This window comes from Gopherus evgoodei, chromosome 11, assembly GCF_007399415.2.
Source record: "Gopherus evgoodei ecotype Sinaloan lineage chromosome 11, rGopEvg1_v1.p, whole genome shotgun sequence".
NCBI lineage: Eukaryota > Metazoa > Chordata > Testudines > Testudinidae > Gopherus > Gopherus evgoodei.
The window spans coordinates 38,332,688-38,404,776 of record NC_044332.1 but is presented as its reverse complement, the minus strand read 5'-3'; the positions used below and the strand labels follow the sequence as shown (position 1 = coordinate 38,404,776).

General features: G+C 41.1%; 1 long non-coding RNA gene across 2 annotated transcripts; it reads left to right on the top strand.

Annotated features, from left to right (window-relative positions):
* The first annotated feature begins 16,638 nt into the window (after positions 1–16,638).
* Positions 16,639–24,978, top strand: LOC115660068. 2 transcript variants are annotated; one of them, XR_004002727.1, is made up of 5 exons: positions 16,639–16,680; positions 18,682–18,752; positions 20,378–20,435; positions 22,247–22,359; positions 24,853–24,978. It is a non-coding gene; the product is annotated as an uncharacterized LOC115660068 (long non-coding RNA). The 2 variants fall into 2 exon arrangements; XR_004002728.1 differs by lacking the exon at positions 22,247–22,359.
* Positions 24,979–72,089: the final 47,111 nt, after the last annotated feature.

Genomic DNA, 72,089 nt, shown 5'->3' with positions numbered 1-72,089 from the left:
GTGCGTCGATCCCCCAGTAAGTGGAGACAAGTCCTTAGATCTCACACCAAAGACAACGCTGGTAGCCAAGCCTGTAATAAACTAATTAAGGATTTATTAACTAGAAAAAAAGAAATGAGAGAGGCAGAGTTAAAGCAGGCAACATATATACATAAATCATGATAAATGAATTCAGTTTATGGTTTCAAAAGGTGACAGATGTAGTAATCTGTCAGCACTGAATATCTTTTAGGGCTAATCCTAGATTGACCCTGGGGAATCTCTGGGTTTTGTTTCTTAGCTCCAGCCCTTGTGAGAATAGAAACTGCAAACAAGTGAAAAATCTTCATATTAGTTATTTTTATTTCCATCTTCTAGCTTTCAGACTGATGGGATGAGGGCTTTTCCATGTACTTCTCCACAGGTAGATGGGAGAATTAACAAAGCTTTAGTCCTGTAATGGTCCACTTAATTTTGGTAGTTGTCCTGGATGGCTAGGGGGAACCACTCTTCCCATCTGAGTTTAAAAGTTCAGAGTAGGCGTTTTTACAATTGTAAAACAAACTTACCTTGTAGCATGGAATAGAGACATTACAAGTAAGGTTAATGCATGCAGCGTCTTACACGTTTTTTAAAGAGAGAGTCTAAAACACATCCTTACAAGTCTGAAACCTATGTTGAGCAATAGTAACATACAAGTGAGCTGGTCTGTTTTCCAGCTATGAGTTTGTCAGTGCTCAGATGACACCTACAGATTTGTTAAGAGCTGGCACCTGGTTTACAGCATTACAGTATCATCAGTTACAACCTCTACTTGATGGGAACCACATCCTGAAAGAAGTCTTTCTCCAGTCTCTTTTTCTGGCCTTCAAACAACTCTGCCCCAAAACCTGCCAGGCTTATCAGACACAAGCTCCCCACAGACCAGGATCCACCAATTCAAAGCAGCACCAGACCCTGCCAGAACAGATGCAAAACCTGCAGATATATCTCCACTGCTATATGATCAATACTCCCCACAACACACCTTTCAAGATCCATGGGTCCTACATGTACCCATCACAACATGGGATAAACCTCACCGAGGGCACTACATGCCCCAAGAATTATGTGGGTGAAACCAGACAATCACTACACTCTTGAATGAGCTTGCACAGAAAAAGGATAAAAAAAAAAGACAAAAACCCATGGATGAACACTTTTCACAAAACGAACACTCCATATCTGACCTCTCAGTCCTCAGCCTCAAAGGAAACCTACACAGCACCTTCAGAAGATGAGCCAGGGAGTTTAAATTACTAACTTTTCTAGACACTAAAAATCATGGTCTGAATAAAGACACTGGATTTATGGTTTATTACAACACTCTGTAAGCCATTAATCCCACTTTTTTGTCCTGTTACTGCAAAGGTGTTAACAGGCCACTTCACTTTGAGCTGTCCCTTACAATATGTGTTAACTACTTATGCTAAACAATCTGTTCCACCTTGTATTTAGCTGTCATGCTCGGAGGTCAGGTCTATACTACAGATCTATATCAGTACAACTACATAGCTCAAGGGTGTGAAAAATCCCGCCCCCACAGCAACATAGTTAATACCGATCTAACCCCGTGTAGACAGCACTATGTCAATGGAAGAGCTTCTCCTGCAGACATAGCTACTGCCTCTTGTGGAGGTGAATTAACTACGCTGATAGGAGAATCTGTCCTATCGGTGTAGGAGCGTCTTCACTTAAATGCTGCAGCTGTGCTGATGCAGCATTTTTGAAGTAGATGTGCCCTTTCTCTGGAGAGCAATTTTGACTGAGAAAGGATTGTAGGATTGTGCCCAAGATGCTTATTCTATGCTTTGCACCTAATACAGTGTGGGTGGAAGTAATGAGGCTTCCTTTCTATTAGACAAATACCATTTCAGTTATCTTTGAACAAAGGGTAGTGGGAAATTAACAGCGCAGCTGGATCAGGTCTCCTTTACCATCCTTCCAGTACCTCTTAATTGTTAGCCTAATTCATTTATAGGGTTATTACTCCCTGCCTCTCCCATTCTCCAGAAATGATCTTTCTTGGAATAACAATTACTGATGAGTGGTTAAGTCATTAATTCATGTTTGCAAAGTGCCTTGTCATTGATGTTTTTGTCATTTGTCACATGAATGAGCATTTGAATCACACATCAGTGGTATATTTAACATTTTCTATTTTTTGGTTCATTTTCAGGTGGAGTCAAATATTTAAAGTATATGGAAGGAACTAATAATTTTCAAAAAGGAGAGAATTCACAAATCTTAATAAAATCTGTGAATAGTTCACTATTGCAACTGTATAATGAAATGAAAACAAATGCTAATTGTTCTTAAAATAGCTCCTTGTTATTATCTCTGATTAAAATACATCTGTTGTTAATAGAAGATGTAATACTATTGCAAGTAAAGCAAGTTTTTTATGTTTGATGTCTCCAGTTCCTTTACAGGTTGAAAATGTTGGATCTATAAGCCATTCCAGAAAAGAAAATGCTATTTCCATAGATAATTTCACTGCCATGGGATATTGCCTCCTGATCATTGTGTGTTTTGCTTCTAAACTAATTCCTTAGAAGCATCTTTGCTACTAAAAATAAGTGACTATTTCTTGCTTTAAATTTATACATATTATCAAGCAGAACTTATTGTTCTCTTTCCTTTATGTACATTTGTCCTGGCATAAAGGAAGCTGCTTAGACATTTTCATTTAAAATTGCAAATGTGTATACTGTAGCTCCACAACATTTTGTCATAGTTTATAAATGCACGTGCCACTTAGCAAACAGTTAAAATATGTCATGCAAGTACAATTCTGTCTGAGAAGGCAAAGAGTTTATTGCTCAGGTTTTAGTCAACACATGCCCTCATAAAGTCGTATACTCATATGGCAAGTAACAATAAAATACTGATCTGTGTTACACAACCCCTAAGCACAACAGAGCTAGAGGAAAACACTAACTGTATCTGTGGAAGGAGGAATTGTTCAGAACAAGTTTGTGTTGTCAAAAACAGCTTTTCCTTAAAACTGAATCTGGAGGGGCTGGAAACAGAATGTGCACATATTTGAGATCTCAGTGAGGGAAGAAAAGGGTAATTTTGCACCTTTAGTCCAAATTCTCCTATCAGTTACACTGTCCCCCTGCAGTCAGTGAAGATGCACTGGTAAAGGTTACTGAGCACTAGGGTTGCCAACTGTCTAATCACACAAATGCAAACACCCCTGCCTGGCCCCTTCCCTGAGCCCTGCCCCTGCCCCTTCTCTGAGGCCCCACCCCTATCACTCCATCCCCCCTCCCTCCGCCACTCACTTTCCCCCACCCTCACTCATTTTCACTGGGCTGGGGGAGGGGGTTGGGGTGTGGAAGGGAGTGCAGGTTCTGGGCTGGGGCTGAGGGGTTTGGAGTGTGGGAGGGGGCTCTGGGCTGAGCCTAGGGCAAGGGGTTGGGGTGCAGAGTGCAAGTTCTGGGAGGGAGTTTGAGTGTTGGAGGGGGATCACAGCTGGGGCAGGGGGTTGGGGTGTAGGAGGGGTGAGGGGTTCAGGCTCCTGCCAGGCAGTGCTTACCTCGGGTGACTCCCAGGCAGCAGCGCAGTGGGGTTAAGGCAGCTTCCCTGCCTGCCGTGGCCCTGTGCTGCTCCTGGAAGTGGCCAACACATCCCTGTAGCCTCTGCGGGTGGGGGGGGGGGAGGGCTTGGAAGCTGCGCAAACTGCCTCTGCCTGCAGGCACCGCCCTCGCAGCTCCCACTGGCCACAGTTCCTGGCCAATGGGAGCTGCCAAGTCGGCGCTCAGAGCAGGGGCAGCACATGGAGACCCCCTGCCCCCCCTAGGGGCTATAGGGCTGTGCCGGCTGCTTCCAGGAGCAGCACAGGGCCAGGGCAGGCAAGGAGCCTGCCTTAGCCCCACTACGCCACTGGACTTTTAGCAGCCTAAAATCTCCGTTTTGGCTTCAGTAGCCTCTGGGAGATAGAGCCTGATTCTGGGACACTCCCGGAGAAACCAGGAGGTTGGCGACCTTACTGAGCGCAGGATGTAGTCCTGTGAACAGGAATTACACCTCTAGCTGCTGAGCCTCAGTATGTATATCTGACAGTACCTTGCCAGAGAATGAGAAACTGCAAAACCTTCAGAAGTTGGACACTTGCATTACTAGATGGCTTCTGCAGAGTAGTTTTGCTTTGGGTTACTGAAACTCAGGAAGATATGGCTGTACAGGTTTACACTGTTCACATTTTCCAGATTCTCTCTGCAACCACAAGACTGAGAACCTGTTTAAAAAAAAAAAAAAAAAGATTCTGCAGCACAGGGAGAATTCCATGGCAAATTCCATGGCAAATTTTACTGGCACAGAATCATGGAATACATGGTGCTCTGATTATATTTTTTCTTCTCCCACTTTAAAAAAACCCAACAAAAACATAATAGGCACTAGAAATTAAAAGGGACCACTGGATTATCTAGTCTGACCTGTATATCATAGGCCGCCAATATCATATTGTAAACTTAACCAAAATTAGACCAAAGTATTACACCCAGCAAGAGACTACTAGATTATATGCCCCAGGGAGAGAATGAGGGACCATTGTGCACCAGTGCCCAAGGCCCCTGCAATGATTAAGTGAGATATACCGAAATAATCCTGGCAAGTGACCTGCACCCTGCAGAGGAAAGCAATCCTCCCCACCCAAAAGTCACTGAGTGTCCTGAGGGAAAACTCCTTCTTAACTCCTCATATAGTAAGCAGTTAGATCCTGTATGAGCAAGAATCAGCAGGCCAAACAACAGAGGGAGAGCGTAAATGCTTTGTGCCACCTTAGAGCCTTGGCCTATCTTGTCCAATGGCAGGATATAAACCAAAATAGGATACATACATGGCAAATGGTGGCAACATATGACATTTGCACTGGTTAGTCAAGCAACAGGATTTTTTATTCAACAGGCTAAAGAACTGGATAGACACTGACCAGGGCCATGACAGATGAAAGTATAGGATGGAGTAAAGGAGCAGGGAGCAGTCCATATTACATAAATATATCTGATCCCAGTACAGGGTACCAACAACGCTTTCAACTTTGAAAAACAAGTCAGGAAAACTATCTCTGCAAGTCTTTCAGCTTTTATATTTCCTAGACACTTGTCTTGCAACACAAACCGATAGAGAAGGAGCCACAACTCCTTCACTGGACACTCTCCAAGTTGTCTATATAAGCAAAACGTATTTTATTTGTTGTGACACTGACTGAAGTAATGAGCTCCTAGGAACAAGGAGTTGGAGAAATAGCTTCAAGAACACAGAGAGGGAAGCCTCAAATTAGAAGGCAATTAGATGGAAAATGATTTTGGCTCCAAATTCTGGGGTAAATAATTCAGTCCTTACTCAAGCAAAAACTCTAGCCTACTCCAGTGTAAATTTTACCTGAGTAAGGATTTGACTCTAATGATTAGTTATCAGTGCAGAAATAGTGGTTTTGTTTGTATATTTAATTAATTGCTCAACAGACCCAGAGTTGACCACATCTTTATGGAAATCATAGAGCTATTGTGTGGGTGCTGAATTCCTTCAGGACCACTTCCCAAGCACTTAGCAACTCTAGTCGCCTTGTATTAATTATGATGCTACTTTTGATTTCAGGTTTAAAAGTACTGAACAACTGCTAATTTGTGTTTTCTTCACCCCATAATGGAGCACAATCTGTCTGAAGCACTGGAGAGTGCAACTACAAGGTGTTAATTATAGTGTCCCATTTCCCCCTCCTCTCCCTCTGGGCTAAACTCTAGTGGTTTAGGTTGCATTTACTTAAGTAGCCATTTGATCTTTCCCAGGAGAGGATTTTGTATTGTTTCTTTTAATCTTCTCTGCATGCATTCACCAATGGTTCGCTGACCTCTTAAGTTAATATTTGTGTTTATGGGCAAGAGGTCACAGGATCTACAACAGAACAAATAAAAATAAAGTTTGTAAACCTGAATTAAAGAAAATGGTGTCTAGTAAAATGTAGATATGTCTGTTTTAAGTATGGATTAAGTCCATCCACCCATGATGATTTGTCATGAACATATATTTTTAAAAAATGTATTAAAATGATAATTATCATAGTCCCCTTTCAGCTACATAAGAATCTGCCAAAGGATTTTAAAGTATATTAAATAAAAATGTGAAATACAAATGCTTAACTTTATGCATACGAGTACCTCCACTGATTTGAATGGGATGACTCACAGAGCATAAAGTTAAGAACATGCTTGCCTTTGCAGGATTGAAGGTTTTATACAGCAACTATGTTGCACCGTATGGTTCTGCTGTCATGTGATACAGGGCCTGTTCTGCTCCCACTAAAGTCAATGAAACACTCATTGACTGAGATTCTGATTTCACAAATACCAATGCTCTGCCACTGCGTATGGCAACTCTATTGAGGTCTATGGCACTACTTTAATCAACAACACAGGAATCAAAATAGTTCACCTTAATCAAACATAATTTAAGTTAAGGTAAAAGAGTCAAGTAGCCATCTCAGAAATTGCAAAACTGGTTTCATCCAATGCAAAATATCATTCCATATCTCATTCTGATAGTAAGAATGTCTATAAAATCTGAGTTTATTTCCCACTGTTATTGTTTACATAAGGTTAGAAATCCAAAGTGGTTTATTTCCTAACTTCTTTCTAGCACTGGAGTAGTAATATTTGCTGTCCAGTGAGAACCATAGCCAAATCCATGATCTGGATACAGAGTAAGTGACAAATCGTCTCTATGACCCAGAATACACAAAGCAAGAATTTCAATAATAACCTTCTTCAAAGTGTTAGAATGAATCAGAAAAGCACCCTGCCAAAATTAATGAAAATATGAAAAATGTGCAACATTGTACCAAAAAAATGAAGAAATGAGAAACCTGGTATAATAAATATGCTGGTCCTGATCCTGCAGAATTGGGATTGCTACAAATTAAATTATAATTAATAGTTTTAAATTAGATTCCCTTCACTTTTGAAATCATGGTGGGGCAGATTATACTCAACTACGCCTATGTGATCCTACTGAACTCAGAAATGTTGAGTTCAATGGGGGTTGCATGTAAATGAATGTAGAGGGTGGCCCAATGTACTGAATTGTGAGATATTACTAAAATGAAGTATTAATCTCCATTTATTCTGAATATAGTAGATTGTTTCACTACCTCCATTTTAGAAATAGAAAAGTAGGCATATGGTCTTATTTCCAGATATCACAAATTAATCAATTATTCTTTTAACTGGAAATCCTGCAAATATTCTATTTATACCCAGCAATCCTAGCAAGTGATTTGAAATTAAACCATTTTCTCAGCACCTGTAAAAATGTGCAGATGAAGAACTGGCAGTGTGATGATTGCTTTACAGATAAGCATTTCCTTCATCATCTTCAAGGGCATCCAGATTTATGATCTAATCACTTGGCTCTTTAACAGGATGCATTTGAATCTGATTAAAAAGAAAACAAATAGCAGCGTAGATTTATTAATGAAATCTGCGTGACCTTTCCACTTACCTAACTCTCTCAACATAGGGTGTTAAAAAGAGAGCGCAGCTTCCTTAGCATTTCTAAACATTTTAATTTTTACAGTTCCTATGTGCAGAATGCTCTGCAGTGCATTTTTGGACATTGGCAAGTGCGATTTTTGGAGTTATCTTTTTTTCCCTTCTCTTCTTGGACTTTAATTGCTTAACCTACATCCTAATTCAGGTTTCTCATAAACCTTAGCCTTTGTTGTAGGTCCGACATCTGCATTATGTCAGTAGCAAGTAAGACATTCACAAAGTTCCGGAATGTTGCAAGGCATTTTATTGGTGCTGCAATAAAAGGCAAATTGAATTTACAAAAATGCATTTGTCACTGATTAAAAACGTACAAAGTTAATTGGAAACACTATGTAGGTGTTGCCACACAACTAGAGGTGTAACGGGTGGTTCTAATTCAGATTGAACATGGTAGGGTAATAGACAGTCATAATATTAACATTCTTAGTAATATTTTTCCCCCTTGAAAAAACTGCCATTTGTTTACCCATAAATCTAGATTACTGGTTGAAATGTTGAAGTATGAACGTTAACTAAAAATAATCCCTGATTTCCTGGCTCATTTTCAGAGCTGCCATCACAGTAGTATCTATAAATATCATTCAGTGCTGGTAATTGCAATGTCCCTGGGGAAGGTTTTCTATGGTTTTCTTCCTTCTCCATTTCACTGTTGACAATGTTGTAATGTAGTATATAGCAAGTGAGGTGGAAATAGGAAGGTAACCAACAACTAAGGCAATCAGCACCCTCCTCCTAGAGTGGAGTGAATTATCTCCATATTAGCCACTTAACCTTTGCCATTGTGGGACCTGAGAAGCTTGAATGTGTTTCTAAACTTCAATCTTTTAATTGCCAGTTTATAGTGTCACTAGTCCAGCTCAGCTGGAAAGATGATGATTGGAAAATAGTTCCATAAGGCAATAGCTTTTCACCTCAGGCAGCAGTCCTAATTATTATTGGTTTTGTGGCCTGTTGTCCTCTCAGTCTGTTGGACAGTGGCCTACAACAAATCCACAAATGATGGGCTGGGTTCACCACTGTGTTACTCATATTGTACGCTGTTAAAACACCATTGATTTCTGCTGAGTAACATTGCTGTAAAACTGAAGTAACATACACACTGGAATTGTTTCAGCACTAAGGGTACGTCTACACTACCCACCGGATATCGATCGATCTGGGATCGATTTATCGTGTGTAGTGTAGATGCGATAAATCGATCCCCGATCGCTCTCCCGTTGACTGCTGAACTCCAGCAGTGTGAGAGGCGGAATCAAAATCAACGGGGGAGCCACAGCTGTCGATCCAGTGTTGCGAGGACGCAAAGTAATTTTAATTCGATCTAAGATACATCAACTTCAGCTACGCTATTCTTGTAGCTGAAGTTGCATATCTTAGATCGATTCCACCCCGCCACCCCAGTGTAGACCAGGCCCAAATATATTCAGTGAATAAGTGTATTCAGAAAGGCTTAAGAGACCTCTGCTTTTGTTCTTGGAGACAATTCCGCACAAGTCAGGTTGGAGATAACTGAGCAGTATAAGAAAACATTGTGATTTCGTCTCTCATGCAGTCTCCACTTGACAGTGACGGTTAACTCATATGTCAAATACATGTTCCCTCCCCACATCATATACAAAATCTTTGGGATATCCTTTATACACATAGCCTTATATTTGACTAATACTGTGGGAGTTTTGTTGATCATTTCCCAAGAATTAAGTGCGGGGAAAAAAATCCAAGTCACTTGAATATTTTAGTTAAAAATATATTCAGAGGGAATGAATAGCTAAGGGGATTGATAGTAGTCTACAGGAGCATTTTAGGCTTGATACTAACTGAAAGCTAATATTAACTGATGGCTATATGGTAGTGAGTTGATCTCTTACCGTATTTACCAGTGGTCAGATGTCCATAATCACACCACCATCACCAAGCAGGTAACCTTGCTTGCAGACTCAGCAGAGTTATCAAGACTGAATGGATCTGGGAAATGTACTATCATCTCAGGCAGGGATTTCAAAAGAGCCTAGAAGAGGTAAACAGCCATCTTCAACTGAAATTCAACAGAACCTTGGGTTTCTTTGAAAATCCCAACCTCAATCCTAGATCTTCCAGAACTGGGTTGAAGCATATTTGTTGGGCAGTGTGGAGAACCTTGCATTGGTCCTGCCTACGATATCACTCTGAGGTATCTAGATAAAAGCCAGGGAACTGGTACCTTTCACAAGTACTAAAATCATGCTCAGAAGCACAGTTTAACATGCTCTGTTTCCCACTTCCACAAGCTTCAATCTGCCAACCAGTGCCAGGGGGTGAGGATAGGGGAGAATATATGAGTGTCTTGCATTGCTGATGTCACTAATACTTCCCATCCCTGCAATCAGGGTTGCAATGATCAGGAATGCCTCTTCCATGGGCTCCTTTGCAACCCTGTCCCCTCGTTCACTTATACACAACCAGCCTGACTCTGCATTGACATTTTTGGATAGCTCCCTCTGAAGCCTCCCCAAATCTGATGTGACAAACCACATAATTATCATTTATTTATATTTCAATATTGCCTATTAGAGATCAGGGCCCTAGATCCTGTATATTCATTTAATGAAAAGATGGTCCCTGCCCCCCAAAATATACCATCTATTACATTGTAACTCCCCACAAATACATCCCAAGCCCTAAATCTCAGGGAACAACAAAGATCAAAAAAGATTGTTATCTTTAAAAGAAACAGAGTAAAAAGGAATTGAAATGGGATCTGCATGGCTGCTGTTTCTGCAAGATCACTCAAGCCTTCCTGCCCTGGGCTTTCCCACTGTGGCAGCTGATTGTTGCCTCCTCCTCAGGTAGCTAATGCCATAGTGGGTTAGTCTAACTAGCAATAACTTCTACACAGATTGCTATTCAGCAGCCCACCAGTGGTTGAGGGAATCATACCACAGAAAATAGTTGGCTCTTCAGTTTCATGCCCTCTTCCTGTGAGATGACTTGCAAACACAAAAACCTCTAACCGCATGCATTGCCAATGAAAGGGCTTCTCAAAGCTCCTGGGGGTGGAGGAGGATGCTAAAATATCGCCCTGCTAAGTCAGTTTGTCCTTCTTTGCCCATGTATGGGGAGGACCCAAGGACTATTACAGAGAAGGGCAAAAATGAGGTTAATAAAAAATATTAAAATCTGATTTTATTTCTCTAATTAAGGTTTTATTGCAACATGTCATTAATAACATGGGATTGAGAACTGCAATTTAGCCAGCAGTAAGGCCTACCCACCAATAAACCAGCATGGGTAGCAGGCAGTAAAGTTCAGCTGTGAAAGTTGATCATACACAGTAGAAACAAAGGGGTATAGTCTTATTACTAAGAAGAGACCTCAAAACAGTTAAACATTCTACTTTGGTTTGGATAGGTATCCAAACTTTAGTTTAACTATATTTAACTTCACTGCTTTGACATTTTTTACCCAGCAGCTCATCTGAACATCTCATCTCGACAACTTGAGATTTTTAGTACTTCCTGGGTTTTGTCTGGTGAAAAATGGCATGGGAATAGCTTCCTGGTTATACCAGGGACTGCAGAGAGGCTTGGGGAGAACTCCTCAGATTCCTGCCCAGAACTTTGGAACAAGGTTCCAAACGATTCCCAAAGAATCAGTTCATCCGAAGCTTTATTGTCAATCAAGCACGTGTTGGGACAGGACATTGGGGATTGTTGACTTTGTGTAGTAGATGTTCAGGCAGCTTAGACGTGTTTGGTTCAGCTGAAAGTTACTTAAATGCAGTTACTATACTGAGGTGTGCAAAAGCTAAAACAACAATGTTAACTGAACCTTTCCAAACTTCAGGAAAGATTTGGGGTTGGGATGGATTTGGACAAAAGTTAGAGGGGCAGGAGGCTTTGTTTACTGAAACAAATTCAAAGACTTGTCTTTCTTGGCCTGAGGTGTACAGAGCTTCAGCTGCACTGCTCCTTGTAATGTTAGTAAGAACTGTGAAAACAGCGTGTATTGAAATGAGAACATCCAATTCTGTTGCCTTTAGAGAGGCTCTAAATAAATGCGGACATCACTGGCAACACCTTGTAGATGCCTTTAAAATGCTGCTAACTGATTTTAGAGTAAGATGAAGTGCGGAGAGTCCAGAGCAAAAGATGACAAATTGAAACGATACTTCTGTGTAGGGCTGCAGTATGGCAAAAATGTGGGCACTGCAAATCTTAGCTGCAAGTATCATCTCCTTATTAAAGCTACTAAAGGGTAGTAAAACCCTTTTCTAGCCTCAGAGTGCTGAATGCTACCACTGAAAGGGTGTCAGACTGAAAGAATCCAGTGGTCAATTGCAGGTGACACATAGGCAGAACTGCTAACAATTAACCTTGTGCCTCCAGCCTCCTATTCTGAGAGGATTGAACCCTGAAGGATGTCAGTTTAATTTTCTTTTCTGAAAACCTTTTCATTTTTTAGGGAAATGTAATATTTTAATCATGTGGAAAATAATTCTCCAGTCAGGTTGCATCAGGAATCATGTATTAAGTAATCTAAAAGGGAGATCACTTTTAATTTACAAGTCACATAAATGTTAACTCTGACTAATGGGGTGGACTCGGGGAAGAGGGAAGGAGCAGAGGGTAGAGGGAGGCCACCATTAGACAGAGGTATGTAAATAGCTATACAAAGCTCAGGTCCCATTAGGTGGTACTCAAGAATATACAGCACTGTTCCTGGGTTTTGCAGGACCAATGGAACTTTTTACTTCTTGTGTGCAGCCCTTTACATGCAGCTCTTAACCACCACTATCTTTTCACGGTGCAGACAATATTGTAATAAAAAGATAGTCTCCTGGGTCTGCACCACTTCCACACAAAACCTTCTTGCTGGCAATCACATGCCATCAGCAACTACAACTGTTGCTTACATGGAGAAACAACATTAGGTATTTGGTTGTTTTAAGATGTTCTGGTAGTGAGTGCTGCTCCTTGTTTCCTCTCATTTATGTAGAAATGACTATTAGTGGTGGCAGCTAGACTGGATCCTCATAGTTTCCATCTAAATTAGTGGGTATCCAGGTTGTTCTTTAAAAGAAGAGCATGGACACCAGGAGATGGTGCCACCATCCTGGGCATGATCCTGTAGCAACTGATTCAGTGAGAGCTTTGTTATTGACTTCAAAAGCCAACAGGCCCGAGTTTCATGCATCCAGTCAGCTCTCTGGACCACCAGCAAGTGCTCCCTGGAACACAGTTAGAAAACCTCTGCCATGTAATCATACTATTGATGGTAGACATATTAGAAATCAGTTCGTATCACTCAACATGCAGTGGCTGCACTTAAAATATTAATTTTCTTATATTTAAAATAGGAAACGTTCCTGGGACTGGTAAATCTCTAAAAGGAGAATGAATTTAAGTTAAATCACTGTAGATAAACTAGATTTATTTTTTCCATAAGACAATTCACCTTCTGAAACAGGTTTCAATATACTGCTAAGGGACATACCAATTATAATGGATTTGATTTAATTTTTTCACTGTCCCTCAAAGCTGCACCTTCTAGAGTGGCAGTTTTCTATAGCTGCTGCTCTGAAATTAATGAGAAGCATGTAGCTAGCAGAGGAGCAGAACAGTAGCACCTGGTTTTTACTTTAAATTTAATTTAAATAGGGTTCAGCTATTTGGAATATAAATCTAAAGTAGCTCAACCAAGCTGATATTGTTGATAAATATAATACATATATTACTTTACCCTCAGCACTATTATCTAATTTTCTGAGGCCAATGAGGCTTGGATGAAAAACTCATTACTCTGAATTTCTGAGTCCTTTTAGTTCATTTCAATGAAAAATATCTAGCACCCTATTTTTATTTGAAACAAGCAGCTGACACTATTTGTGTCTATTCTTCCCAATCCTGCTCAATGACATTGTAGATTATTTTTAAAAGTGTAATTTGAGTGATTGTTTGTTTTGTATATAAAACTTCAAAAGAGAAATAAAATAAAGTGAAAAATTCCTCATGATTAGAGAATTAAGGAGATATTGTCAACCTGTATAGAACAACATTACTATATTTAAAAGGAAGATAAGCCCCTAACAGTTTCAAGGGAGGAGGATGTATATGTATTTACATATGCACTATATATGAAATCCTGACCCCATTGAATGGGAGTTTTGCCATGTATTCATTGGGACTACGATTTCACCTTGTGTGATTCTGTGCATATAAATTACATTACTGTTGTATTTTCTATTGTAAACGTAGATAGACAGGTGGTAACTGTTCAGCTTTTAATGTGAGCTGCTGTATATGGTCGATGCTATTTAAAAGTATGTTATATCATCCTTATTGGTTTTATACAGTCTAGGAAAGGTTCCTTTCTATATCCCTCTTTATCAGTTTGATTTCTTTAGCAGTTGATTGATGGACTTTTCTACTGAGCATATCCAGTGGCCAGGGCCGGCCTTAGGATTTATGGTGCCCTAGGCGAGATTATTAAACTGGTGCCCCTGTGCCTGATCTGCTCTTAGCAACACAAACATAAGCTTATAGTATTGGAAAACTTGCCACATTCACATTATTAAAACCAGTTTAACTTAATTAAGCACACTGTAATGCTGATGGACTAGCACTAAAGAAGCAGCACTATAGAAAAAATTCTGATATGACAGAGTGATGCAAATAATATATATTTTTTTAATTTATCAAAATTTTATTGGAAATTTATATGAAGAGGTATTGAAACAAAGATTTGTTTTTAATTAAAAGCAATCTTTCTGGCTTTTTTGGCTGCAAAATCAGTAATAATGTCATCGTATGACAAAGACAAAGTCCTGTCTTGTTCGATCGCAAGAATAGCAAGACCAGTCAAGCGTTCCTGACTCATTGTAGAGCGGAGATAGTTTTTAATGAGCTTTAGTTTTGAGAAACTCCGTTCTCCTGATGCTTCTGTTACAGGAATTGTCAGTAGAATACAAGTGGCAATGTACACGTTAGGATATATGTCAACAAGTTTGCGGGGATGAATAAACTGTACAATGTCCATCACCGATTTTGCATGTGGCAACATTGATGACAGTGTATTCAATTCTTCGTACAGTTCAAGTCCATTTAAATCAAAACTATCACCGTGCTTCAGGAGGCTCTCTAGATTCTTGCACTTTGTCATTAGTTGCTCTTGTTTTCCTATCTTGTTGAATTTAGTTATGTCATACAAAAATCCAAACTGTTCATGGTGTACTTGCAAGGTATTAAACCTTTCATCAACAGCAGATACTGATTTATCCATCACAACATTAAAAAATTCAACCTCAAATTTCTTTTCTGGATCGTCTATGGGCATGATCTGCTGTACAGATTCTTCACAAAGAAGTGTCCCTGGCCTTTTTAACTCATATTAACTATGTATTTACTTTATGAAAGTTGGAGAAAACATTGTGAAAACGTAAAACATTGGCTGCCCAACTTCTGGGCTGGCAAAAGTTATACTGACTCACAGGGAAAAAAAAAAGCAGGAGAATCTTAGTACAACATATGGTCACTCTATACCAGGGGTCGGCAACCTTTCAGAAGTGGTGTGCCAAGTTCACTGTAATTTAAGGTTTCTCGTGCCAGTGATACATTTTAATGTTTGTAGAAGGTTTCTCTCTATGTCTATATTATATAAATAAACTATTGTTATTATCTGAGGTCTTGGCCACCGGTCTTGCTCAGGCCACTGCCAGCTGAGTAAATGAAACCCCAAACCGGCAGCCGGCTGGTGGCTGGAACCCTAGACAAGGATCCCAGACCCTGCTCAGCCCGCTGCTGGTCTGGGGTTCTGACCACCAACTCCTGCCAGTCAGGATCCCAGCCGCCAACCCCCACTCAGCCCGCTACCAGCCTGGGATTCTGCTCACCCAGGCTGGCAGGAGGCAGAGCGGGGCTGGCGGCTGAGCTCCTGACTGGCAAGGAGCCGGCAGCCGGAACCCCATAGTAGCAGTAGGCTGAGTGCTGCTGGCACCCCAGACTGGCAGCAGACTGAGCCACTCAACCCCCCACCAGCCCTGCTCAGCCCGCCACCAGCCCGCTCAGCCTGCCACCAGCCCACTCAGCCCGCTGCCGGCTGAGTGAATGGAACCCCAGGCTGACAGCAGGTTGAGTGGTTCAACTGGCCTGCTCAGCCCACTGCCAGCCTGGGATTTCTTGGGGGTCCCCAGGCCAGCAGCAGGTGCTGAGTGGGGCCAATGGCTGGTATTCCAGCTGGCAATAGGGCAGCAGCCGGAACCCCCGAGCAGTGATGGGCTGAGCTACTCAGCCTGCTGCTGCATACCATCAAAAATCAGCTCACCTGCCACCTTTGACAGGTGTGCCGTAGGTTGCCGAACCCTGCTTTATACACTAGTAAGGAGATGAGCATATTACAGTTGTTGGAGGGCTCTTATCAGGAGTAACAGGCTATAGGAAAGTCAGTCAACATTTTTTGTTTCTCTGATGAAAACTGACCCACTCCCTGCCTCAAACCAAACCTGTCACTAATAATTGTCAACAACTTAATTTTCTGTTTTTGGCTAAGATATTGATTAAAAAAAACATTGAAATTGGATTCAGGATTGTTATTTGGGGCTTTGTCTTATATAGGCACCAATTACCCCCATCTAGAGTGACCAGACAGAAAGTGTGTAAAATCAGGACAGGGATGGGTGGGGGTGGGGGGGTAAAAGAAGCCTATATAAGAAAAAGACCCCAAAATTGGGACTGTCCCTATAAAATAGGGATATCTGCTCACCCTACTCCAATCCCCTATCCTGATTTTTCACACATCCGGCTAACCCCAGCCAAGCCCTGTGTGACATTCCAATTCTGGCTGCCTGCCGAGGAAGTGAGTTACTTTCACTGTCATTCCTCAGCAGGCAGGCAGCCAGCCTCCCCTCCTCCCCACCTATCCCCTAGCACCTCACCCAACCCAGCCCTGATGGAGGGGAGGGAGGAGAGAGAGACGGGTGCTCCTGGGGAGGAGGGAGAAAGGAGGGAGTGCTCCGTGGGGCAGGGGGGAGAAGAATGGATGTTATGGGAGACAACAAAGGATACTGGTTCCAGAGCCACAGAGCCTGCCTCACCTGACCTCAGCCAGGGGGAAAGAGTCACACTCACAGGTGAGCTCCTTTCCCAACCCCTACCCTCTCCCCTTCCCAGAGACCCCAGCAGCCAATCCCATTCCTCAGACTGTGCTGCATTCGGCTCTCTCTAGGACCCAGCAGCCCTGCTTCTACACTGTCTGGGCTGCCTGCAGAGTGGTGCCCTCAGGGAGAGTGAGGCCCTAAGCAGCTGCCTATTCTGCCTATGCCTAAGGACGGCCCTGCCAGTGGCAATAGTATACTTGGACTTTCAGAAAGCCTTTGATCAGGTCCCTCACCAAATGCTCTTAACCAAAGCAAAGAATCATGGGATAAGAGGGAAGGTCCTTTCATGAATCAGTAACTGGTTAAAAGATAGGAAACAAAGGTTAGGAATAAATGGTCAGTTTCTACAGTGGAGTTAGACAAATAATGGGGTCCCCATGCTATTTCAACATATCTCTAGATGATTTGGGGAAGATGGTAAAGAGTGAGGTGGCAAAGTCTGCAGATGACACAGAAATACACCACTACCTCGATATAACACCACCCAATATAACACGAATTTGGATATAATGCGGTAAAGCAGTGCTCTGGGGGTGGGCTGCACACTCTGGTGGATCAAAACAAGTTCAATATAACACAGTTTCGCCTATAACACAGTAAGATCTTTTGGCTCCCAAGGACAGCATTATATTGAGGTACAGGTGTACTAAAGATAGTTAAGTCCAAAGCAGACAGCAGAGTTACAAATGGATCTTGCAAGGTGACTAGGCAAGAAAATGGGAGATTAAATTCAATGTTGATAAATGCAAAGTGATGCACACTGGAAAACATCATCTCTACTATACATGCAAAACGATGGGGCCTAAATTAGCTGTTACCACTCAAGAAAGATCTTGCAGTCATTGTAGATAGTTCTCTGGAAACATCTGCCCAATGTGCAGTGGCAGTCAAGAATGCTAACAATGTAAGGAACCATTAGGAAAGGGATAGATAAGACAAAAATGTCATAATGCCACTATATAAATCCATGGTGCGCCCACACCTTGAATACTGCCTGCAGTTCTGATAACACCATCTCAAAAAAAAAAATAGAATAGAATTGGAAAAAGTACAGAGAAGGGAAAGAAATGATTAAGGGTACGGAAGAGCTTCTTTATGAGAAATTAAAAAGACTTGGATTGTTCTGCTTGGAAAAAGAGACAACTGAGGGGAGAATATGATAGAGATCTATAAGACCGTGAAAAGTGTGGAGAAAGTGAATAAGTAAATGGTATTTACTCCTTCACATAACAGAAGAACCCAGGGTCACTCAATGAAATTAATAGCAGTATTAAAGCAAACAGAAGGAAGTACTTCACACAGCTCACAGTCAGCCTGTGAAACTCATTGCCAGGGGATGTTGTGAAGGCCAAAAGTATAACTGGGTTCAATATACTTTTGGCCTTCACAACATCCCCTGGCAATGAGTTTCACAGGCTGACTGTGAGCTGTGTGAAGTACTTCCTTCTGTTTGCTTCAATACTGCTATTAATTTCATTGAGTGACCCTGGGTTCTTCTGTTATGTGAAGGAGTAAATACCATTTACTTATTCACTTTCTCAAAAGTATAACTGGGTTCAAAAAAGAATGAGGTAAATTCATAGAGGATAGATCCATCAATGGCTATTAGCCAATATGATCAGGGATACAACACATGCTCTGGGCATCCCTATACCTCCAACTGCTGGAAGCTGGGACTGGACAACAGGGGATGGACCACGAGATGAATCGCCCTGTTCTGTTCCCTCCCTCTGAAACATCTGGTATCAGCCACTATCGGAAGACAGAATACTAGGCTAGATGAACTGTTGTTCTGACCCAGTGTGGGCTGTTCTTATAGGACTGTCATGGTTTGTATAATATTTTTTCCACACACACTGACAGTATATATGGAAGTTCTTCTTTGTAAGTGATTTTAACTTTAGATTAGAGGGAAAGTAAAGAAACAAAAATAAAAGTCTCTGTGAGAGAGCGCAATATATCTCTTTGTAACAGGCTGCAGCTGACTGAACTACAGACAGAAGACTCCCAGAAGTGCACAGGTGCAGTACACCATAAACAAAATGGTAACTTACATAGCTATGTACCCTACAGTTTTCAACTGTTCTGTATTTGAGAATGCATTCCTGTCTCTCCAATGAATGAGAATTTTACGTTTGGTTATCTTTGAAAATATCAATGAAGCACCTCAGGTTGGGAATCTCTTTCTCAGCTTACTCTAGCACACTCTTTGTTGATCTATCTAGACAACATGTCATGTTCAAAGTACTCACATAACTATTATGTACATGAAATCAGTGGCAGAAGTAATTACTGAAATAGATCTTTATTCAAATGGTAGCAATAACTTCATCGATGTGGTATGACCCTATATGTAAAAGTAGATTTGTAAGTTTACCTGTTTCTTTAATGCAACCAATATTACTGTAAATTCAGGTTTCTAAACAAAAAGACCTGCATTTTGCAAGATCCTATGCAAATCGAGTCATTTGGTTAACTAGTATAAGTAGATCATGAACAATCATAACTACCCTTATACTCCCCACCCCTACTTCATTGAATTTTGTTATCAGATCTGTTTTCTTTTATGTTCATTCATATGTTTGTGCTGTGTTTGTTGATCCATCTAGATCAGTGGTCCCCAACCTTTTTGTGGCCAGTAGCACATTCATGTTTTCAGAAGAGTGTGGTAGGCACCAACAGTTTTTCAAGGCTTATTTTGTATTTGCACATACAAATAATATGAAAACATCGTATTTAATATTACATAATATATGACTCCATAAGATAAAAAGGGTAATTTTACATGTAAAAGGTATTAATTAAATTATTTGACAATTACTCTTTCACCTTACCATGTGAATTTGCTCTTTTTTAACTACCTGTAAAAAAAATTAAGGAGTTTTTACAAAATATCATAAACAGTTTTCATCTTATTTTAAAAAAGTAAAACATTGTTGAACTGATGGTCCAAATATATTTATTATTCTTACTTTAACATAGAATGAAGCCTGCAGCCCCGGAGTTCTCTGTCCCCAGCAAACGCAGGACCGTGTTTTCTCTCCGGCTTAAGCTGCGGCCCTGCGCCTGCTGGGGACAAAGAACACCAGCGCTCGCCGGTGTTCTGCCCCGGAGTACTCTGTCCCCAGCAGGTGGGGGGCCCCGGCTTCTCTCTGCTGCTGGGCACTAGGCGGGTCCTGGGCCTGCTGGGGACAGAGAACACTGGCGCCTGCAGCCCACAGCCCCAGAGTTCTCTGTCCCTGGCGGGATGGAGCTGTGGCTTCTCTCTGGCTTTGAAGCTGGAGAGAAGTTGTGGCCCCACCCGTGCCGGGGACAGAGAACTGCACCTGCAGCCTGCAGCCCTGGAGAAGCCAGAGAGAAGCCTGCCTGCCCTACCTGCCGGGGACAGAGAACACCGGAGCCTCAGCCTGCAGCCCTGGAGTTCTCTGTCCCCAGCAGGCGTGAGGCCGTGGCTTCTCTCCCCTGCTGGGCGCTAGGCGCACATAAATGCCCCAGAGGGCGCCATGGTGCCCATGGGCACCACGTTGGGGACCACTGATCTAGACAAAATGTCATGTGCTGTTGCTTTCTTGAGAGGAAGAGCCATCAGAGAAAAAAAAATTCTTAAGTATGCTGTGGAATTGTGTTTTTTCCTGCTCATGACTTTCCTTTTATCTTATCTTCTTTTCAGCTAGAAGATGCTACAGCAAATGCTGATAGAGCTTCTGATAGATCTTTAAAGAGTCCTAGTGAGTGGCATTTATTCACAGATTGGACATTTTAAAAAAATCAGTTTTGCATTTTTCTTCATGAGGTTTGTATTTGGGTAGACAGTATGGAGGATTATAGAGTTCTTGGATGGAAAGAGGAACAGGAGACTATAGTGAGGAACCCTCAGTAGCACACTCAAAGTTACAAGGATGAAGGATTGTACTCTGGAAAACAGTGACTGACAAGGATTTAGGGGGTCATGGTGGATGACCACCTGAATATGTGACTCCAATATGATGCCACACCTAAGAGAGCTAAGGTGATCCTTGAACATGTAAGCAGCAGAATATTGAGCAGAAGTAGGGAGATGGCACAGCCCTGTATACAATAGTGAGACTATTATTGGAATACTGGACACAGGTCCAGTTCCAGTGTTGACAAACTGGGAAAGATTCAGAAAAGAACTACAAGAATAATTTGAGGTCTGGAAAACCTGCCTTGCACAGAAAATTTAAAAAAGCTCAATCTAAGAGAAGGTTAAGAGCTGATCTGATGAAGAGGATTTCTAATACTAGAGGATCCCTTAATTTAGCAAATTCAGGCATAAGGAGATCCAATGACTGGAAGCTGAAGCAGCAGTGCTGACTTTCCTATGTGCTAGGGAGTGCTCCCCCAGCTTCACTCCAGACCCCACCCCCACTCCGCCCCTGGGTTTGGACAAGAGACCTTGAGAGAAGGAAATGAACAGATGGGGAAGATGTGAAGTATAGACTTGTTTAATATCTGACAGTTCACCTTTTACAGAGTGGGGTCTCAACCAGTGAGAACCAGTAGAAAACATCTTCCAACACAGCCACAGTGATGCAGAAGAAAATTTTAGTAAGGGAAAATATACTTTAACACATTTTATTAATGTGACCGAGGGCCGGCGCTACCATTTAGGCAGCCTAGGCAATCGCCTAGGGCGCCAGAATTATTGGTGGGTGGCATTTTGCCGGAGAGGGCGGCAGGCGGCTCCGGTGGAGCTGCTGCAGTGGTGCCTGCAGAGGATCCGGTGGTCCGCGGCTCCGGTGGAGCTGCCGCAGTGGTGCCTGCGGACGGTCAGCTCCTCGCGCAGCTCTGGTGGACCACCCGCAGGCACGACTGCGGCAGCTCCACCGGAGCCAAGGAGCACCAGACCCTCTGCAGGCACCACTGCGGCAGCGCCACCGAAGCTGCGGGACCAGCACGGGGCGCCGAAATTGCCATCCGCCTAGGGCGCTCAAACCCCTAGCGCTGGTCCTGATGTGACCATCCATACATAGGGAAGGCAATGGGTCCTTGGAATTTTAAAAATATTTTATACTGATTAGAGGCTCAGTCCTGCATTCCCTGACCACTCCAATCTCCCAGTGAAGTCCTGATTACTGAAACTTGGGTTGATGTGTAAAACTTCTTTTTTTGAGAAAGCTGAGATATTTCAACAGCCATAAATAGTAATATTTGTAAATAATGAGCCTGGTTATATTACACCAATTTTATGCCAAAAACAACACCACTGATTTTAACAAAGTTACACTAGTATAAAACTGATGTTCTGAACTGGTGATTAAAGCCCAATAACTCTTTTAGTCTGGCTATAAACCTTTTAAAGTAGGCCAGCATTTCATGATTAGAGGTACATGCATTTCTGACTTTAGCCCCCTGGTGGATGGTGTTCTCCGTATTTTTCTTTAATGTTTTCCTTCATAATTTGCTGTTTTTACAACAGATTCTTCCCCCTAACAAAATACAGATTAGAAATGCACATATTTGATGTCCTGTTTTCATTTGCTACTTTTTGTTTGCATAATCTTTTTGTTCTTTGCAGATTTTTGCCAGTTAGTATAATAATAGGACCTCAATCTACAGGAAAAGTTAGTGGCAGATTAAATAATATTTCTTTAATCACAAATTCTGATTGCCAGGAGCATCATTTCTAAGGTACTTTTTAGCTGCCTAACAAATCTTCCATTTTATTGGCTGTCTCATTTTGTCCTCCTTCATATTTCACATTTATGATGCATTCAGACATTCCCCTGTTTTGTTAAGTAGGAATCTGTGTGGTCTTTGATGTAAGACATAATTTATTTGACAAGGAAATATGAGCTGGTGCCCTGAATCTGCATTTAATTGATGGATTGAGAATTTTTAGCATTGCAACAAGATAGATTCTCATCCAAAATGTCATGGAAGTAGCATTTTGTTAATGTGTTCTTCCATGAATTAAAATATATGTATAGATAATTTAGGGAACAATTTTAAAAGTTCTGATTTGAAGGTGGTTGACTGGATTTCCATCTCTCTCTGAAATTCATATAGTAAAAGTGATTTATGCTGTTATATTTTCATAAGGATATTCTTGTATTCATAGGCAGTAGTATACAATTTCTGCAACTCAGTGGTATGTGCCATTCAGCATGGCAAATGAACACAAGATCTTGGCAACATATCAATGTTGCTCGTGCATATATACACATCCCATTTCTTATCAACAGAGAGCTGCTCCCAGTTTATGCTTCATTATTAAACCTCCTGTAGTTTTAACATCAGAAACATCAAGCTATTTTTTAAAACCTTACTGATAATTATACTACATTCAATATTCTCTGCATTCAGTTAAGCCTCTATAACATGAAGGGATACAAATGAATTGAAAATAAATTTACTTGTTGAGGCATATTCTTGCTTTGGATAATTGATTAATTTTCTACTACTAATCATAAAGAGCAATGAATTTTTAAAAAAAATATGTAGAAGCTACTTAATTTCTATAAATTTGTTTCTGAGAAATGACTTAAGAGTAGTCAAGTGACTGGTAATTTCTCATCCAATATCAAATGGAAGCAAAAAGCTAGTGGGCTCGATGTATTTCTGAAGGTTTAACTAGTGAAGGATGGCTGTTTCCAGGCTTTGAAATTGCTCTTATCTGTTGGTATTTATTTGGGAATTGGAAAAAAAACTGATAAGAAGTTGCTTTGGTTATTTATGAAAATGTTTTGGTGAATCTTCGTTATGGAAGATATACCTGAGAGGCTTTGATGTCAGGCCAAAGAGGCAGCATGGCACCAGAACTACAGGGGTGGGGAGTTAGACATTTAATGAAATCTCCAGCAAGTCTTGTTAAATTTCCTCTTCTTGCCCTTCAGGGTAAACTAAAGACTTTTCCCCCTTGATAAGCTACTTGCTCACTGTGGCTCCTGCACAAGGGTAACGCGAAGAGGATTTCCTCTTCTTCACCTTTGTATGGAGTTGGTGAATTTGAGTACTCAGAATGTCCTGTGCACCATCCTAAGGACTTTGATGCTCTGGATTTCCTTTCCTTTTCATTCCTGTTCTGGTTCTTTGGCAGGGCTGCTGACATGACATCTACTTACCTGTAGTTGGGCACAATTCCCAACAGATTCATAGTGTTCTTAATTGCAACTCTTTCTCTCCTTACTTCTTGGCTTTTTTTCCATTTCCTGAAATAAAATACATATTCCTTTATTGAGCTTTTAATTCTGATGCACTGTCTCAGAAACTGGATTTGGAATAGATCTTCTGTTTTATTTCCTCCTTTGTACTCTTTGGGAGCCTGCTCTCCTCCAAATCTCTACCTCTTATATTCCATTCTCTCCCCTCTACCTCAACTCACCAGAATTATCTAGAAAATTCTATGGGCCTCCATGAATTATTCTTTCCCTAAATACCAAACAATTTAGTTCTCTCCTTGAAAGCACATTTTAGGTTTTTTTCTAAGAAAGCCAGGATTGACCTCCAGTGCTTTTTCATGACTAGTACTACTCACTATTTTGTCTCTCCACTGATGCCAGTTAGAATGTCAGGTTTGGTGGTGGGTTTTGTAGTGTCCAGTTGTTATGGCACAAACTTATTTCACATAGGCCACTGGTCAGCCATCAGATGGCAAGGGCTTTGCTCTCTACTAATCTGAGATTAATGTGACCTACCCCAGTGACCCAGGTGTGAATTTTTCTGTGTCCTAATAGAAATTCTCCAAATACATTCCAATCCCAATGAGACTATTCCCAGTTCTCCCCAAAAACTCCCACCATCTCTAGGCAGCATTTTTCTGCTACTGAGAATTAGAGGTATATTTTCTCTTTTCAGTTTTGTTGGCACTATCCTCTGATTAATAATGGGATGTTTAGCCTCAAAAAATTATCAGAAGATGTAGCAGGTTTCTCTGTTGTGGATTAACTGTTTTCCCTAGTTCTGAATATTATACAGGAAATCACAGAGGGGCTATGGAAAAGAATCATCAAGTGTAAATTATAAAACCGGAGTTACTAATTTGCCAAGTCCTTTAAAGTCTAAGAAAGAGGCAGATAATATTTGCTAGTGAGCTAGATAATAAAGTCTTATTTTTCCTCAGTGGTGTAAAGATTGTTTTATAACCAGTATTTTGTATGTAATAACATGGGAAATGTGTTACAGAATTTTTGTGAGTTATTCTGAAGCCTTACACAGCCTGTACAGACCAGAGTAATGAGTTAGAAATCCTGGGAGTTTTGCCTGAGCAAAGACTGCAAGATCAGGCTCTATATTACAAATTCAAATAAAATCAAGGTAATGTATGACACAGACTCTTTTCAGTTCTAACAAACTCTCTCTCATTTTTATCTTGCCTGCAAATGTGTGTAATAAAATAATCAAAATTTTTCATCATTATGCCTTTATATCTTTCATAAGAGAACCACTCACATTGTTATCTTTATTCACTTCTGTAAAAGAAGATAATGTCTCCTACTTCATAAAACAATCCCTTTTAAAAATGGCTTCATTTTAGAGCTAGTGTTAGGCCATGATGAATTGCTGAATGGTTGATTTCCTGACACTCTTTCTTACTAACCTTTCCTGACAGCTTCTGGATTGCTTTACCTGGTAATTTGCACTATAATAATGGCTACAGTGAGATGTCTCTTAACTATTTCCTTGATTTTTTAACAAGGATTCTTAACACCCTCTGTAGGTGACAAAATGCAATTACAGACATAAAGTGTCCCCTAGAGGATGTCACAGATGCCACCAGTACTTTAGTAGAGCAACTGTTAAATGAAATGAAAACAAAGAATCAGATTCTCTAAACATCCAGTTCAAATAAAAATTTAATTAAAAGTTATGAAGGTATTTTATTGATTAACAGTCTTAGTAATTAAATAGTGTAGTTGACATTTTTTTCTGGTGGATTTGTTCTTCCTTGGAGATCTCTAATTGTTGTATGGCTTTCCATTTATTGATAACTCTGTTTGATGAATACAGATGCCACCTTTTATGGTAGTCATTGACAGAGTAATCATATTGTGAGAAACACCAGGCTTATGTAGTAACAGCTGTTGCAGTTATACATGCTGACATCCATTGGGAAAATGTGTTTGCTGCTATCATGGGTACACAATAAATGGAAGGTGCAATAAAGCACAAGCTAACATTTTGAAAATCCTTACAACTCTAGGAACTTTATTGCAGATTACAAGCACTTTGATCTCTGTCCAGTACTTAAATCTTAATTATCAGACTAATTGCACAGACTATGTTCATTTTCAGTGGTAATCCTTTTGTGATTAGCTTCTGTGTTCAATAACTGACTTATCCTTTAATTAAAAAGACTATTAACCTTAAGGCTGCTGCTGCATCTTGGGATTAAATCTATACAGAGTTAATATTTAATATCATTGTAAAAGCCTCTGGTGAAAGGTGTAGAATGAAAATATACGGTGATTCCCTTTACTGTAACTTGTTTTACTGATGTATAATAAAGCTATCTACTAAAGTGTGTTTTACTTGGACATCCTACTACATTAAATCCATTATGAGCTTGCAAAGATATGTATACACATTGAGTTAACACTGACCCTGTCCTTGTACTCATTGAAGCACTGCTGTAGGCTATTGGAAGAGGTTGGGAGTTATCCCAGTTTTTAATACACATATATGATCTATAAGTGGTCTAAAATTCAACATGCCAGAATTACAGTCCTCCTTTTTCTAATAGTATTTCTGAATTAGTAGTCTGGGAATTTACAATATATGGCAATGAGATATTTATTTAAGATCAGTGGTAGGTAAAGTAAAATGGTATATTCTGGAGGAAGAGGTACCATAGTTTTTGCCCAAGGCCACAGCAGTCTAACGTGTTAAAAGACTAAGGAGCAAATCCAGAGTCATCAATACAACAACATGTAGAGTTTGCCAAAAAGCCAGATGCTGCTGCAGGAAGCACTGTATATCTTCTCTAGTTTGGCATCTGGGTCCGGCAATGAACAGCCATCCCCAGTATGCAGCCATGGCTCAAGGTTCTCCTGCTGCACTAATCAAACAAGAACAGGAAAAGAAGGTGATTTTACTAGTTTGTTTTATATAAAACTAGTCTCACCCTAACAGTGAAGAGCCTCTGTGGATCCATAGCAGAGTTAAGTATCCTCTCTAGGAGTAGGCTACATATGGGCAAAACCCTTACAACCAGCCTTCCAAAGGGCCCTCATTTGACTTATGTCAAGATGTAGAAAACATTATCTGCTTCCCAGGTGTGGATATCCCACACAAGGCAGTATTTCATAGATTGTCAGCAACTTCTGCTACACCTAGAAGCAAACGGGAAACCAGGTCAGTCTTTGGAACAATGGTGTAAAATACTCCTTGTGGCTAACACTGCTAAGCTAGTGGGCCAGCCTATTTGGCATTTGTATTTTAAAGAAGCCTTATTGAGGGTGCAGGAACAAAACATCCCGATGTGCAGAAAGAATAGCAAATATGGCAGGCGACCACCTTGGCTTAACAGTGAAATCTTCAGTGAGCTTAAACTCAAAAAGGAAGCTTACAAGAAGTGGAAATTTGGACAGATGACTAGGGAGGAGTATAAAAAGATTGCTCAAGCATGCTGGGGTGTAATCAGAAAGGCCAAGGCACAACTGGAGTTGCAGCTAGCAAGGGATGTGAAGGGTAACAAGAAGGGTTTCTAGCAAGGGCGGCTCCAGGCCCCAGCATGCCAAGCATGTGCTTGGAGCGGCATGCCGCGGGGGGCGCTCTGCAAGTCGCTGGGAGGACGTCAGGTAGGCAGCCTTCGGCGGCATGCCTGCAGAGGGTCCGCTGGTCCCGCGGCTTCAGTGGACCTCGTGCAGGTGTGCCTGCGGCGTGGGACCAGCGGACCCTCCGCAGGCACGTCTGCGGGAGGTCCACTGAAGCCACGGGTCCAGCGGACCCTCCGCAGGCACACCTGCGGGAGGTCCACCGGAGCCGCGGGACCGGTGACCGGCAGAACACCCCCGCGGCATGACGCCGTGCTTGGGGCGGTGAAATGTCTAGAGCTGCTCCTGGTTTCTACAGGTATGTTAGCAACAAGAAGGTTGTCAGGGAAAGTGTGGACCTTTACTGAATGTGGGGAGGCAACCTAGTGACAGATGACATGGAAAAAGCTGAAGTACTCAATGCTTTTTTTGCCTTGGTCTTCACAGACAAGGTCAGCTGCCAGACTGCCACACTGCGCAACAGAGCATGGGGAGGAGGTGAGCAGCCCTTAGTGGTGAAAGAACAAGTTAAGGGCTATTTAGAAAAGCTGGATATGCATGGGTCCAGATCTAATGCATCCAAGGGTGCTGAGGGAGTTACCTGATGTGATTGTAGAGCCATTGGCCATTATCTTTGAAAACCCAGGATGATCAGGAGATGTCCTGGATGATTGGAAAAACATGAATATAGTGCACATATTTAAAAAAGGGAAGAAAGAGAACCTGGGGAACTACAGACCAGTCAGCCTCACTTCAGTCCCCAGCAAAATCATGGAGTAGGTCTTCAAGGAATTCATTTTGAAGCCCTTGGAGGAGATGAAGGTGATCAGGAAGAGTCAACATGGATTCACGCCGGGCACGTCATGCCTGACCAACCTGATTGATTTCTATGATGAGATAACTGGCTCTGTGGATATGGGGAGAGCGGCAGATGACTTTAGCAAAGCTTTTGATATGGTCTCCCATGGAATTCTTGCCAGCAAGTTAAAGTAGTATGGATTGGATGAATGGACTATAAGGTGAATAGAAAGATGGCTAGATTGTCAGGCTCAACAGATAGTGATCAATGGCTCCATGCCTAGTTGGCAGCCGGTATCAAGTGGAGTGCCCCAGGGGTTGGTCCTGGGGCCGGTTTTGTTCAACATCTTTATTAATGATCTGGATGATGGGATGAATTGCACCCTCAGCAAGTTTGCAGATGACACTAAACTGGGGGAGAGGTAGATAACACTGGAGGGTAGGGATAGGGTCCAGAGTGACCTAGACAAATCTGAGGATTGGGCCAAAAGAAATCTGATGAGGTTCAACAAGGACAAGTGCAGAACTCTGCATTTAGGAAGGAAGAATCCCATGCACAGGCTGGGGACCGACTGGCTAAGCAGCAGTTCTGCAGAAAAGGAACTGGGGATTACAGTGGATGAGAAGCTGGATACGAGTCAGCTGTGTGCCCTCATTGCCAAGAAGGCCAACGGCATATTGGGCTGTACTAGTAGAAGCATTGCCAGCAGATTGAGGTAAATGATTATTCCCATCTATTTGGCACTGATGAGGCCACACCTGGAGTACTGTGTCCAGTTTTGGGGCCTCCACGACAGAAGGGAAGTGGGCAAACTGGAGAGAGTCCAACAGAGGGCAATGAAAATGATTTAGGGGGCCAGGACACATGACTTATGAGGAGAGGCTGAGGGAACTGGGGTTATTTAGTCTGCAGAAAAGAAGAGTGAGTGGGGATTTGATAGCAGCCTTCAACTACCTGAAGGGGGTTCCAAAGAGGATGGAGGTAGGCTTTTCTCAGTGGTGGTAGATGACAGAAGAAGCAATGGTCTCAAGTTGCAGTGGGGGAGGTCTAGGTTGGATATTAGGAAACACTGTATCACTAGGAGGGTGGTGAAGTACTGGAATGGGTTACCTAGGGAGGTGGTGGAATCTCCATCCTTAGAGATTTCCAAGGCCCAGCTTGACAAAGCCATAGCTGGGATGATTTAATTGGTGTCGGTCCTGCTTTGAGCAGGGGATTGGACTAGAGGACCGGCTGAGGTCTCTTCCAACTCTCATCTTCTATGATTCTATGATTAGCTATAGCTTCTGAGTCATTTTTGAGGGCTGAATGCATTACACTAATCCAGTCAGGATGCCATAAAAGCATGAATAATAGTGTCAAGGTCCACTTCAAAGAGAAGCAGTCACAACTGCCAAATGCATGTGTATTCCTGCAAAGCTATCTGTGACAACAGGAACAAAGATCCAAATTTGCCCTAAATTACACACATCACTGAAAGTCTTGGCAGTCCTTCTCAGACACAATCCCTGCCATTCTTTCTAGATGAAAGGTGTAGAACAGAGTATTAGCTAATGCAGCCCAAACCATCTCATCTCCCCTTGTGATTTTACATACAGTTAATAGGAATGCAAAACTGGGGAGGTCAGGGGAATACTGCACATAATTGGTTGGAATTTTTAAGTGAGTGACTCCAGCTGCGTCTGTTTCTCTTTTGGGTGATATTGGGTCCCTCAGAGGCACAATACAGCCCAGGGAAGGGGGAACTAAGATGGCTTTAAGCCACATATTCATCCCCCTGATGCTGAGATTGTCTGGGGGCTGGAGGGATCCACACAGTTTGATTTAGATAAGGGGGTTGGGGTGGCTATGCAAGTTAACAAGACTTCAACAGCAAATAGAAAGGGTGTGGAGTGGGGCTGAGAATCTCAACCTTTGTGTTCACTTTCTGAAAATATTCTAATGCCAGCTTTATTAGTATCAGTGCTTGCAAAAAGGACATGCTAAGCTTTTCTCCACAAGCAAAATTTTGAACTGCAGAACCAACAATTAACAATGTGACTTTCTAACTGAAGTTTACATTTAAAATGTAATTCAGAATGTACACTGGTGTTTTTCCCTTAAGTAACTAACCATTACCATGTGGTTTATGCCACTGAACAGTGCAAATTCAGAATTTGTACAATGAGCTGTTCATTAACACTCTACTAAGCAATAATTATTTGCAGGAGAAATTAATGATTCATAAATCCAGAAGTGTCACCACTTGTTTGTGGAAACTGGTGAACAGAAAGAGGTAAAATTAGTCACATTAATTATTTATCAGTGAAATATTGACCCAGTTCTACATGCCAGATTAGAACTCTGAGGACCTATGCATGAGAAAGGTAACTGTCTATCCATCCCACAGCCAGACACCATGCCCTGCAATCTCACTGAAGAGAAGAAATAGAGCCACTCACATGCAATACCGATTGTCCCTGTCTTAGCCTGCTGTGGTATCTGCAAAATCTCATGGTCAGAAGGTATAAAAGGCTGTAGACAGATCTTAAAACAAAAACACAAAAAACCTTCAACAAACCAAACCCCATCATTAGAAGGATTCCAGACAATAAGAACACGACCATTTCTGTACACTACTCAGAGGAACTGGCATGGACTGTGAAAGGCTGAAGACAGATACTGCCAGACCTTTGCCACCACAGTTTCAGTGACATCAACCACAAAGGATATCTGAATGGCAACATAGCTCAATGTATTAGTTAATTATAAAGGTTTAACCATAAAGTTGTATATTCCTTGAACATGAGGACTGCTCCTTTGGGGAAGTCACTCTGTATTCCCTTAGGAAGGCAGTAAGCACCCCCACCCCCAATCGAATTCAGTGGGTTCAATTCTTCTAAGCTGCTGAGGCCTCTTTGTGCTGGGTAAAATGGACCTAAACCAGCCAGACACCCAGCACACAAATTTTCCCCATGCTGGGGAGTGCATATCATTGGTGAAAGTTAGTAGAGCCCATCACTAACCTACACAGGGTCTGAGTGGCAGAGGATCTAGAGGCCACAGTCAACATCCTGTAACTACCACTCTTGGACACAGAATCTGAGCCAATATCTCTGTGCTTGGTTTTACCAGTCTCAAGACAAACATGAATGCAGGAAGCATCTGAAGTTTACTAGCACTTCAGTGAATAAAATGGGTTGAAATTTAACCAGAAATGATGTGGCGTTATCACACTAGTCTACCTTTGATCAGTGTTCTTAGCTCCAGAATTTGATACCCTTACTCATGTTGAATAGAACCTACACAGCAGAGTAGTTCACTTGAAATCATGAAGCTACTTGCTTAGTAAGGTGCAAGTCAGTGTTAGAAAAGCTATTACAATCTGGCCCTTAGGTTGTAAGACCTGTGGGGTAAGATCATGTCTGTATGTGTTTGTGCAGGATCTGCCACAATGAATTCTCTCCATCCTGACTGGGATCTCTTGGACAAACAAACAAAGAACCACCACCATCTTATTGGTGCTAAAAGAGAAGCCTCCTCGACTCACAGTGAGAAACACTTGAGTTTCCAGGTGATGGCAGCCCTAACTTGCCAAGTACGCAGCACCTACATAACAATATTGCAATGTCACTATGAAGAAAAATAAAACCTTCTTTGTTCCTATTATCTCCATAGAATAGGCCTTGCCATTCTCTTCTGCAATTGACTTCCCTGGAACTAGGTCACCATTTGTCACAGGTCATCTGTGTACCAAGATGACTTCTGATAGCGTATGGAGACAAGCTGTTTGGGAGTTCATGTATCAGTGGTCAAAGACGCATAGTCATAAATACTGTCGTACTAGGCCATTGACAGAGTGGTTCACCACGTCACCCTTAGAAACATCAGGCACTGAACCAAGTCAATCAGTCTTAACGGTAGAACAATGAACAGATATCTTACCACAAAAGGTACAAAAGTGCACCCTGATTTCAGACTCATAAATGTGATGGGCAAACCGTGAAGTATTGTCACGACAAAGTTTATAATCCAAAAACAAAATCCAGAGAGTGCCAATATATGGATGTTGAGTTTGGAGTCTCCTGGCACAATTTCATGGATGTCATTGCCAGCTCAGAGGAGTGATCATATCACAAAGACATTTAATTCAACCAAGAGACTCCAAATTAGGGATGAATAAAATTTGTCAGAATAGCCAGGGTGACCAGATAAAAAGTGTGAAAAATCGGGACAGAGTGTGGGGGTGGGGTAATAGGCATCTATGTAAGAGAAAGCCCCAAATATTGGGACTGCCCCTATAAAATTGAGACATCTGGTCACCCTAAGAATAGCTGAGAATTCTAATGTTAAATTAGGAGTGATTCTACCTTATTATACCTCACTTGAATGCTTGTAAGCAAGATGAATTTGCTCAAACAAGTCAATTTTTGGAGTGTGGTAATTCCCACACCTGAAATCAAAGCAAACATAATTATACAGCTCCTCAACTCTCTCAGCTCTTTCTGAATTGTGTAGCCACCTCAATATAGCCATGCTAACAAAAGTCTTTGCTTCATCATCCAATCGGGTGTTGGTTGTACCAGCAATGTATATGATCCAAGATCAGATCACTAATGGCAATAGCTTTATTAGCCACTGATCTTCCATTGAACTGCATGAAATGAAGAGTCAGGTCCTTGACAGCCAATACTCTATATTTTTAAGACAAGAGCCAAGAAGAAATCAGTGGAATCAATAGAGAAAATGTACAACACTTATCTCAGAAGAGCCTCCTTCTGCCTTTAGTTTCATCCCCATCACAACAAGGAGGGGATTATATAAGCCCCTGAAGTGTTTACCTGCATGTGGTCTTCCATATCTATAGCTTAGAGTATCATTCAGCCATTTCACTCGCCCTACAGTGGTTGTCAAAGTGCTTGAGGCCTCAATTCAGCAAGGTAGTTAAGCACATGCTTACCTTTAAACATGTGAATGCTCCCACTGAAAGAAAGTTAGGTACACGTTTAAGAACAGTGCTGAATAGGGCCTAATTAAGGATCTCTAGGATAAAAAAAACAAAAAACTTGCAAAACCCCCAAAGCAACTCTCCTTAATGAGGAGGACATCAAAACCCAGCCCCCTCAAGCAATCCTAATTAGGTCACAGATAGTCAGGTGTGACCCTGAACTCCCTGGACCCCTGCCATCAAAGCTCCCAACTAACAGCAGGTCACCCACCCATCATACAGCCCAAATCCACAGCTGTGGACCTCTCCCATGTTAATGAGATTTAAAAATCAGTATAAAACAGAGTAAATGAATAATGGTACTTACTGCATCAGTGCCATTGGATGGGGGAATTAAAATGAGTTGAAAAGACGTTAACAGAGGCTAATATTAAAGATTCAGTATAGAGGGGTAGTATTGGAGACGGTCAGTTTCCTCCTAGATTTAGGGCAGAAAATATTTGTAGTAACTGTCATGGCTGGCAAATGCTGATGTTTGAATGGCTTTAACACTGTCGCAACATGAGGAGAGTCAGACATTTTTATCCAGTTGCTTCCATATTATTTAGAGAACTGCACCCCTTGGGTGAACTAACTTCTGATTTCCAGTGTTAGATGACTGAGAAACAGTTTCCTGAGCTTCAGCATCAGCAGCCTATCATATTGTTTCAGATACTGCCTGCTCTTTGCTAATGTGTACAATGATGGACAGTATTTCTGTTGCTGCTGGGAATCTTTGTTTTGTGATGTCATCAGCACAAGTCAAAAAGAAAACAGATCAGTTGTATAATGATGTACCTTATATAAAGTGAGCAGAGTTAAAGAAGGGCTAGATATTTAGATAGCCAAGCTGAACAAGACACAGTAAAAGCTACATTGCCCATCTCAGAGCAGGTGCAGTGGTCAGCTTTAAAAAACCAAGACAGCCCCCCAAATATTTACCAACACTTGCCATAAAGAAGATCCTAGTTATGCACCATAGCAATCACTGTATGTAAGTTAATGGACTTCAGAAGAGTCCCCTCACTCTACCTCTTTGTTTACCTGAGCTCATTATACAGTAATAAATAGTATTTAAGAAAACTGTTACTTATTTGTATCATCAGCTGCCCTGCCAAATAAAATTGGCTGCCACACACAATTTAAAAATCCCAAGAGATAAAGCCACAACTCAGACAAAACACTAAGTAACAAAGTACCTTCGAAATAAAGTTGCAGTTTTTTTTACTTTATATAATTCATGTGATTTTATATTACAAGAAGGGAGTGGCTAAAATAGAGCTCTACTAGGAGCCAATACAACATTCTATTACTACTACAATGCTACGTTATTGGGGCTGCCACTGAAATTTAACCGCTGCCTACTGGCTTCAAGAGATGCCTCCAAGAGATCATGTTAGGAGGTGTGCAGTGCCCAGAAGGACAATCAATAGACCATATATCCCACAGGTACTGGAGGCCTTTATATGTTAGGCAAGTATATTGCCAATTCATCAGATGCTACAGTGTTAATGAGAGCAAGGATGGAATAATATTAAGAAGTGCTCACTCCAACAAGCAAACCATGCTACATTCTGTAGTAGCTGCAAACCACAATGTTGCTTTGCCAAGATTCTGGAGCAAGGAGTTGCAGTAACCAAGCCCAGAGATTATAAGGACCCTGGCTGCAGTGGTGAGATCATGGCTAGAGGAGAGAGGGAGGATTCTATTAAGGACAACAGAAATGCCCCTTTACCACCTCACACTTTTCTCAGCTGCCATAGAATCGTCAAGATCAACCTGATCTTACCCCCTTATTCTTTCCATAAGAATGTGGAAAAAACATATTATAATTAATTATAATTATAATTACAGTCATAACCCAGCCTCTTCCTGAAACCACCACCTTGTTTTCAGCTAAATTCAGCATAAGCCAGTTCTCATGAATCTGGTCCATAGTTGTCTCCAGGCGGACAAACTGAACAGGACCTGCTAGGCACCGAAAGTATGTATGTGATAATGCAGGATTTAATCATTTGGCTTCTTCTTTTTTGTAACTCCCTAACTAAAAATTAGACTTACAATATTTTTTAAATGTCAATGGACTCAGTAAGTCCTTCACAAGAGGCTAGTAAGGATAATTAAGGCTATGTGAGATCATGGAGAGAGAAGGCCAGTACTGTTATGGCTAAGAGACAGTTAACAAGGGTTAGGAATAAGTGATCAATTTTTATCATGACTAAAGATAAAGAGTGAGGTGGCACAAGGTTCCATATCGGGACTACAGTTTAAATTTATCATTGATCTGGGAAGGAGATTGAGAGTAAAGTGGCAAAATCTACAGGTCAGAGAATACTGGAGGAACTTCAGAGGCAAGCTAAGTGAAAGGGTAACATGAAAGCAGATGAAAATTTAACATTGACAAATGCAAAGTAGTGCATACAGGAAGAAATCTTTTAGCTTGTCATATACCTGACTGGATTCTAAATTTGCTCTAGCAGTTCAGGAAAAAGGACCTGGGCATCATCAGTGCAAACAGCTCACTGAAGACCTCAGTTCAACATGCAGCAGCAGTCAAAACAAAATGGGCTGCATAAAGAATGGGATGGAGAATTATACAAAGGCAGTACATCAATCAACGGTGCACCCTGGGTTCAGTTCTGGGTCACTCAAACTCAAACAGCATTTAGCCAAACTGCAAGGGGGTGGGCAGAACAGCTGATGATATAGGCGATAACAATGATTACGGGGTCCTAATAAACTCACATAAGAGATTGAAAAGATTGGGATTGTTTACCTTAGAAAGGGAACATGAAGCAGATATGCAAAATAATGTTATGGAGAAGGTGGGTCAGGATTTTTATGCACCTACTCCAATAGAACAATAATAAAGGGACATTCAATGAAATTGAAGGGTGGCAAATTTAACAACCCCCCCCACATATTTAACCTGTAGAACTCATTGCCACAAGATATTGAGGCCAAGAGTTTAGTAGGATTTCAAAAACACTTTGACATTTACATTGATAAGAATATCCAGAGTTGCCGTAAGGATCAAAGCCAGCTAGGTTTTACAGGGGATATAAAAACCTCACACTTCGGAGTGCAAGACAACTTCTAACTAGTGCAGGCCGGGAAGAACCATTCCCAGTGGGCAAGTTATTCCATTACCACCATCCTCAGGGTTTCTGGTTTATTCCTCTGAAGCATTTGGTGCTGACCACTGTCAGAGACAGGATACTGCACTAGACAGATCACTGGTCAGATCGAGCGTGACAATTTCTGTGTTCTTAAAGGAAAACAGTGTTATCTCTTTATATCATTGTCTAATTTAGATGGCTTTTTTGTTGTTTTTTAGGGGATGTGCTGGTGGAGGTGGTATTCTGTGTGTTTGTGTGAAGTGCTTAAGGATTTTTATGAAGGCTGCAATAGTAGTCTATTTTGGAGGTATTTTATTGATTGGAAGAGAATCAGCTGAACTGAGATGTAAACAATGATTGGCACTGGCCTTAACCCATGTGGCTAATATCACTGATTTGTCATGCTGAGTGATGTGAAAAGATAAACAATTGGTTGTTGATTATTGAACATCTCAACACAGAGCACATCTGGCATGTCAGGTTACAGGTTATTCTAATGAGCTAGAGTTCCTGCCAATTACTTAAGAGCAAATACCCCTACAAGCCATTTTGTACATCTTCAAGATGTTTAACTAAATTCTAATCTCACTAGCAGATTGCAGATAAGATTGCTAGATGCTAGAATTTGTGCATATGCAGTACTCTGAATATGGTTTTGCATGCACCTGTCTGCTAAGCCAGTCCTGTCATTTAGTGACAATGACTAATCAACATATAGTACGGCAATTATTTTAAGAACGGTTATGCTTTTTGCATAGGCTGACAGACTTGTGTAATTGAACCATCCCCAGGAGCTTTTTATTTATTTATTGGATTCAAGATTGGGCCCTTAACATCACAGTAGTCCTGGAAAATAACTAGAATATAAAGAAAGGATCCAGGCAAGAGACCCTCCCATGTGTCTAAAGGAGATCTGACATATCTTTTTGCTATTCCATATACCGTAGTGAGTTTTCCTTAAAGGAGAAGCTCTTGGCAGGAAAGGGAATATGGGAGCCAGAAAGTTATAATATATATATTTATAGTTAAATATCAGTGTTAAGCACACTGATTATGTAGAGTTTTAGTTTAATATGGTTTTTTTTTGGGTATTTCCTTTTCCTGGATCTGAGTATAAGATACTGGATGACAGCCCTGAAAATCAAAGTCCCCTTTCTTCAAGAATGGGTACAGGATGGGCAGTGACTGTGTATGCTCCCTTGCATAGCAAGCTTCCTCAACCCTGACCTAAAAGCACCCACCAATAGGGCTGAAAGGACAGGTAATTGTCTATGCCCAGTCTGATACTGGACTCTCTGCTGGGAATGTGAACAAAGATGCCCATTATTGTCGGTTGAGCCAATTTTGTGATGTGACTGCTTGGTCACTGAGATTAGGACTGAAACCAATGCCCTCCTATACTTTTACTTTCACTACTGATCTGGGATGTATTTTAACTGGCAGCCTGCAGGTAGAGACTTCTATATGCCATTACCAATTTTCCTAAGCAAGTGTGAATGGCCCAGTTACAAATTTTTTACTGTATAGTTCATATTCAGTAGAATCTGATCCAGCCTTCACCCCTACTTAGGGACTATTTTGTTGATGTACATGTTTGAATCCATTAATGCTAACTGCCCTGACATGCACAAGAGGAGCGTTGACCCCTTAGTATTTTCCAGTTCCCTGTGAGCCTTGCTAGGTCAAAACTGGTTCTTATGTTAACTCTCACGTTATGATGTCTATTACCATAGCACGTAGGAGCTGTAGTCGTGTCCCAGGGCCCCACTGTGCTAGGTGCTGTACAGACACAGAACAAAATGATGGCCCCTGCCTCTAGGAACTTACAAGCTAAGACAAGAGATGGATATACACAGATACGCTGCACACCAACAGTTTAACTATTGTCAAGTTTTTGGTAGGTGTCATGGCAGAGGGATCTGAAGGTGGATAATGAGGTAGCTTTGCAGATGTTTATGGGCAGCACTTCCCAAATGTGTGGGACAGCATGGGAGAAAACACAAAGGTGCTCATTTGAAAGTTTAACACAACACATCTTGTTAACAGAAAATATATTACAAAAACACCTTTTAGTGTTAACAAGATATAATAAAAATAATAATACCCTATCTCTTACCTAGCACTTCTCATCAGTAGATCTCACATTTCAAGTCACAAAGCTCTGACCTCACATTGACGTGGGGCACATGCAGACTAGTAATGAAACGATAGATTCTTTAAAATAAATATTTAGAACAAAATTTTGCCCCAATGTACACTTGTGCAACCCCAAAACGTGCTCAATGTGTTGAATAGGAAGGCAGATTTTAAGCCTCTGTTCTGAAGCCTCCGAGAGCTCATCTCCATGGTTTTCCTACACAGCTGGTGCAGAATGAGAGACAAATTGCTTTTATTTTCCATCAAAAAATTAGACATTTTTATTTTTAAACAATCTGAAACACTTCTAACGGTAGCCACATTGTTTTAACTTAGGCTCGTGATGAAATCTCACTGTAAATTTTAATAAAACTATTCAATAAATAGGAGGTTTTATGAACATGACAGATCTAAATAGTCTCAGTGACTACGAAATAAAATCTAAATCAGTATTTTTTCCATTTTTATGTATGCTAGGACTGCATACTATGTGGTACACTATACCAAAAAATAATAATAAAAATAAATCCTATTTTAAAGAAATCTAATAGGCGGCTTACATCTGAATGGCTAGTTTAGTTACCCTCTGCTCAAATGCAAGATGCCTTCAAGTGCACAATACCCATAATTTTAGCGTCATTAGTATCAATCATTTTCTTCCATTTTTCATTAGATACATAGGATAAGAATGGCTCTTTAGAACATGTGTTCCACAATCATTTGCTCTAGGCTTCATAGTTGAAGCACCTTTATATTTTTCCTGATGAAATATTTGCTGTCTCCAGTCACCTGGGGATTGCTACCTTGATGAAGCCACTGATATATACCCTATCAGTCTCAGAGGGTTTTCCGAGTCTACTTTTTACACTCCTCTTGCCAATTAAGCTGCCAAATTATGTATGGTAGTAAGGGTCACTTGTATTTTTTGAGTGCTAGTCTGCATGGTAAGAGATGACAGAAGCATCCTGGTGTGGTGAATAATTAGAGTGGATTTTAAAGTCCTGAAACCTCATCTTGCAGTGCCACACACTATTTTTAACCTCATCTCTTCTTCTAGGAGACTATATGCATTTTAGCCTGAGAAGCCACTCTGGCATTCTGCTCTGAATGACTGACTACCTTAAATTACCAAGCTACCAGATAAAACGAACAGTGTGATGATATCAGAAAATATAAAACATTTAAGGACTGTAATCACAGAGTACAGGGTTTCTTTTCACACAGTAAAGAAAACTAGTGTGGTAGGATCACATAACATTAATAAGTCTTTACTGAGCAAAGGGGTACAGTGTAATGCTTCAGTTTTTGCATATCACAATATTTGTATATCACCACTTTTCAGTAGGTGTAGGAAAAGTAACCCTTGTGGATGCTTCAGAACAGAGGTATGTTGTACGATCAGTTTTTAAGCATGTCTCTACTGAAATCAACAGTTTTATGCCACCACTGATTTTTTTTAAGGCAGAGTTTGCGCATTGATACAGGAGGCCAAATTCAACACTGTAAAACCTGAGTGAAAGTCAGAGTAGAATAAGGCATTTCCTTTTTGAGACTCTAAAAACGCCTTTCTGAAAGGAAGACCAGTTTCTTTTAGCTAGAGTAGAGTACTATGCCACAGGATTCTTACACTGTCTGAATGACTGTTAACAAAGGGCTGTGATAAAGAGCACAGTACTCAGCTTGGGGGATGCATGTAGTGGGAGACTAGTATCAGTTAGGATGTCTTGTTAAGCGGACATTAACATATTTTACTTTAGTAATGGTCTAGAAGTAGCAGAAGGAGCACATAGCACACTAATGAAGGGCCAGATTATGACCATTACTTGTGTGCCTTAGGTGAGAGAAAAGGTTAGAAGGCCTCTCCTCCTTGCTCTGAACAAAGGCCAACTATTAGTCCCTCATATATGGTTCACAAGGGCCACTCATAAGTCCAGAACCTGTGCTCAGGAAGCACTGTGGGTTTGCTGTTGTAGAAGGCACAATCCCCATCCAGGCTAGGGAAGCTTTGCACAATATCCGGGGCTGCCAATGGCTAACTGCCAAAATATGGCACTAATTTTGCAGAGGATACTGAACTGGGAGGAACTGCCAGGTATAGCAGGTTTACTAAAATCACCTAAAATGATTAAAAGCCTTAAGCACCCGGCAAGTTATTGAACAGCTAACCATATAATGGTAGGATAGTATTTTCAGTACTCTCATCCTCCCCTACTCTTCCCCCTCTTACTCTGTTAAACTTGAAATAAAATTCAGAATGTATTTAAAATTTTTTTGGGCAGTCACTTACAGTGGGTTTGTACAGCCCTTAACAGCCAGTGCTCCCCCATCAGGATAGGGGCTCCATTATGCCATCGCAAACACGAACCACAGTAATAAAATGGAGCTATGGCTGTCTTGTCACTTGTTGAGGCCCTGATTATGGTCCCACTCAACTCGGGAAATGGCAAACTCCCATTGGCTATAATGGTGCAGGATCAGGGCCTTAAATTATGCTTGATAAACAATATAATCTTACAGAACTGCTGGAGATTCTGGGCCACAGCAAGCTGCGGAGCGACCCATAGGCAGTGCTACAACAACAGAACAGCACCTAGGCATGCGCTAAGTCTCACAATCAGGGCACCAGTCCCCACCCTGCCCAGAATCCTGTGGGTACAGAGGTGACTTGAAGACCCCTTTGCCCCTCATTCTCTTGGGCTGTTGCTATGTTAGAGTCTCCAGAGGTACCGCATCCAATCTTACTCTTAGCCTGTCAGTAATTTTCCCTAGAACACATTTTTGGTTCAGAATTCTGCCAGCAGTAGGGCTGAGCAGATAATTGATTTTTCAGTTTGGTGCTGGAAAAAAAATCTGTTAATTTCAAACCCAAACTCCCTCCTCCTCTCTCCTCCCCAACCAATATGAAAACCAAACACATTTCTTCCAGGCTGAACAAATGTTTCAAATGCCATATGGAAACATATTCCAACAAAATACCAGTTCAAAGTGAAACGTTGACTTGAAACAAAACATCAAAAGGGTTCATTTTGAAAATGTCAAAACAAAATGTTCCAATATTTCTAATTTTTTCCAACCAAAACTATTCACCAAATTCACATATTGTTTCAGGGCCCTGAAAAATGCATTTTAACTAATGAATTTACTATTTGCTGAAACAATTTTGCTCACCTCTAGCCATCAAGGACACTTCAATGTTAGTTTGATTTTAGGAGCTTGCTCTCTTTTCCTTCTTGATATAGGACTTTGGCTAGACAATTTTGGTTGTTATTCTCTCTCACCCAACCTCCCGTTTGCACAATCTGACATAAAACCAGAACAGAGACAAAATAACTTCATTATTTGTAGACTGGCTTCTTGAGATAGCAACTTTAATTGGAATAGTAAGGACAGTAGCAAGCAGGTAACTTGAATATAATGTTTATTTTAGAGTTAGTGATAAATCACTGTGAGATAATAATGGGAGCATATGTCGCCAACAGCTTTTCAGAAAAGGTGTTATATTCTAAATGTAAGCTAGTGGACCAAAGAGATAGTGAAGATTTATTTTCTCTTTCCTGGCAAAAATAGCTTTCTTTCCTTACCATATTAATGATGATGCATTAAAAATATTTACAAAATACCATCACTTGAAATTACAAAATGAATGTAATTAAAATTACTACAAGCCCTGAGGACTGGGAACACCAGCTTTGATATTACTGAAACAGATTGGAAGCTAGAAATCTAGTTGTTTCTTGCATACTGGGGAGAAATGGAAATAGCACTGCCACCGAGAATTTTGTCACTACACAAAATGGAACATTTGCATGTGATGAGTCGCTAGACTCCAACTGACAAACAGAATCAGAGTTAGGCCAAAAGTGAGAGCATCTGAAAATCCCACCCTACATAAAAGCAATATGCTGACACACACCTGTCCACTTCCCCAGTTCATACAGGAAACATTTATTTTAATCAAACGTATAAACACAGTTTACACTGGCTTTACTACATATGTAGGGTTAGACTAAGTCTGGGCCTATGTGGGCAAGCAAGGTGGACAGAGCATGCAAGGAGCCTTCTGCCCCCTTATGACAGGGGACACTCACCTCTTGAGTCCCTCCTATCAGCTAGCTGCAATATTTTATCCCGTGCTCCTGGCACCCCCTATAGTTTGCCAGCCTCACTAGGCAGGGCCTTCAGGGGCTCAGCTTTCCACCTAAGTCACACAATCAAAACTGAATGAACCCCTTCCAGGCATAGCCAAAGAGGGCAACACAACCATCTACCCTTACTGAGGTCTTCAGCCCTGTCTCTAGGAACTTTGAGTCTAGCCCATTTTCTTTGGCTTTTTAAACTAGCCATGTCCCCTTTCTGGGACTTAGACCACTCCAGCATGCTGGTGGGGAGACCCAGGTCCCAACCCCAGGACCAAGTAGCCATGTACTGCTGCCTCCATTTCAATACTGTTGCTCCCTGGGCCTTTTCCCACATAACCCCTTTTCTGTCACCCATTATCTTAGGGTTACAGTTGTCAGAGCCTCTCATTCCCAGGGCAAGTAAATCAGCTCATCAAGCACCTCCAGCCAGCACAGAACATCCTTCCTAATCCCTCTGCTCCCAGTCAGGAACCAACTCACCTGACACCTGCAGCTCTTTTTATCTGAGTCTGCTGGGCTCTGATTGGCTGCTTCTATGCAGTCTCCCTATCCAGGTCTGAAGGACTCCTATCTGCTGCTGCTCTTTCCTGGGTTGGGGTGTGGTAGGACCACAGTTGACTGCTACATATGGGAACTCAGTTCTGTTCCCGCCCTACCAACAGTCTTTTTACATGGTGTCAAGTAGAAGTGGTTGAGAAATTTTCAACAAAATTGTTGAAAAATGCCACTTCATCAAACCCCAAACTTTTCAGGAACATATCAGTTTTGACAAAACTTTTGTGGGGGAGGAGTTTCTCAAGTCAAGGGTGGAATTTCTGGTCAAAACTAGAAAGAGACCCTCCGCCACCTCAATATAGCTTGGTGGTTTGGGGCCTGCCTGTGAGAAACCAAGGTTCAGGTCCTTGACCTACCTGATTTGGAAATGGAACTTGGACCTGGTTATCCCACATGCCAGGTGAGTACCCTAACCATTAGGCTATTTTTATTCTGGGGTAGGGGGTTGTACGTGCTCTCTCTCTCTCAAAACAAAACAAAACAAACAAAAACTTGAAAGGTCTTGGGTTCATCCAGATGGGGAATGGGGAAAAAAAATCTCAAAAATTTTCACAGGATGGAAAAAACATCCGTCCATCCCCAGCTCTAGTGTTAAGCAAATCACTTAAGCCAAGATTTTGCACAGGCAGCCATGAGTGGTTGTTCCTCATTTTCTGGGCACTCAGCTTGAGAATCCTGGGGACTTATTTTCAGACATGCTGAGCACACTTATCATTGGAGTCAATAAAAGCTGTGAAAGCAAAATAGGTGGCTTGGAGGAATGTGCACAGGACTAGAAAATAAGAAACCTTGAGTTCTAATCCCAGTTTTACTATTAATTCATTGTGTGGCCTTAGGAAAGTCACTTAGCCTCTCTGTCTCCATTTCCCTCTAATCTATAAAATATGGAAACATGTATTTCTACCTCCCAGGGGTGTTGTGAAGATTGATTGGTTAATGTCTACAGAGTGCTTTAGACATAAAAATGCTAAGTACTGAGAAAAGTCATTCTCTAGGGGGATACAATAACTGAGGTAACCAACAATTAATGGAGATTTTTGCAAACGCTGGCTTTAATCTCTGTGCCCCAGTTTCCTATTTGTCTTACTCTAATCTCACAAGGTAGTGGTGAAGATGAATTCATTAGTAGTTGTGAGGTGTGGCACTGAAAAGCCCACAAAGCAATCACTGGTTGTTCAATGCAGGATCTGGATGATGTGAAGTGAATAAGGCATGGAACCACACACTGAATGGCCAGGAGGAGAAGGTATATTGTACAGTGGCCTGAGTCCTGGAACACAATCCATCTGATGCACTGAGTGAGGAGGGATCCCATGGAGAAAATAACGTAAGTTCATATAACTAAAAAACATATCAAAATACATAGGCTCAATTACATGGGCCACCTTAAATCTGGCATTTCCTAACTTTGTGCTTAGCTATGCAGCCTAAATAACAGTTTTTAAATGTAGTTTTTCATGTGAAGTATAAAATATATAACTGCATAGAAATTCCATCATGTACTGTGTACCTGAATGATGCTTTCTACATCCTCTGCCTGTATGTTGTTGATGACTGTAGGACAAAATGCCTCCCAGCATTCCCATGGGCCAGTACAATTCCCCCCTGCCTTCTACACAGGACTGTGCTGTAATGCTATTATCTAGCCCTGAATTCTTTACCATCCCATTCACCAGCTACACAAAAGGTCAGAAATCAGGCATATGTTTTACAGAGCCTCTCTGCAAATATCAAGGAATCTATGATTTCCATGACGAAGGAGCAGCCTTAGTTAAATGAAAATGATAAAAAGAATCTCGGATTGAAGGATGTTGAAGTCATAGATAAGAATCTGCCTCAAAATGTTGCTTTGCTACCATCACATTTCAAATGTACCAGGACTTTCAAAAAGCCTTTTACAAGGTTCATCACCAAAAGCTCTTAAGCAAACTGAGCAGTGATGGGATAAGAGGGAAGCTCCTCTCATGGGTCAGTAACTGGTTAAAAATAGGAAACAAAGGGCAGGAATAAATGGTTTTTACAGTTTTACCTCTACCATTTTTACAATGGAGAGAGGTAAATAGTGGGGTCCCCCAAGGATCTGTACTGGCACCTGTGCTGTTCAACACATTAATAAATGATCTGGAAAAAGAGGTAAACAGTGAGGTAGCAAAATTTGCAGATGATACCTAATTGCTGAAAATAGTTAAGTCCAAATCTGATTACAAAGGGATTCAAAGGGATGTGTCTAAACTGGGTGACAAAATGGCAGATGAAATTCAATGTTGATAAATGCAAAGTAATGCACATTGGAAAACACAGTCCCAAACTATACATATAAAATGATGGGGGTTTAAATTAGCTGTTATCACTCAAGAAAGAGATCTTGGATTCATTGTGGATCGTTCTCTGAAAACATCTGCTCAATATGCAGTGGCAGTTAAACATGCTAACAATGTTAGGAATCATTAGAAATGGGACAGATAATAAGACAGAAAATAATGCCACTACATAAATCAATGGTATGCCTACACCTCGAATACTGCCTTCAGTTCTGGTTGCCTCATCTCAAAAAAGATACATTAGAACTGGAAGAGATGCAGAGAAGGGCAACAAAAATGATCAGGAGTATGAAATGGCTTCCATACAAGAAAAGATTAAAAAGATTGGGATTGTTCAGCTTGGAAAAGAGACAACTAAGAGGAGATATGATAGAAGTCTATAAAATCATGAATGTTAGGGAGAATGTGAATAGGGAAATGATTTTTAGCCCTTCACATAACACATGAATCAAGGGTAACCTGATTAAATTAATAGGCAACAGGTATAAAACAAACATAAGAAAATACTTTACACAATGCACAGTCAATCTATGTAACTCATTACCAGTGGACGTTGTGACGGCCAGAAATACAGGTGAGTTAAAAAAGATTTAGATAAATTCATGGAGGATAGGTCCATCAATGGCTATTAGCCAAGATGGTCAGAGAGACAACTCCATGTTCTGGATGTCCTAAATCTCCAACTGCCAGAATCTTAGACTGGATGACATGGGATGGATCACTTGAAATTGCCCTGTTCTATTCACTCCCTCTGAAGCCCCTGACACTGGCCGCTGTCAGTGATAGGATACTGGGTTGAAGCAGTATGATCATTCTTTTATATTCTCATCATGTACATAATTATATCACACTTACATCACTTGTTTATGAAGAATCCAGTTTCACATCCATATCTCATTTTGGAGGTGTGACCGTTCGCTCTTTATGCCTGTAAACTGGCACATGTGTTTTCTGAATCTTTGGACATATGTTTTTGGTCCTAGAATTGTCTCTTTCCTTTCACTCTCCAATGCTTCTTTGTGGCTACTCACATACCATACTGGACTAACATGATGCATCTGTTCATTCATTATGCTCTACTCAGGCCTTTAAATACCTGGTGCAAACCGCAGCTCCAGATTTACCTGCCATTTTAACATTGTTGAATTCTCTCTTCTCCACTGGGCAGTCACTGTTATTGCTTATACTGTACAGTAGATGCCTATACATTTTCTTGGTGCCCAATAAATGTGTTCTTTTAATAGGTTAATTCTTGTACCTCTGCAGTTATTTCAAACAGATGAGTAGTCTGGCCTTTAGTGAGTCTACAAAATGCAAATGTATTGATCAAGTGAAAAGATGCACTTCTGACTTGTGCTAATCAATGTTCTTCAAGGGCTTTCCAGTGTAACAAAAAGGAAATATATACCATTGCTAGAGTTCCATTTCTTCAGGGGAAGAGCTGAAAAACTGACCCACTGTAAAATGATTTACAAATCATCTTTTAATTGTGAATATGTAGGTAAACATATGAGGAGGAATAACAGTTGTAGCTGCAAAATTTGCAGAATGATATCACTTAATATAGCTACTGAACTTCTGTATAGTCATACTACCTCTTCTTGTCAGCTCTCCCAATTTAAACAGAGATGGGTCTGAATTTGAAGGAGCCCTCCAAGGAAACCAGAAGATGCTACAGGAAGTGTTTTTGATTAACCAGTTGATGGCAACTCTTCTCTCTAAGTTGCCTGAATCCATGCCTGAGTATGACATTAGTGGAGACTGTGTTGCTAAAGGTGCCACCCTCAAATTCCAGATCAATCATGTGCAGTCCTTCCACCGCGGCCTAGCTATTGGCCTCTGACCCCAAAGTACTCTGACCCCAAAGTACTCAATACATCTGAGTGTATGTCCCTCACCCCTGGAAGGAGAGCGGACAACCCCCCGTTGTCTTGCTTGGAAGCCTCCTTGTGCTTTATGCACCATACAAGTACTAGTTTCAATCTGCCCTACTTCACAGTCAGTTGCCAGGTCCTGTGGAGAGACCGCTTACATTTCAGGGAGATAAGAGGGACACTGTGAAAAATACAGGACAACGAGAACATTAAAGGGACAGCTTTCCGTAATATTTTATGTCAGATTCCACACTATGAATATTACAAAGCTGTGTATTTCTATCACAGTGTATGAGCCCTTGCATGACTATTGTTTGAAAACAATTCTATCTGACTGAATGCTTCTTAGTAGCTCCTTTTGGTAATGTGAACCCATAAAACTCTTAACATGACATATTGAAATAAACCTTTACTTGAAGCTCAGCTTTAGCAGTGTCAATCAATACTCACGCATTTTCTGCTGTCAGTCCAAGGCTGTTTATACAAGGAAAATATCCTCTCTACAGTTGCATTCAGTGCAGGAACTGACACTGTAAATTTGACTACTATAAATATATATATTTGGATTTGCAGTGAAGGTTTGAGATCATTTCTTCGCACAAGGTTCATTGAGCAAACATCCATTCTCCAGTGGGTCCTTCATTAAACAATATTCTGCAAATAAGGCATCCACATCCAACCTATGCTGTCATTTCAGGCCTTCAATAATCTTTTGCATTTGTCTGCCCTTGTGTGTGCTGGTAGAGCAGAAGATAGAGGGAGGTGGGGCTGTGAACCAGTAGTCTGTGAGTCAGTTCAGCTCAGTACTGATGCACAGGAAGGGAAGCAGCCATCCTGCCTCATGTCTGTTGCAATGAAGGCAAGAGAGAAAAGCCTTCCAAAACTTCACTTGCATCTGAACAGAAAAGCCATCTTGGCTGAAATAGGAGATAAAAAGCATGTTGTATCCAAGCTTAACTTCACACCAACTTTCATTCTATCCCCCTGTATAGGATGGAGGTTCTGAACAACCCTGGATCTCAGAATTAGAATACCACATCCGTGTGCTTGGCTACTGTGTCTCTCTGAACTGGAACTACTTCTGCATTGCCACCTCTATAAAGTGTGTTGAGATCTAAAGATGGACAAGCACTGTATGAAAGCAGAACATTGTTAATATAGAATGATCACCAAGGAGACCCAATTCAATCTTCTGCACTAGCCACTGGGCATCACTCCCTTCTCAGGGACACAAACAGACTCCAGGAAGTCTGTTTCTCAGCAGTCAGGTGTGTAAGCCACTGGCCCAGTATGGATCATATCCTGTTCCAATGGCTGGTGCTCATAACAGATATCAACATACTACTCCAAGCAGCTAATGGGTTTTCTCCTTTATTTGAGGAAGTCTCTGCTGATAATCTAATGGTCCTGGGTTCAAACCCTGCTGACAACCCCCATGTGTTGTCCTTTGTTTTGCTAAGAAAGATTTAAACATGACTGATATAATTTACAGTGATATTTAATCTTCCATTATAGAATTATGATTGAGAGTCATCCATCTGTTCAACAATCATCAGAATCAAAGATATGCTAATAAAATTATACAGCTAAATAGTATCCTAAGTGTTTTCTCCTAATCCTAAATTGTTGGGATAGTTCTCATCTGGTAGTAGTGATAGACGCAGCAGGAGGAATAGTCCATCTCTATTAGGAGTGATTAATAAAATGCTAAGCTATGATTACCTAGATATACTCACACAGGAGACCCACTACCAGACTGTTAAGCATCCTTAAGGGGATGATCTCTTCTACCAATGGCCCCGTAGCATTCAGGAGAGCTGAAAAGATTTATCCTTACCAAGTGGCTGAAGAGTTACAAATACAAGGACAGTGCCTAAGGAAGACTACAACTTCTGTTTTGATAGATGACTGAAGAGAAGGGTATCTCTCCAGCTTCGTTGCAGAGTAACCCTCATATCAGAGGCCACTCTGGAGGACAGGGAGACAACATGGGATCCTACTTATTTGAAGGCATCTCATCCTCAGCAAGGCAGTGTGACAGCATACACTTTCTAAAATGGAAAGCAGTCCATCCAACCTGACAACAGCTCCAAGAGGTCTTGGAGAATCAAGAGTGCTCAGTGATGTCAGATGATATTGCCACTGTCTCACAACAAATTGGACAAGGTGAACCCAATGGAACAAGTCTATTCCAGGAAGTCCTATATGCCCAGAGGAACCCCTTATGTCACTGATGGTCACAAATATAAAACTACCCTGAATGTGATGAGGTACCATAATAGAATGGTTCAAGAACAATTCAGTGTTCCATGGCACATACCTGAAGTATTAGGCAGCTCACAAATACACCTTTTCGCATAGTGGAAGAATACTAAATGTAAAGCTATTTCTCCACATTAAAAAGACAGTGGATATGCTTTCCCAAGATTGGTCAAGCCTCTTTTTCTATCCATTTCCTCCTTACAATAATTTGTCTTCACATTCCTAGATTGCAGCACTTTTTATAAGAAGCTGGCAAACATAATTTCCTCCATGTTACAGATGGGCAAACTGATGAACCAAAGGAGAAGTTGCTTGTCCAAGGTCACATCAGGTCAGCATTACTGCGCTAGGTCTCCAGACTTTTAGTCCAGTGCGCTATTTAGTGGCCCACACTGTCTTATTAGGCTGGAAAATGTAGGACAGACCTTGTATAAGTCTATGATACTTCACTGGCAGAGAAGTCCCTGGCTCTCCTAACTGGTCTGTTTGTTGATGGAAACCCCAGAGTTCCTTCCACATCAGCAAGGTTTTCTCAGCCAGTGTCCCCTCTGACATTTGGTCCCATGGAACCTGAACCTAGCAACTAGCTATTGAAGAGGAAAATGAACCTCTCCTCACAGCCAGAAAACCCTTCACCTTTAGCGCATATTCCAAGATCTGGAACCATTGAGTGGACTGGTCCAACAAGTTCGTCAGCCAACCACACACAGCCCCTTGATTCTATAGAGCAGGCTGGATGGCCTTACGGCCAACACTGGATGGCCTTACGGCCAATACTAGTGGCTGCCTCCTATGCAGTAGTGTGTTCTCAGCCTCACAAACCCTTTGGCTCCCACTCATGTAGCACTTTTCCCTGAATACAACAAGAAGCATAGATTCCCTCAAGAGTCGAACCTTATGTAGTCAGAGGCTTTTGCCTAACATTCTACTTAATCCTTTCAATCATCTTTTCTTTATATCCTGACCCTAGCCTTCCTGGTGGCAATAACATTGATTCAGTGATTGTCTGAACTGGGGACACGATCTTTCAACCCTTGATATTGCACCTTTGAAGCAGATAAAGTGGAATGTGAGCCCATAGAAAAATTAATCCCCAGTACTCCTCAGATGGAAAACTTCTGGCACTCTCATCCAAGTGAAACGCTCAGAAAATCAATTTCATTTCCAGACACAGGTGGAAAGGACATCAAGTCAAGGCCTAATGACTCCAGACAGGCTTCAGGAATACTCTATCAGTGTGTATGTCATAAGCAGAGGAGTACACTACATCAAGAGTACAATGTTGTGATGGGGCACACTGTCATATCAATCAGGAGAAGGCTAATTTGCTCCTGTAAACTCAATCCCTATTAAATATAGATACCTGCAGAGCCTGCCCCACTGGAGGAAGCAAGCTTAAAAAGGAGAGCCAGTCACCAGAAAGGCGACAGCCAGGAGAAAAGGCTCTGTAGCTCAGAAGAAGTTGACTCTTGTTACAGGAGAACTGAGAAGGAAACAGCTGACAAGCTTCCGCTGCCCACAAAGACGTATTGAAACCCCAAAAGATCTTTAAAAGGGGGAAAGGACTCTGAAGCTACCCAAGTGTCGCCCCAAGAAAGGCCCTATCAAACATCTACTAACCACTAAAATCTGGACATCTTGGCTTCCAGTGAGGTAGTACTGGGCAGAATGAATGAGGAATCGCAATATGCAGCATCAACATTCTATTCTCACTCTATCTATAACCTCTCTTATTGCTCATCTCTCTGCATGCCAACCTTCTTCTCCTTTTCATTGCTGGATATTCCTAGCTGATTTGTGTACCTGCTTACTCACAGGGCCGGCGCTTCCATTAGGCGACCCTAGGAGGTCAGCTAGGGTGCCAGGATTCGGGGGGGCAGCATTTTGTGTGCTCCCCATGGGGACGCATGGGAGCTTCCAGTTCCGCTCCCATCACACCGCCAAAGAAGGACCTTCTGCCAACTTGCCGCGGAAAACAGCGGCAGGCAATTGAGCAACTCAATGACATTTTGGCATTTCAGTGGAGGGTCCTTCTTCGGCGTCGCGATGGGAGTGGAACCAGAAGCTCCAGCGTGCCCCGTGGGGCACTCACAAAATACTGCCCCCTGAATTCTGCCTAGGGTGCCAGAAAGTCTGGCGCCGCTCCTGCTTACTCATCAGGAGAAGAGTTTCCCTCCTTCATCAGCTTCTCTTCTTCAAGAAAGGCAGGCCCACTGAACTAATATCCTTGACCCTTGCAATATGCACAGGAGACGGGCTTGCAGAGTCTCCCTCAAATGGGAGAAAGATTCTGTCTTTCTCAAGGGTTACTGATGAAGAACGAATTGCAAGGTCTTTGTCCTGTGACAGAGATAGAGAATCAGGGTCATGTTCGTAACACAGAAAATGTTTCTGAACAACGTTGCCAGCTCTTGACTCTTATTGAGAGTCTCAAGTTTTTTGGTGTTTTTGTTAGAGCTCCAGTTCCTGGAGTCAAGTGATTACATGAGAATCTCATCTTAAAAGCTTGAAAATGTGACCCAAGTGCGCCCTGACCCAAGTGCACCCTGAAACCAGAAGGCAAAGAAAAATAACCCAACAGTTATTATTTTTTAAAATCTAGTTTTCGTGGCGGTGGGGTGAGGTGGAAGAGCACCTGACCCATGATTTTAGAATGGTTATGTGTGGCAATCCTGATAGACTAAGGAAAGCTGTACTGTTTCTCAAGATACACTTCTCCTACCCTATGGAGCATCTGTCTAGAAGCTTCTCCAGCATCCCTCCTGTCTGTCACCCTGCAACAGTTCTAAAGAAATGGTGACCTCCTTGGAGTCTAAGAACTACACTTAATTCTGACATTTAATTTGCTCATGAATTATATAATATTAGTTATTTTAAGCTTTAAAAGTTTTAGGTTCCTTCTGAACAGCAAGCTGCTCCTCCTTGGCCTCTAGCTATCTCCATTATTGCCATTAAAAGGCTTTGTCTAATGAGTAAAGGATCAGTAGATGTGTTTTTGGCAAAAGAGACACTGATGGTCGAGAGCATCTCCCATTCTGCTTCCTGTGGAACAACCAGTGCGTGCATTTTTTTATTTCATTCAGTCACAATTTAAACAAGTTCAGCACACCATAGCTGTAGTAGTTTAAAGTAAATATTATTTTAGCAGCAATTTCTATAGTATAAAAGCATCTAAAATATATTGGGCCAGATTAATTCCTGGAGTAATGCCACTGAAGTCACTGGAGTCACAACAGGGATGAATCTGGCCTCTCATTTTGTAAACAAGTGCAACAGGACAATTTTACTTCAAAAACGTCAACCTCTTTCTCCTGCCAGATAATAAATATCCATCTGATCTCTTGCAGCGGCATGTAAGTGATGAGAGAGAATTGTTTAGTGCGCTAGTGTACCGTACATGGATCAAGGAAAAAAAATGTGCATGGATCATAGAATATACAATACAATGAGTAATGGAACACTCACCTCAGGTTAAACAAAGATCCCTGTGTGGTGCTGTGTGATCTGTACTGCTCTATAGGGCTGCTGTCGGAAGAAAAGCACTGAGAAAAAATATTAAGACCCTTTTGTGGTCCCTGTTTCAGAACACTGCAGAGCCTTCCTGTTTCTTCCTTAGCTATGTAAGTTGCATAATACTATGTATGCTTTTCTGAGACAGGAATAAATGTATATGTGAAAAGTTATGTGAAATATGTACCCAGAGTACAGCAATGAGTACCCCCATAAGATTGCTTTTGTTATTTTCGCAAGTATAAAAATTAGTACAAGATAGTGTAAAAAAAGTACAGCGGACCAAATTGAGAGCAATATAAATAGTGGTTTAAGTAATAGGTTGGTATGTGGCCATAACTTATATGAGAGAGAACATGTAGAGAGTGCCAAGGATCTGCTAGCACTTGAACTCTTGTCCTGAGTGGAAGTAATGAGACTCTGGGCCCACATACTTAGCCACATGCTGTATTAGATCTTCAACCTGGCAGAGGACATAATTACACTGCTTTTTAGGCCTGACCACCTCCTAATCAAGGCAGAAAGCATGGCCTTCTACCCCATCCTTCCTAGGAAAAATAAAAATCAACTGAGCAGGTTAGCCTGCAAAGGCTCTTGAACTGATAAAATTTTCAGCATGCACCAAAGAAGCAAACTGCTCAGCTCCAAGGTCTATGTACTAACATATCACCGGAGAATTGTGACCTCCTAATGAATCAGCCTCCTCACCCTCAGACCATGAAGAGCAGATGCATCAGATCAAATGAATAGGTAGAATACCAAGCTGCTAGTGGTGGAAGACCCATTCCAACTCCAGTGGCATCAGCCAACAGCAGAGAGACTTCTTACAGACTGTACCATCACCATAAAGGAAGTAAAGAGATCTCCTGTGCTGTTACAGCGGCAGACCTGTGCTTGGCAAAGCTGTTATGAACAGGGAAGAAACTAATCCATTTTTTAAATACTATAATTGAATTAAATTTCAAAATGAAGTGTCATTTTCAAAAGGAAAACTGGAACTGGAATGTTGCAATTTGACAATTTTGATTTTTTTTAATCCAAGTAAAAAAAATTTATCACAACCAACTCTTTCCAGTGAAAACTTGCAGTTTTGATGAACTGGCATTTTCTAATGGGGAAAAAAAAATGTTTCTCAGAAACAATCTCTATCCAGCTCAATTGACCACTGAATTGTTTTTGTCATTTGTCACAGAAAAGATTATCTGAATGCAAGATGGACTCAGACAGAGAATTCCAAACAGAACCAGAAAGCATGAGCCAGTCACTGTTTGAATTTGACCCCATTCAATAAAACAGAGTCCTGAGAAATATATGAGCCATGACCTGTAGGACAGACATATATCTATGCTGGCTGATAAAATTCAGCAGAGATCAATTGAACCCACTGCTAATGGTAGCTAACAATTCCTTCAGAGAAATGAACTTATCAGCCTCTGCAGAAAAGCGATACCCTGTGCAGTCCTAAAGAAACCAACACAATATACAGACAATGGGTCGGATCCCCAGCTGGTATATTGAAGTCAATGTCGATTTACACCAGCTGAGGATCTGCCCCAAGCTCCCCAACCTTTTTGTTCAAGGCCAGATCACAGAGCAAGCAGTGACATCATTCAAAATCTGCCAGCATCTAGGATGTATCACTCAGGCTTTCAACCAAGACAAGGTCAGTTCATTACAGTTTAGAGAAGGTTTTGCAGCTGTGATGGCAGAGAAGTTCTTTTTGCTCCACTTAGTGCAATAGTAGAGTCTCTAGTAGCACTAGTGACACTGTGATGCAGACAGAACTAGTGCCAGTGCATTCCAAGGCCTCACTGAACACAGACAAATACACAGCTGGACACTAGTCTGGCTCGCCTGTGTGTTAGCATTGTTAACAGAGATATTAGAGTTATAAGAGTGTCTTTTGTGTTTACACTTTATGAAATGCTTGTAGGATGCTGCATGTGTTAATTATACTTATAATAGCTGTGGCCCATTGTACAAAGTAAGATTTAAACGTAATATAAAAGTGTTTGCTAAACTGTGAAACCCCACAGTCAGGAGAGAAGCATTCCCTAGTCTGAAATGCTAGTTTACCGTAAGAGGTGTCATCTCCTGCCCAACAAAAGAAGTTCTATAGACATCGACAAGCCACTATAGAACATTGGTGGACAAAAGACTTTTTTGGTTGCTTCCCTGACACCCATGAAGAAGGTACATGCACAAGCCCTTCTCCCATCACTACTTGAACTCTGGGGAAAAGGCCTAAAAATCTATGTCAAGGAGGAATTGTCATCACTATAATGGAATTTAGAGAGGGCATAAGCAAAGGATTCCCCAAGCTCCATAGCTTAGGTTAGCCCTAAAGGACATACAGAGCTTGCATATTATAGCAGCTACATATTGCCTTTTGGAACCAAAGACTATCTTATTTGTGTGTGCGTTTACCTGCTTTAACCTTGTAAATAACTCTCATTTCTTTTTCTTGCTTAATAAATCTTTAGTTGGCAATATTATAGGATTGGCTCCAAGTGTTGTCTTTGGTTTGAGATCAGAGATACAACTGACTTGGGTTAAGTGACTGGTCCTTTGGGACTGAGAGTAACCTGAATATTGAGATTTTTGGTGTAAAGGATCACAAAGGCAGGCTTGCCTCGGTGGCAAGATAGACCAGCGTGCCCAAGGGCACTATCTGTGACTCCATGTTAAGGCTGCTATAGTGCTTTAGGAGTTCACATTTGTAACTTGATTGGTGAAATCTACTTATAAAACACTCAACCAGTTTGGGGCTTGTGCCATGGGCTGTAACAGTCTGCTCTGAGGTTGGCATTCCCATTCATGAGCTACTCTAGACAGATGGATGATCTCCTTATGGCAATGGGGAAAAGTCAGGTCTCTTGACCTCTGCAGTCAGACAGTTGACCACTAGGTACTGCTGGCCTATTCGGGGAACAGACTGTGCAGGTTTACAGTTATTTGTATTGCAGTAATGCCGAGGAGGCCCAGTTGTGCCAGCTGCTCTACAAACATAGTGACTTCTGTCCTCGATGAATCCAGTCACTCCTGGCTATGGGCCCATCTGCCATCCATCATCACTGACACCCAGGCTGTAAGATAATAGGGTGAGAGACAGTGTCCATGCAGGGCTGGAAATAAAGCAACTCATCCCCAAATTAATTGGAATAATAATAAATTAATAATACTAATACTAAAAGCCAGATTACCCTCCAAGGAAGAGAGTATTGAATGCCCCATTCCTCTTCCTTCCCCTGACTTCTTTACTCCCCACTCCTTCAATGGCCCTATACTGCAGTGATCTTGTCTCTGACTGCAATACCCTCCAAAAGCCCATGAATGCTGTTCCTTCAGCCAGGCAGAGAGCATCATTAGACAGGAAACTCAAGATCAACCACCTTGAGGGTGCTGAGCATTCTCATAGCACCCCTAAACTCTGCCTGCACTGGAAGAGAAGAACTGAACTCAGATCCCATATGCAAAAATGCATTTTGCTATTGCTAGGCTGCCTGTACACTGGGCTGTGCGAGAGGCACATCTGCTGTCCAACCATAAACAAGATAAATACATGTATCTGTAATGAGGTGAGAGTCCTTCCCATCCTTCTCATGGCGTTATACTATATAGGCTGAAGGTATCACACAGTTTTACATATTCCATATACCCTTGCCACACACAGAAAGGGCTAAATTGGAGGGAACCTTGTTATGTTATTTGAATGAATAACTTGTACGAGCAAGGAAAGTGGTGGCTACTCATACATTTTGCCAGCAGCTCATTTTAATTTCTAGATGTGATGGCAAATATTTTTCCTTTTTTAAATTGTCCATGTAAGCCCTCTTCACATACCTTCAGACACGCTTCTCTCTGTAGGAACTTTTAGTTTAGTTCAATATTTTAGCACATTCTGACTCAGACACACTGTAGCATCCATTATATACACTTACAGTACACTGATTATTCTGGTATCACACAGCAGGTCAATCTGATTAGGACTCTTTTGCCATACACTGTGTTTTGTCTTTTTTTCTACAGGGGATCTCAGAATTAATTAAGTCCCCATGTACTTGGACAGCTTGTGGAGTAAGTGTTAAGATATTAAAGACACTGAACTTGTTCATTTGATTTCATCTCTGTAACCCAAGCTCCAATTTAATGCTGTATCTTCCACCTTCTTGGAGATTAATTACTGCATCAGTTAGTAAGTCAATCCACCTTCTTTCTTTTGTGAAGAGTGTTAGTTAGTAGCAGTGTAATTCAGGTATTATGCTGACTTTATATGTGATCTGTGACAAAACTGTTAAAGTAGAAATAGGCTGAAGTGTACTAAGCAAGGCAGCACCATTTTTTTCAAAGCCATCCACTGGGCCAAATGAATCTCTTCTCAATTAAGTTACAAAAAAGATGAACTAGGCCCACTGGGTCAAATTCTACTCAGTTGTGTCAATATAAAAGCAGATTCCTCACTGAAGTCAGTGGAGCTGCTCTGGATTTACATTGGTGCATAGGGAGCAGAATTTGGTCCATTATATTTTTGACATATGTTAGAACTATATGGAAAAAGGCATTTTCAGAGAAGCATAGAAAAGACCTTGAGAGGTCAGCTAGTCCATCTCCCTTTGCTGAGCCAGGACAGAGTAACTCTAGAATGTTCCTAACGGGTATTCATCTAACCTGTTCTTAAAAATCTCCAATGACAGGGGTTCCATTACCTCCCTTGGTAACCAATTCCAGAACTTAACTACCCTTATACTTAGAAAGTTTTGTTGTGAGCAGGAGCAGCGTGGAACTGTATTGGGAGGACTGATTCTACAGCTGCAACACTTTCTGCCCATACTGGCATTGCAATGGTACATTGATTCAATGAAGGAGGCAAAAGTGACTAGATTTGCTCAAAGCAAGTGCAATTGCAGTGATGGTGCCAATGCCTGTCTGCTGTTGCTAGGTGTTGTATATGTGGACGGGAGGTGTGTTATAGGCATACCAGGGGCTTGCAAAGGTCAATGCCAGGAATCAGTGGCCTTTGTCAGAAACTGGACGATAAAGTTGTGTGATTTTGCTTATGTTATAAATATATTACAGTAAACATTGTTATGGCAGAAGTCACCAGATGGTGCTGCTACACAGTCTTACAATTCTTTCTTTTAGTGCGTAAGCAAGTTTTTAGCCTTTGAAGAAGTGCTGTGTTGATGTTAGTTTCGATATGTAATGGTTCTTGTAGAGAAGCTGTGTCATTCTGTATATGTGGAGGCAATTGTTGAGAAAGAGAGATACTGTGAGCCAGGCTTTGGTGTGTGGACTAAGATTTCTGGAAGAAAGGATTGCCTGCATGCTGTTTGTGAATGTCTCTGTTCTAGGTCTTCTGAGTGTAAATAACACAAGTGACACCACGAATATACCTAGACTCCACATTGCTGATTTCTCCTTCATTGAGAAGCTAATTTGCTCCGTACGTATGCCAACAGCCAACACTGGTGCCAGAAACAGAACATTGATGTTGAAAGAAGGGGCAACAATATGAATAAAGAAATAGATAGAGACACTGGAAAACAAAGTATAGATGTACCTTTCAGCCTGTGAGAGAAAAATAACCCAAATGGGCTTGAACCAGCATCTACTAGCAGTACACCCAGGGAGGAGTTAACCTGCATACCTGAGACACACCTTCCTTACGAGTTAGTGGCCAGAAGCATTTCCATTTCAGTTTCTTGGACACTGAGCTGAACACCTTTCCTAGACAAATCAAATCCACTTTTGCCCAAACCACCACCTGGAATGCATACGAGATGTAAAGCTGCCCTTCAGCACTGCTGGAATTGAGTCAATCATGGCTAACATACTACTTAAATACATCAAATAAAAACACAACCCACTGAGTGGTAGGTAGGTTTGGGTGTTTTTTCATACACCAAGAGAAACTGAGACACATCTGATGGCACAATTCTGCCCTAAGGAATAAATCCTGTCCCTCATCTAAGGATGCAGAGGGCCTTTTGTTAACATACAAGGGGATAAGGTCTGGGGAGGCCAGACATGTAATGGAGCCCAGTCCCTGTCCTCTGTTACACCTGGGAGGTTTGCTGGTGGGCTAGGGAGGAGTGGGGAGCACCAGAAGATCTATCACTGTATAGCTCCTCTGGTCCTCCTCCCTCAAGGTGGGAGGGTGGGAGGACCAGAGCTGCAGTGACTTCTACAACCACTAGGCAGGAATAGTGGCTGAGGAGCAACTCCATTTCCACTCACACACTGCACACTCGGAAATCACTCACCTACATTCTCCAGGGAGTACCCAAGCATCCAGCTGAATGATGTGGAACAGATCTTAGGAAGAAGGAGATTTTAATTTAAGTGTAGAATGATCCAAGTTACCAGGGTAATGTGGCACTCTCAGCCCTTCCAGTCAGGGAGTTCTGTGGCTGGCATGACATGACAGAAGAGAATGAGAAAAACAAATGGCTTAACCCTCTAGGAAGGCTTACCATCCATTTACATAGGGCCAGATTGTTACCCTTCCTACACAGGTATCTCTCCTACTGCAGACAAAGGAGTTCAGGCAAACCCACACCACTATCCCTCTTTTCCCAGGACTTTCTGGAGGACACACCATAGGGCTGGGGGCAGGTAGTTGCACATCAGCTAGGGATGCACCTAGGAGGATATCGATCATCATCCCCTTGTGCGTCCTATCTATCTCAAGGTAGTCAGTCAGAAGAGGTAATATAGCCTATGACACACCTAACTGATGCATCAGGGAGCTCTGGAATCACTGCACTGGGAATAGATGAAATTGTGACTATAAAGGTTATCTGCTAGTGTGGCGTATGTGTTGTCCCTGCAATATGTCAGTGAAGGTAAGGGGAGAGACCCATTTTGAAAGCTAAACTTGTATTTCTATTTCCCCTGGAAAGCTCTCCTTACTCCCCATGGTTTCAGTTGGCCTACATGTAGCACAAACATCCCTTCCATGTGAAAGGAAATGTGCTAGAATTAAATAGAAGAGGAGAAAGAGAGATTGGTAAATATAAAATATTACCTACTCCTCATCAGATGTAGTTATGCCTCATTTGCCCCCAGTCTGCAGCAGCCCTCTTACGTTGGTTAGTTGTTGTAGTTTTAGTGCTTTGGCCCTCCTGTTAAAGTGAAAAGCTCTCCCTATCTGGGGTTCAACCTGAGTCCAAAGGAAAAAGCAGAACTATGTCCTTGAGCGCTTCCAAGCTGGACAGGTCCTTCTTTCACCTCTTTGGATGCAGGGCTCATCAACAGCAGCAGCTAATTAGTTTAATTATTATTTTTCCAAGGGGTCTGTGTAGTCTTCCTCTTGTTAATACAGAAGATATGATGGAGACATTCTCTCATCCTCTCTAGTAGCACCAACCATCAGCCCCAAAGCAGGAAGCTAGAGCTCTTCCAAGCCCTCTATGCTGCTTCATCCACAACCTCTTCCTTCACTCACTTCACAACCTCTACTCCCAGACTTCTCTAGCTCACTTGATTAAAAGCCCTCCCCAAGGTCTTGCCTTGACAAGAATCTTGCCTTATGTACTCTCAGCCTGCAGTCACATGGCTCATGGACTACATCTCCCATCAGTCTACATCCCCCAGAATGCCGATGAAATGGGACCAGGGCCATACTTGCCTTGTAGCCCTTGTAAAGGGCAGTACATACACTGTTACAGTAAGGAACAGAGCCCTGATCTACCCTTCAGAATGTGTAAAAAAGCAAATAATGCAAAAGGTCTTAAACCAATGTCTCAACCTTCTTTATACTGCGTCTCATTGCATTTCTGGCCCTGTGATATGTTAGAAAAATTCAGTAATAAATAGCAATCAGACTCACATTTGCATTGGCACAGGTATAGTCGCTGGTATAGTTGCATTTGGTTTCTTCATTTATATTTGTCATTTTAAGATGGTTTTACACTGGTAAAAGCCACAAGTTTGTTTGCATTACAGATGGGCCTGAAGAGATCTGTACTTTGGGGAAACTCATATCTTGAAATGGAGCCAAACTTTGCACCTGAGTCCCATCTTTAGCTAGTATCTGAATGATTAAGAGACTAATGCCATATGCCACGATGATAAATATCACATTAATTTAACCTGGAGAGTTTGGAATAGTGTCTACTTTTTTCGTTTAGAGCCCCAAACATCCCGAGGATCTCAAATACAGATAAAAGGCTAAGATTAAATTGGTTTGACCTCCATGAACTGTTACATGCTGCACTCTCACCTGAAGGCTAGAGAAACTGCAATAAAAACCAATCAGAGTGAAAACCTCAGAGAAAGCCAGAGGGGATGGCAGGTGCTGGCGGGTCCAATATGGGCAGTGAGTCTTCTGAAAAGGCAAACTTTGCTAATAATATCATTCCCTCGCCAGCCTGCATGTTCATCTGAAGTGAGACTGAGATTCCAGCCAAATCTTTCGTCATGATAAAAGAGAAGCCAGTGGAGAGGTGCAGAAGCAACATTAGTCCTGCAATGGGCCAAGAATGGTTGATGATGTAAGATAAGTGGAAATCCCTTCCCAGTCCCTACAGACAATGAGCCGAGATTCTGAAGGCTGGAGACCCTTATGCTGTCTTTAATTGCATAGCTGTAAATGTTGCAGTCACATTACAGGATATGAGAATACACCCTGTGACTTAATGGCCCATTCAATCCCAAAGTTCTTCCTCAGGCAACTGTCCCACTTCATCAGATCCTACAGAGCTTACTTCATCCTTACACAGGAAAAACTCTTGCTGACATCAGTGGAAATTTTGCCTGCAAGGAAAGAGCAACCATTATAATAAGTACCACAATATTTGACAGCACTGGTCCATCATTGCACCTTACAATAGCCATATTGTAGGTGATCGTTCTAGAAAACAGTCAGTTTGTTTTTTAATAAGGGAAGGATTTGGCCTGCCTGATTTGGCCCAATGGGAGTTTTGCCTGAATTTGGAGTGGGGCCCTCAGAGTGCATTGTGTTTAGCCACTGTAGTAAAGCTCAAAGGAATTAAACCGCTTACCATAGTTAACAGGTACAGTCATGAAAGCTCTTGGGCCTTTTTTTCCCCTAGAAGCAAGCATCATTGGCTTTTTTTGTTTTCTTTTGCCCACATAAGAAACTCAGCACCTGGCTGTTTTTATTATAATTCTCTCACTTCACTCAATCCATTTTTATTTCAATAATAAAAATATAGAAATATAATTAGCATCTTTAAGGCACTGAGTTTTTAAAGGACTGTGTGACAACCGTTATGGCAGTGAAATCATTAAAATCATGTAAATGCTTAAACTATGTAGGCCTGGGAGATTATAGTTTCATTAGAGAAAAGGCTATAAAGTTAGACCTAGGTAATTACCTTTCCCATTAATGCTAGAAAATTCTTTGCTCCACTGAGAAGTGATTGTGGTGCATCATGCCTTCTGTGCTTTTACATTCAAACTGCAGGAGCCTTTATTTCATCAGCACAAACTGCAAGAAAACAGCGGCAGCTTTCCAGGTGTACTTTGCAAATTGGGGTTTAAATGTGGAACACATCAAATTAAAATTCAATATTAATTATTTTGTCTTGCTAGGAGTCTGAGTAGTTTAAAGCAGCAAGGGTAATTGTCTAATTCATTGTATGTGTCTACAACGAACTTAATCATTATGTCAGCTTTCTAATAAAAGGTTATTATAGAAACAAAGATCCCAATTTTACATATGGTAGGCAAGGGAGAATTCGAAGAGCTAGTCTCCAAGGTAGACTTGAGGTTCTTGACAAATGATGCCCATGCTGTGATCAGATACTTAACAAGAAATCTCGTTATTAACTAGGCCTGTACAGATAATTAGCACTTGAGCTTCAAATTTTAAATCTGGCTTGAGATGTATAATTTATCAAAAGCCCTAGCTTGCTGTCAAAGTCCTATAATAAGGCAGCGTTATTGATGAATTGAGATTAAGAGCAGATTGAAGAGAAAATTAGGCCACTGGTTAGTCTGAAAGGTCTGATTTCAATATTTACAGTACTAATTTGGTATTATTTTGGTAAATGGATGTGGTCCCCAAGTGCTGCACAGTATAAAAGAATAAAGTATGCATCATTATTCTAACAGAAAAAAGTATTATTTACTGTATGCTGGATTTTGCAGCACTAGCAGTCTGGTTAATAAGCTTCTTTATGGGATAAAGTGTACCTGTTTTTATTGCATGAATTTATTATAACACATACAGCATGCAGGGCTTTTAGCTAGAATTAGAAAATGTAGCTTCTTTGCATTAAAAATTATATTACAGTAGACTAATTGTTATGGAGTGTGTGGATCCCTGATTTAGCTCAGTTTCATTTATATCTTTGAATTGTCTTTCAAGCATTCTTTACAGTGGAATGCAGATAAGTACCATTTTATATATTCAAGCTACATAAAATGAGCAATCTTTTTTTAATGATCGCTGGTAGCATTTCACTGCAAATGGCTCCAAGAAAAAAAGAAAAGAGTTACTGTGTGCAATCTATCCACAGTACACTACAGCTGCAAAGGTGTTAGACCCTAGTATGCTAAATCTTATTGATACACATAATAAAATGTCATTTAGGGCAATACTGATTTCCAGAATTATATTAGGCAAAACATAAGGCTCGGGTGAATTGTATTCATATTTTTCACTGCCTAATTCATTGTTTGAGCATACAAATGGTGTCAGGTAAGCATTGACTGACATGATGCTTTACTATATATCGTGTCCAGTATATATCAGCTACAACACTGTATCATTGTAGATATCCCATATATCATTATCAATATCCTCTAGAAAATAATAATGTCAGTTGCTGCCTGTTTCCAGGAAACTTTGTATTGAAAATCCCTTGTAACATGTTATTGGCAGCAGCTCCTTTCTTCTCATTTTCCAGCTGTCCAATGGGGTATGCCAAGTCACAGCAGGACCTGAGGAGTGTTTGTATTCAACTGTGGCACTGAGGTTTATGGAGATTTTCCTTGTATATTGTGCACTTGCAGACAAGCAGGATTTCCAGGACCCAGCAGGAGCACTCCAGTGTTTATGCTGAGGTGGTTAGCTAGTTGGCAAATTGCTTTGGTCTAGAAACATGGTCTAGAGCAAAATGTATTGCAGTGGATTTGCTATCAAACCTGTCTTAATGCTGACATATAATACAATTTCTTAGTTTGTTTAGAAAAAGAGATCTAGGAAATACTTGGTATTAGAATTTTCAAATGTACTGAAAGCTAAAAGAAATGTTCAGGTAAGACAGATTTTTGGCAAAAAATGCATGCCAGAGGTATGCATCAACAGGAGCATACAGTGTATAAAAGGGTACTATTAACACAGAACATCTTGACATTCATTCAGTACAATAATAAAGAACTCTTAACAATAAGTGTAGCCATCCGCTTAGCTTGATTATGCAGTCTTTTCACATGAGATATTCTGTGGCCTACAATGGAAGCTATGCATGCATAACAGCCAGAAGTTGCAGTACAACTAAATTATTGTGTTTTGACTAGGATTGAAGTGCACATCTTGTAAACAGCTGTTTTGTAAAAACAACAATGCTAAGAAATACAGTAACCAGTGATAAATGTATGTAAAAAGAAAGACAAATTATTCTTAAATAGTACTTTGTATCGTTCACTGTATTTATTAAAAAGAATGGGACCAATTCTCAACTGTCCTATGCTGCCTTGTACAGTCAATCCCACCAGTGCAAGAAGGCTGGGTGGCTGATGTGGTAGCACTTGTGTAAATGACTACACAGAATCCAGGTTCAGGGATTTTATCTGTAGCTATTGGCTCCTTAGTGCTGTAAGGCACCTTAACAAAACAAAGGTAAATTGTCAAAATTGTCAGTCAAAAATTACTTCAGTTTAAATAGCTATAAATATTCTTCCACTTTGTAAACTCATAGCAGTGTTGTTTAGAAAATTACAGCATCTAGGATATAAAAAGAAAGAATAGTTTTCTGTGTTTAGATACCAGTAAGAAAATGCAGAAGTTGCATCTCTACTAAAATATCCACCCCATCAGCCGGAAGAGCATGAACTTTGCTTTGCCAGTCCAGAAAAGAGGTAAGGCAATAGAAGTTGTAGTACTATAAATATAGACATTTTTGACTTAAGTTTGAAAAATACAAAAATATTTTTATTTGGTATTTCAGGGTTTGCTTCTCTTAAACAGGCAACCAAAACTAAAGTTGTATAGTGTGTGTATTCTGATATGGTCCACATTCAGGAGTATATTTTGACCTTGACAGGGGGTTATTATTTTTTGTCTATGCATGAATATATGGCAAATTTTTCATTATCAGGAAGTGTGTGCATTCAAATCTTCACCCGTTAAAATTGGATGATGACAGTAAGTCATCAAGATCCTGCTTCTGCTCCCTTGAAGTCAATGGTAAAACTCCCATTGACTTAAATAAAAATAGAATCAGGCCCCAACCTATTAAACTAGTAATACTCTGATCAATAGAGTGGCAAGCACCTAAAAAGAGGGAGGAAACTTTTTAGAGAATTCCCTCTATGGTTTAAGTTTCTGTCTCTTCTTCCCCACACCTCCTGCCACGTCCTCTCATTTAAGATTATGTGATGAAAAATCATCACATGCAAAATCACCTGCATCCCAATTCTGACACCCTTACTCGCACTGACTTATACCTTAGCCTTTTCGTATTGCCATGGATATCAAAAGAACTCCTCGCACAGTAAAGAACTACTCATTGTGAGACAGGATGGCAGAATACAGCGTTGGTGAATATTTAGATTCCAATTGTATCTTAAAGTGTTGCTGAAGTGTAATCCACAGTTCATACTGATGTTTAATGTCTATTTATTTTGAAGTAACACAAGTCACAGACTTATATAGTTCCTCAATAAATATCAGTGTCAAAGCTATGACAGAGAAGGACAGAACTCTGTCCTGCAGCCCTTACTCATATGGGTGCAGCGTGTTGGGATGTCATAGTAATCCTGGTTAATACCTACAGTAACCGTATAGTGACAGTGCTGCATTTAGCTGTGTTTAATATAGCTCTTCCCATCTCCTGACTGCAGTGAAGTTTTGGAACACCACATTTTGAGGTAGCTATTTTTTACCATGTATACTGGACAATACTTGTTTCAGTCAAAGAGTTTGCTAAACCAACAATTACATATTGTGCAAAACTGGGTATATATTACACACCAAAATAGCAAAGTAATGCTGCTTTCAGTCTTACAGTACACAAAGTGCAAAGCATCAGTGGATACAGTTTAATCATTTAACTGCTGATACTGCTGTTTTCACTGTCTGACCAATAGGGGTCTCCAGTGTATCACAAAACTATTTATACAATTTACTCATGATTATTTACAGTATACAGTATGTGGCCAGAGAGAGAGAGTGCAAAGGAGAGGTAGTGAGAGCGGGGGAAGGAGATAGGGTATCTACAGTGGGTGCAGTCCCAGACTGAAGTTATTTGCAGGAGTTAGAAGACTGCATCACAACTCTCACAAGGTGAAGCAAAGCAGAGTCTGTTCCAAGATTAGCTTTTGACTTAACACATACTGTGTGAATATGTCTAAAGCATCCTCACACCCTTTGTGTATTTTGTTTATATCAGGCTGTTTTCTCTCATTTCCTATCCCCTCTCTCTCATTTTTAAGATACTATATTAACTTGTAGACTTTTTCCTGGGAAAAGGATGTGAGAAGTTCACTTGGGAGGGGACGGCAGGTGACGGTATTTTCCGACTGTGACAAGATGGAGACTTATGAACCTGTTATTTCATCTGTCTGATATAGAGTGAGATAAAATAACATGATGTTCTTGTTTAGCTCTTTTCAATTGAAATAAGAGGTTTTATTTTCCAGCAGGATCAATCTGAACTAATGTACTATTATTCATCTATACACACAGGTAACACAGGAAGAGTGAAAATGCCATTTTGATTATTGTGGTCAGTGCTCTTTTGTTGAATGAGTTAGGCATATGTAATTAACTAGTTAATATTTAACACATATAGGAAGTTTGATCTCTGGTTTTGTTTAAACTATCCAAGGAGACAACTACCCCAAAAGCTTAGTGCAGTTCAAAACTAGAATATAGCTCTAGAGTGTGTGACAATGTACAGCGGTTGATGAGTTAGTTCTAGAGGCTTCTGAATTTTAATGATGTTGGAGATGATATTGTGTGTCCTTCAGCTTGTTAGAGTGACACTAGCACTCCATAAATCATAATACCTGTGTATTGTAAAATCAATACAGAAGTGCTATCTCAGCGCTAAAGCTTAATAAGTTTTTCAGTGCTCTAACAGCTTAAACTTTGCTGTAACACCATTGGACCTATAGGTTAGGATCAGAGCATGCTTAATTTGCTTTGTAATAGAGACTTTTCTTTAATGAAGGGCCGATTAGTAAAGCTTTGGTTGCCACTCTGGTGATCAGTTGGCAGAACAGCCTCTGCAATTAAACTCATGTATCTCTGTCCTGAAGCAAAAAAGCCGGCTTAAACAGTCAATAAATGTTAATCCAGTCAGAACCTGTCTGTGCCTTTGAAGACTGCCCATGAGGGGTTTTTCAAATCACATTTTTTCATCTTGTTTTAAATGTGGTGGTCCCCATAGAGTCAGTACATAGTGTACAAGGCCTCCCACTGTTCTGTAATAAGATCTGGCATGCTAGCAACAATCTATACAGATCTGTCGTCTATAGGGCTGCTTGTCTTTCCCCTTTGCTGCCTGTCCATCTATTTATTAATGAGCAATTATAAAATTTCTGTTTTCATGCAGGTATGAGGGGTGGGGAGAGTATTTGAAATATTTATACAAAATATGCTGGTGTCTATGTACAGGTTTTTTTCAGGACAGCATTTTCCTATCTACCAATGGCCCATATGACACACAGGAAAGCTTTTAAAATTATTATTTATTGTTAGTTTAATGAATGTCTCATATGATATTTCTTAATGATGACACATACCTTTAAAAGCAAAGGATGCCTAGTACAAAGCACAGACAGTGAAGAGTGGAGCTTTCATGTAACTTTCCATAAAACAGGCAAATGAAAAAGCTGAATCCTCACTGGGCAGTTGCTGTCCTCTCTATAGTGTGCCTCATCTCAGAAGTTTCCAGGTATTTATGTGATTCTGTCTTTCATTCTCATTTCATTCTCATAGACTCATAGACTCATAGACTCTAGGACTGGAAGGGACCTCGAGAGATCATCGAGTCCAGTCCCCTGCCCTCATGGCAGGACCAAATACTGTCTAGACCATCCCCGATAGACATTTATCTAACCTACTCTTAAATATCTCCAGCGATGGAGATTCCACAACTTCCCTAGGCAATCTATTCCAGTGTTTGACTACCCTGACAGTTAGGAACTTTTTCCTAATGTCCAGCCTAAATCTCCCTTGCTACAGTTTAAGCCCATTGCTTCTTGTTCTATCATTGGAGGCTAAGGTGAACAAGTTTTCTCCCTCCTCCTGATGACACCCTTTTAGATACCTGAAAACTGCTATCATGTCCCCTCTAAGTCTTCTCTTTTCCAAACTAAACAAACCCAATTCCTTCAGCCTTCCTTCATAGGTCATGTTCTCAAGACCTTTAATCATTCTTGTTGCTCTTCTCTGGACCCTCTCCAATTTCTCCACATCTTTCTTGAAATGTGGTGCCCAGAACTGGACACAATACTCCAGTTGAGGCCTAACCAGCGCAGAATAAAGCGGAAGAATGACTTCTCGTGTCTTGTTTACAACACACCTGTTAATGCATCCCAGAATCATGTTTGCTTTTTTTGCAACAGTATCACACTGTTCACTCATATTAAGCTTGTGGTCCACTATGACCCCTAGATCTCTTTCTGCCATACTCCTTCCTAGACAGTCTCTTCCCATTCTGTATGTGTGAAACTGATTGTTCCTTCCTAAGTGGAGCACTTTGCATTTATCTTTATTGAACTTCATCCTGTTTACCTCAGACCATTTCTCCAATTTGTCCAGATCGTTTTGAATTTTGACCCTGTCCTCCAGAGCAGTTGCAATCCCTCCCAGTTTGGTATCGTCCGCAAACTTAATAAGCGTACTTTCTATGCCAACATCTAAATCGTTGATGAAGATATTGAACAGAACCGGTCCCAAAACAGACCCCTGCGGAACCCCACTTGTTATACCTTTCCAGCAGGATTGGGAGCCATTAACAACTACTCTCTGAGTACGGTTATCCAGCCAGTTATGCACCCACCTTATAGTAGCCCCATCTAAATTGTACTTTCCTAGCTTATCTATAAGAATATCATGCAAAACTGTATCAAATGCCTTACTAAAATCTAGGTATATCACATCCACCGCTTCTCCCTTATCCACAAGGCTCGTTATCCTATCAAAGAACGCTATCAGATTAGTTTGACATGATTTGTTCTTTACAAATCCATGCTGGCTATTCCCTATCACCTTACCACCTTCCAAGTGTTTGCAGATGATTTCTTTGATTACCTGCTCCATTATCTTCCCTGGCACAGAAGTTAAACTAACTGGTCTGTAGTTTCCTGGGTTGTTTTTATTTCCCTTTTTATAGATGGGAACTATATTTTCCCCCTTCCAGTCTTCTGGAATCTCCCCCGTCTCCCATGATTTCCCAAAGATAATAGCTAGAGGCTCAGATACCTCTTCCATTAACTCCTTGAGTATTCTAGGATGCATTCCATCAGGCCCTGGTGACTTGCAGGCATCTACCTTTTTTAAGTGATTTTTTACTTGCTCTTTCGTTATTTTCTCTTCTAAACCTACCCTCTTCCTGTAAGCATTCACTATACTAGACATTCCTTCAGACTTCTCAGTGAAGACCGAAACAAAGAAGTCATTAAGCATCTCTGCCATTTCCAAGTCTCCCGTTACTGTTACCCCCTCCTCATTGAGCAGTGGGCCTACCCTGTCCTTAGTCTTCCTCTTGCTTCTAATGTATTGATAAAAAGTCTTCTTGTTTCCCTTTATTCCCATAGCTAGTTTGAGTTCATTTTGTGCCTTTGCTTTTCTAATCTTGCCTCTGCATTCCTGTGTTATTTGCCTATATTCATCCTTCGTGATCTGACCTAGTTTCCATTTTTTATATGACGCCTTTTTATTTTGTAGGTCACGCAAGATCTCAAGGGTAAGCCAAGGTGGTCTTTTGCCACATTTTCTATCTTTCCTAACCATCGGAATAACTTGCTTTTGGGCCCTTAATAGCGTCCCTTTGAAAAACTGCCAACTTTCCTCAGTTGTTTTTCCCCTCAGTCTTAATTCCCATGGGACCTTGCCTATCAGCTCTCTGAGCTTACCAAAATCCGCCTTCCTGAAATCCATTGTCTCTATTCTGCTGTACTCCCTTCTACCTTTCCTTAGAATTGCAAATTCTATGATTTCATGATCACTTTCACCCAAGCTTCCTTCTACTTTTAAATTCTCAACAACTTCCTCCCTATTGGTTAAAATCAAGTCTAGAACAGCTTCCCCCCTAGTAGCTTTTTCAACTTTCTGAAATAAAAAGTTGTCTGCAATGCAGTCCAGGAACTTATTGGATAGTCTGTGCCCCGCGGTGTTATTTTCCCAACATATATCTGGATAGTTGAAGTCCCCCATCACCACCAAATCTTGGGCTTTGGATGATTTTGTTAGTTGTTTGAAAAAAGCCTCATCCACCTCTTCCACCTGATTAGGTGGCCTGTAGTAGACTCCCAGCACGACATCACCTGTGTTTTTTACCCCTTTTAGCCTAACCCAGAGACTCTCCACCCTTCCGTCTCCTATGTCCATCTCCACCTCAGTCCAAGTGTGTACATTTTTAATATATAAGGCAACACCTCCTCCCTTTTTCCCCTGTCTATCCTTCCTGAGCAAACTATACCCATCCACACCAACATTCCAGTCGTGTGTATTATCCCACCAAGTTTCAGTAATGCCAATAATGTCATAATTGTATTTATTTATTAGCACTTCCAGTTCTTCCTGCTTATTACCCATACTTCTTGCATTTGTATAAAGGCATCTAAGATACTGGTTTGATCTTGCCTCCCAGCTTTGCCCTGACCCTCCTTCCTCTCTGCCATTATAGCCCGTGCTCCCTCCTGTTTCCAACCCATCTCCCAGGTCTTGTTCCCCACTTACCTGTGGGCTTTGCTCACCTGTCCCCGTCGAACCTAGTTTAAAGCCCTCCTTACTAGGTTAGCCAGTCTGTGCGCAAATAAGGCCTTTCCCCGCTTCGAAATGTGAAAGCCATCTGTTCCTAGCAGTCCTTCCTCAAACGGCATCCCGTGGTCGAGGAAGCCAAAGCCCTTCTACTTGCCTTTCCTTCATACGAAGTGCATGAAAAGCAGGGCAAGGTTGACAATGAAAGGTAAGGTTAGGATTAGCTTAAAGTTAGCCTGTAGACCAGGGGAGGGGGTAACAGGAAGAGGCAATTCCAAATATATAAATACTTTCTGGTTGGCACAAGGCAACCATTATAATATGCATTTGATTAAAATTATCTACCTATATTAATATATGTGTAACTACATGTATAGTGAGACAAAAAGTGTTAACATTCACGGGAGGGTGTCTTACAATTAGCTTAACCATAAGTAGCATCAGATTTATATTACTTTGTATAATTTAGCTTGTGCTCAGCACCAGGGGAGTGAAAACTAGGAATCAGAAAAAGGAGAGTTTTATGAGTCAGTGTATCTAGTTTATATATATAATTTGTTCAAAAACAATGGGCCAATTTCACTGCCGGCCTAAGGACGTGACTTTCCCCTGACTTCAGGGGAGTTGCTCCTTCTTACATCAGTGGTGAGTTGGGTATGTTCAGTCTTTCTGGGCAATGTAATATGGCATGGTACAATGATGGAAAATTTCAGCAAAGGCAACCAGATATGCTGATTCCTGTCATGTTGCTTGTTATGGTATTTCCTCCTGGCTCTGAGGAGATTCCATGCCACCAATCTGTGTTTTATTTTAAGACGTGCCCTAGAAGTGTTGTAACAGAGGAACATTCCAAGTGGCAAAG